The sequence below is a fragment of the Gossypium arboreum genome, chromosome 10, assembly GCF_025698485.1.
Source record: "Gossypium arboreum isolate Shixiya-1 chromosome 10, ASM2569848v2, whole genome shotgun sequence".
Lineage (NCBI taxonomy): Eukaryota > Viridiplantae > Streptophyta > Magnoliopsida > Malvales > Malvaceae > Gossypium > Gossypium arboreum.
Window position 1 is genome coordinate 108,081,090 of NC_069079.1, and position 72,089 is coordinate 108,153,178.

Here is a 72,089-nt window from a genome sequence, read left to right on the forward strand (position 1 = left end):
AGCATTGGCCATAAAATTTGAACAGAGTTTATCATTTTTTTTGACAGGCTTGTTTAACGGATATGGAGAAGACAACATAGGGATATCTGAAAGTGAAAGTCCAGCATAATATAAAACAAGGTCTATCAGCTAAATTTTAATTCTAGTGGAGAATTGGCAAGTCATTTTAGTGGCAGTCCAATCACATGGGACAAGAAAGATGCTTAATTCATTTCCGTTTAGTTGTTTGCCTTTATGGAAAAAATACATACATACATACATACATACATATATATATATATATATAATAGTGCAAAATGAAAACGACACTCATTGCGAAACTAATTCAATTAATTCGTACACATATTTTAGGTCTAATTATGCTGCCAATCTCTGCACTCTTTGAACATTTGAAATTTATTCCCAAGATTTTTTTTATTTACTAAAAGTCCCAAGAATTTAGTCCCTCTGCTACCCATTTGATTTAATAAGTGTAGCCCAATTAATAACATCATCTAAGGAATTCCTTTAAATTGGATTATATTACGTTTTTAATATAAAAATTTTGCTCACATAGCTAATGTTATGTATAGGAAGTCAAATAAACAAAGAAAAATGTTTAAGTATGGGGTTTTAATGTTCATTCTGAGTACAGGATTATAAGGTTTTTCATAATTATTGCAAAGAATATGGATGTATATTTGCTTAAATGGCTCCCTTGCAACTTTAAAATGGCCGTATGAGTTACTCTTTTAAAAAGGAAAAAAAAAATCAAATATAAAGGAAGTCCTTGGAGAATGTCATCAATTGGAATAGATGAACTAATAAAAGAGTAAAATTTTACCTTCCTAGTTTTAGATATGTTGCGGCCTTGTTGCTATAATATGTTGCGTTATTGCCACTAAGCTTGATAGCCTTAGTATAAAACCCAATAGCCTTCTGCCATTGCTTATCTTTGTATGCTTGATTGCTCTAAACTAGAGAATTTGTAAACAAAAAAAATATTATTTAAGACAAAGGTGAAAATGTGCATGAAAAGAAAAGAGTTGTGCAACAAAGCTAACTATGTGATACATACACTAGAATCTAAGAACCAATACAAGGATAAACCATACAACAGATCATGTACCGAGAATATATGCCAAGCTTTAGTGAAATAAGCTCAATAATAGGGCAACATATGCACAATTTAACTAAAACAAACAGTTTCTTCTGTTCCTTTCCAGAGTTAACAATTAACAGTAAGCAGTGTGATCAAATTTCCTATAGCTACAACAACTTTCCAGAGCAATCTTTCATCATTTAGAAAAGTTTTCTAGCTGTTCAGTAGCATAATCTTCACATCATTTAGAAAAATTTACACTATATTAGAAAAATTAGAAAAATTTACCTTGTTTTTTTTATCTATATTAGAAAAAGTTTTGGCTATTAACATAAGCAAACTCATCAGAAGCAGAAACCCAAATCTTTCTCCATTTCTCTCTCTTTTTCATATCAATTTCTGGAATAAATCACAGCCCTTTCCTAATAAGTACAAAAATAAACAAAAACAATCACATATTTTTTTTCATTCTTACCTTCGAGAGAGGAAGATGAACGTCATTGCTGACTGGTGGTGTAGTCCAGATTTTGACAACAAAAGGAGAAGATGGGGAAAATCAAAGATGAACGCCGGCGTCTGGTGTTGAGAATCTTGGCTGACGGCAAGCAAAAGATTTGGGTGTCAAGGATGGGGGAAGGGGAAAGGGAAGGTCGGGGTGTTGAGAATCGTTGTTGGCTTCCTTTCTTGAAAATGTCTTACCGAAATAAAAAAGGGTAAGACATTTTCCTAAATTAAAGGCTTCTTTTCCCATGTTTTGTAATACGTTTTACCTTAAGAATTTATTTTCAGCCAAACAAACACTGGAAAAGGCTGAAAAGCTTTTCCAGAAAATGTTTTACTGGCAAACAAATGAACTGTTAACTTATTTTCAATATTGCTCTTCAATAAAAAAAAATTTAAATATTTCATATCAATTTAGGTACAATTTAAATTATAAATAATATTGTACTTAACTCCATAATGTGCAAACATTATCAGTGATCAACTCTAAAAGAATTTGAGAGAGAAAAGAGGTGAAAAATAGAAGGGATAATAAAATAGTAAACTTTGAGAATCAAAATAACTATAATAAAATTTGAGAGAAAAAAATTAGAATGGATAAAAGGTAAACATTAAAAATCAAAATAATTAAATTGGAAAAAAAATCAAAGCTATTCAAATAGATAACAAATTTCATGTAATTAATGTAAAACAAATTATAAAATTAAAAATATATATATTTAAAATTGTATATTTTTATATAGAGATGCTAAAATTTTCATTATTTTCAAGATTATTAAATGTTTTAATTTAAAAATATATATACTTTCTAAGTGTATGTGTTTTCTACTTATTTTATTTATATTTATGATATTTTAAAATTTTAATTATTATGAATGGGACAAGTATAAAAACATGTTATTGTTATTGTTAAAAATGTAAATGCGGTCTTTTGTAAGAATAAGCACTATATGACCAATCAGTTCCACTCATTGAAAATCTTTACAATTTGTTAAACTAAGAATAATTAGAAATGTACAAAAAAAAACAATAAGAAGAATCATTAGTATTTCTTTAATATAGCATGAAAATATTAAAGGGTAATATAATGTAAAAATGATTAATAAATTATTTCATCAATTTACTTAAATCTCGTTCATCTATGAGGAAATAAATCGACCTTAATGCTTATAAAAAATGATTTTTGTGATAAATGCATGGACAAAATTACATCAAATCAATTGTTCAAAAGCGTCACTCACTTTGTCTTGTTGTAAAACTTCAAAGACTTCATTAGGAGTCACATCAAAAACTTGTAAGCTTGACTTCAACAGACTAAATTTAGCAAACCGATTTGCAATTATGTTGTATTCTCTAGGCACATATTTGATTCACCATTGTCCTTCAAATCTCATAACTCGTTGTTCCTTTCTAAGCACAGTGATATCTGAATCCTCCACTCCAATATCAGTTAATGCCTGGACCATATCTGGATTATCAGCCTAAATTGTGGTCCGTTTATAAACTTTATATAACAAAATGAGAAGCCCATCCAAAATACCTTAAATTCTAGCCTCAGAACGTGTACATTTACCCAAGTAATGCTTAAATCCCAAAATCCAATTTCCAAACTAATCCTACAGCACACCTCCCATAGAAGCATTTTTTCTAACTTTGGCTACTACGCCATCAGTGAATAAATGGACTCACGTACCATCAACATGCGTTTTATAGCCCAAACTAGGAGTATTGTTCTTATGTTCACTAGGATTTAGTTCAAATTGTTGAGCCCAGCTAATAGAGACTTTAACAATTTCGATTGCTGACCAAGTAACATTCTGGAAAATGAAGAGATTTTTATTCTTCCAGATGTGCCAAGCGATTAATTCAAAAGGACACGACCATGTAATGCCACATTCCTACAACCTCATGTGACAACAAAGGTTAGAAGATAACCAAACCTAAAAAGTATTAGAAAAAAACCTTTGTTGTTGATCAGTTGGAATCATATGCATCCACACTTCCTTTGCTGTCGGACAATCCCGAAGCACATGATTAATATCTTCAATTCCTTGCCCACATATAGGATAAGAACTACTATATCCAATCCCCTATCGTGTACGCTTTGAATTTGTTAAAAGTCTCTGCTTAGATGCCTACCAAAGGAAAATCTAACTATTTATTGCCCCGATACTTCCATGTATTCTTTAAAAAGTCCTTTCTGGGATTCCAAGATTCCCCTTTTAAAGATTAGAATGCACTACAAACTGAAAAGAAACCTGAGGCCGAACAAGCCCAAATCACCTTATCCAAACCTGAATCAGGATGTGGAGGGGATATTAACAATACGTTTAATCACTTCTTCAGACAACCATATACGAAACAAATCCAGATTCCAAGTTCCATCAAATGTCACCAAGTCTTTTAGGGTGTAATCTAAATCAAAATTAGCATAAGAAGAGATTTATGATATTAAAGGAATCTTCTCAGCAATGAATATTAGCACCATTTCCAATTGATCAAGCTAAGTCCTCACAGAAAAGATGCCATACCTTAGAGAGGAACGACTATAGATGCAATCATTTGCTCATAGCAATAGAATCCGAAAGTTGTTCTTTCAAGCCATATTTCAAACGGAGGGCTCTAACCCATAATGTGTTATCCTTGGAAACTAAGTTAATCCCAATATTTATAAGAAACGATATATTCTAATCACACAAATGCTAAAATTTTTGGATGACCTCAAGAGCAACCCTACTAAAAAAATATTTGGATGACCACCAGAACAACCCCAAATAAACTTCCTTCCTAGTCATTTGACTTTTGAGCAAACTCTTTTCGGTATAAACATGGACTACATGAAGTAGTTTCCCAATTTTGTAATTTATGCCTCACCTTTTCAACAACAAAGCTCAAGGTACTATTAGTAACCCAATCATGAAGAAGATGTACCCTTAAATAAATACCAAGATTTTGAACTTCCTGAAAAACAAACATTTGATTAATTCAATTACATACATCACCTTCAATTCCTTTATAAAAACAAATCTACTTTTCCGAGCATTGGTACCATGTTTAGAAAACTCACAGAAATGATTCAAAATATTCTCTAATAGATGGACTTATTCTAACTTTCTTTGGAAAAAATAACCAAATCATCTGCACAGAATAGATGAGATAGTGTAGGACCCATTCTTGAGAGATGAATTGGCTTCTACTTACTAGCATAAATTTCTGAATGAATAATATACCCTAGTCATTCGATGCATAAAACAAAAATATAAGGCGATAATGGACATCCCTGTCAAATCCATTTAATTGACTTAAACTTCTAAGTAGGAACTCCATCCTAAAGAATCTGCATAGAAAAAGAAGAGTTGGTCGACATGATCTCTTTTAAAAGGAAATTCGGTATCCTAGCAACCTGTAAAGAAACACTAATGAATTCCCAACTCACTCTGTCATAGGCCTTCTCTAAATCCAGCTTAATCACCATCCAATTCTTTCCATTTTGTTTTCTTCACATGGAATGGATGACTTCCTGTGCTATAATAATATTATTAGAGATATTGCGTCCAGCAATAAATCCACCTTTACAATCACTTTCATCATTAATTTATATAAGATAGATCAAAGACTAATGGGACGAAATTGGCTAAATCTCTCAGGACAATATTTCTTTTGGATTAATACAATCAAGGTATTATTTAGTTCTAGTTCAATGGTATTACTAGCAAAAACCTTCTGTACCCATTCACAAACAACACTGCTAACTATATCCCACCAGCTCGGAAAAATACGCATGGGATCCATCACTTCCTGGGGCTTTCAACGAAGCCATGTCAAATCAAGCCCTCTTAATCTCTTCGTTTGTTATCGATTCCTCCAAGAAAGCAATGTCCAGTGAATTAAAGTGTGGAAAAATATTAGTCAAAAGGTCCCTTTTAGGCTCTGGAAATTTACTATATAATCTTTCAAAAAAACCAATTGCCTCAATTTGAAGAATACTCTGATCAGAACATCACTCTCTATTATCAAAGCACAAGGCCATGATATGATTGAATTTCCTTCTTTGGACTGTACGAATATGGAAAAAAATTATTTTTCGATCACCAAGTTGAAGCCAGTTTCATCTTACCTTTTACCTCCAAAGTAGTTCCTCGTGATTAAGCCCTTTTTACAACTCATCACGAATATCTATATCTTTTTGAACTAAATGATTAGAATCAGAATGATCTAATGTATTTTGGATATTGTAAAGAGACCTCATGAGATGCCTTGTATGAGTACTTATGAATCCATATATATTCCTATACCACTCCATAACATTCAACGTAAATTCAGTAAGAGAGTCGGTCATATTACCTGAATATTTCCACTTATCCTTGACAAAAGTGGAGAAATTATTATGCTTTGTCCACCCCGCTAGGAACCTAAAGGATATTTCTCTAGCCAAACTAAATTTCGGTCTCATTCTCAATAGAATAAGTCTATGATCAGACTTAATACTTGGAAGATGAGAAACTAAGCACTATGAGAAACCTGTCACCTATGTATCATTAGCTAACGCCCAGTTGAGTTTCTCAAACGTATCATCTCTTTTCCAAGTAAAGGATGGACCAATGAACTCCAGATCCTGCAATTCAAAAGAATCAACAAAGTTTCCAAAAAGATTACATCTCTTCTCGATGGCGCAATAACTTTTTTTATCATCAAGTGATATGATAGCATTAAAATCACCCATTATTAGCATGGAGAGGAAATATGCAGTAAAACTGATTTCAACCCATCCTAAAGTAACCTCTATTTCCTCCTGTCTAGACTACCATAAACAAAAGAAATAAAAATGAACTTAGCAATAATACTACCAGCAACACGAAAGATAATGAATTGAGAATGATTTTAGATAATTTGAATCTGAACAAAATCCTTCCAACCCACCCAAATTCCTCCTGAAAAACCAATAACTTCAACATGGTAAGAATAATTAAACCGAAATTTATCAATGATAAAATTTTCTTTTTTACTATTTACTCTTGGTTCCAACAAGCACACAATATCCGAGCCAAACTTTATTTGTATTCACGAAAAGCTCAGAGAAATTTACTGTTAACACAGCTTTGAAAATTCCACGAAAAAACATTTAGATTTAAATTCATAAAAATAAATAAAGATTAGACACAACCGTACTATCTAGGAGAATCCATCTTAGTTTGGTGCTCTTTTATTCTAACTAGATCACCTGAGTCAATTTCCCCATTGTTATATGTCGAAATAATCTTTGTCAAGTAGTTCATGGACTCACGCAATGGGATGCGTAAACTTCCAACAGCTTTGAAACGACTGCCTTGGCCATGGTTGATTTTATTATGTTTTTTTGGGATTCGTCCACCTCTAGTTTTATATGTAACAACCCGTTTTTAGTGGTGTCAAAAACAGTAGCTGCGGGACCCCAAATCCAACAAGTAAATCTGTAGAGTTATTTAATATTTATGAGTCAATTAAAATATTATATTGAATTTTGGTTTAATAATTTTTATAAATTGAACGATTAGATAAGTAAAAGTGGTCCAATCCAAAAGACAAGTGACCTTTGAAAATGAGGAATTGGGACCTCATTTCTGTAATTTAAGACCCAAAATATTTTTATTAAATATTTATAGAGTCATATTATAGGCGAATTGAAGTTTGGTCCGATAATTTTGACAACTGATTGCTTAATTAAGGTAAAAAGATTAAATTGTAAAAAAGATAAAAGTTACCTATTGTAGATTTTAAAATGCCAAAGGGATTAACATGGAAATTAGACCATTGCCAAAACTCCAAGCGGTGGTGGATGTCAATCATTCCACTAAACTTTGGGTTGTTTATTCATTAGGTACTAATACTTTAAGGTTTAATTGAAATAAAGTTTAATTAATTAATAATTACAAATATATATAATTGAAGGACAAATTGTAATTAGGTCCTAATTAATTAAAAATGGACTAAATCGTAAAAGTTGAAAAAGATGGTTTCCATAGTTAAAAAGGTAAGTCAATGGACCTAGATGGTAAATATACCTATTATGGTATTAATGGATGGTTTGGGTGATGAAATTATGAAATTTTGGTTGCTTTTACAAAGGGTAAAATTATAAAAATTAATTTATAATGTGAATATAAAATATAAAAGGAAAGAAAAAGAAAGTATCATATTCCTAGTTCCTTTTACGCACCCGAATAGCCATTTTTAGGATCCAAGCTTTGATTTCATGATAGGCAAGTGAAATCTCACCTGATTTTATTGATTTTTTATATTTTTAAGCTCGTATTAGCTTGATCTAGCTAGCCTGGGGACTAATTTGTAAAAATGTTAAACATTTTAGATTATTCCATTGATAAGTTTAGTGTGTTCTTGAAGCTTAATGATAGATTATTGAGCTTGGTTGTTAAATAGGACAATTTTGTAAAGTATTTTTTTGGTAATTTTAATGTTTAAAGACTAAAATGTGAAAGTAGTGAAGGTACAAAGATTTGTTGTAAAATAACATCAAGAATAGGTTGCAATAAGGTCCTATGTGATTCGGTTAGGCTGGGTTTTAATTAATATTGGTTAAATTGCATGTATGGGCCATAGGGACTAAATTGCATAAAAGTGAAATGTAGAGGGTAAATTTGTAAAAATCTCAAAAATGACTTAATTGCATAAAATGAGTTGATTTTTCCGTTGGAATTAGTTAATTGAATGAAATTATTATTTTAGATCAAGAATGGGTGGAAAAATAAGGAAAAAAGAAAATTGCAGAATAGTCATTGTACTTTGTCATTGTTGCAGTTTAGTCTAGTAAGTTCGTTCAGTTAATTCTAATACATTTTAAATATATATTAAATGAAACTTATCTGTTGATTGTTGATTAATGTATTGATATCATGTAAATGAGAACTGAAAGAACAAGTTGATAAAACACTGGTTACTGTTGATATCTCCTGAGTCGATAAACGTAGGGTAGACTACGATTGGCATGCCAATAGGTTATTTTGCGCACAGTACGAGATTGGTATGAGATGTGATGATGATTTCTGTATATCCATTGTTCACTGAATATACCGAGGTCTTGCATTTCTTATGGACTATCGTGTTATATTGCAATATTTTCTGGTGTGTTACAGGGGTGGATGTTAGCCTACGGGATAGGCACTTAGTGCCAAGGTGTGTTATTGGTTGGTCAGGCTCGTATGAGCATTTGGTGTGTTTCGGATGGTTAACTGTGTACTTTCATCCATATATCGTTCATCGGGCATTGATTATTAATCATTGAATGTTATTGAAATATGGAAAAATTGATTGTACTATTGTTTAAGCTTTACTCACCTGTTGTGAACTGTGATTGACAGGAAATTTGTTCATTAATCTTATTATTTGAATTATTATGTCTAATTTGATAAGCTTTATCATTTACATGACATACTTACTAAGCTTTATGAAAAGCTTACTCGTGTTATTTATTTTATTTCTTATAGATACGTTTTGTGGAAAATCAAGAGATTAAGTCAACTTGAAGAATCACACTATCCGAGGATCCTCTTTGTAGATTTTGAAATACAACTGATACATAATGGCATGTAATAGGAGGTTTAAAGTTTTATGTAGTGATACATAATAGCTTGTGTTGTATAACTTAATTTGCCTATGTTTTTTGTTGTGTTTTATAACTTTTTGATTCGTGCATGTATGGTATCAAGCTAGGCACAAGTGATATGGTTGTGTGACCCAAACGATAGCTTTTGCAACTTGACAATTGAGACTAAGTGATCATGTTTTGAAAGGTTAACTAAGACAAATGAATTATTGAATAATTGAGTTGGGGTGTCATTGATGACACATTGGTTAGGCTATTAGGTTGAGTGTTTTGACATGGCTTGAGTAGTCTTGATTGTGTTTTGAAGGCTTGTATGCATGTACTTTTGGTATGTTTAGGTACCTAAGCATTTTAGGGAGAAAATGACAAGTTTTGGACCAATTTTAGGTGCACAAGGCATGGGACACGGGTTACCACACGACCATGTGCCACACATGGGCAATCCACACCGGCGTGTGCCCCTAGCATGTTAGGTGCAGGGTTTACACGGGCTGGCACACGGCGTGCGACACAACTGTGTGACCCAAGTCAGTGAGTTATATGGGTAGACACACAGGATGTGACACGATCGTGTGAGCCAAGTTAGTGAGCTCCATGGCCTAAGCACACAGGCATGTGGGATAGCTACATGGCCATGTCTTGAGCCACATGGTCTGGGTTCTGTCAAAAAATTTTCATTTTTGCCCTAAATCTTTTGATTTATTTTGAATTGGTCCTTAATTGTTCCTAAACTATTTTTAAACATCGTAGGCTCGATTTAAGGCCAAAAAATATATGTGTTACTCCAGTCTGAATTATTTATGAATTTGTTAATTAATTTGGTAAACTTGATGCCATTTGTTATTGATTGTTCTAAATTGTACGGTTATACTTCGTAACCCTAATTCGATGATTAAACTATCTCCAATTCCCTTTCTAGTTGAATGACCCACGTCCTTCTCTGAGACCAACCCAATACCCCCTCCACATAAATGTTGGTGTTTGGGTCATTGTTTTCCTTAAAAGTAACCACTGTGTGTCTGCTAAGGTCAAGAGCACCAACCATCACCAGTGCTACAATGTCCACCGTCCCTTCCATCACTGACTTCGGAGCAAAAAAAGAATTCAGGTTAACTCCACCACTCCCGATGACTAAACTATTACCCGAACTATCAAGACCGCCATTCTCATCCAAGCACCCAACGTCGTTAGTAATTACAATATAGTGATGCTTTTTCGAACCCTCCATAGCGCGATCCATTAAAGAAGGGGCCTTGGCTCCTAGCAACCCACTAGGCCTCAGATTCTAGTTGTTTTCCCTTAGGCCCTTAGAGGGCTCACTATCTATTAACTGACAACTTGGTAAACAAAACAAGCCCAACAATTGACCCATTAGCAATATTATTAAATATTATCGGACCTATAGTATTCTTAAAGCCAAACTCATTAAGCAAGCCTTTATCCGGAGCCCCACTCTTCAATTGACCATTATTATGACGATAAAACTCTACCCTTTGGTGGTCTTCATTAGAGATTCTTTTTCCTTTATTGCAGATTAGTTAAAGCTCTAAAACGAGACCCCTCCTTTTCCTTCGTCGGATTTCTAGCGTTCATCTGCGAGGGATCCTTAAACTTTCATCGTGATTTCTTCTCTACAAGCACTCATGGCCCATATGTTTCACACTTCTGCCCCTTGTTGTTCATGACCATGCTCTAATTTTCTGGCAGCATTTCGAACGGTGGTGATTCCTTTCTAGTATAGGATTCAGAAACTCTAAAGGTGTAGGCTTCTTTCACATGACCATATCTTCCACAATGAAAACAGCCTGTCGGTAAGAATTCATATTCAACTCTTTGGGTTTTGCCATTGATTAAAATTTGAGACACCAATGGTCTATCCAAATTGACATATACAACCATTTGGGCAAATCATCCTCTTACCCTATTGTCAGTGTTCATATCCAGTTTCGCTACATTTCCAATCATTCCCCCTATTTCCACCAAAATCTTACGCTCATACATGTAACTTGGCAAGCCCGAGAGCCTGATCCATGACATCACCACACTCGGAAATGCTTGTGTTGGATTAAAGGACACCGTCTATGGTTGCACTGTCAAATATTGACAAAAAAATAATCTAAAGACCTTCAAAAAGGAACTTCTCACAATCGAGTTTGTTTTAGAATTTTTCCAAGAAGTATCCATTTTTTATATCTATCAGATGAAATGACGACGAGAGCTTCCACAGGCTATAAATTTTATTTTGCAAAACCAAATACCCAATATTACAACCCAAAAGTTTCAAGATCACAATATTGTCCATATCCCTAATGAGAATTTGATGGATCCTATTTGAAAATTCAATAGAAGGAATGCCATTCACAATAGACTTCTAAATGCCCCCTTCTAGTAAATCAAAGTCCTCTTTCTCCTCTAATCCATTCGCTGCAGCATTGGATGAATGGCCTACTAGCTTATCTTTCCAAGAGATTGTTTGTTCTACAGTTAGATCTACCAACATATCACTACCCAAATTTTCATCTTTATCCCTAAAGTGAACCTTCCACGGAGAAATCTCTAGACCTAGCATTTTCACAGAGAGAAGCTATCATCCAATATCAAACCTAAAATAATCTGAGTTGTAGATGGAAAGAAAAATATTTAAATAAAATTTTTTTAAAACCGTCTCCTTTTATAAAAAAAATGCTTTTAACTACTAAAAAAATGATAACTTGAGTAATAATAAAATGATTGAGAGAAGTTAAAAGAGTGCAACAATAAAGGAAATAAAATTTAATCTACCTTCACTTCTATTCCTTCCAAATCATTTTCTTCCACTAATAATGGATGCTTTTATTTTTATGTCTGAAAAATATAGGTATTTTAAGAAAAATTAAATCAATAATAATTAATACGCCCAAAATCATATGTAAATAATTTAATAAAAATATTTTGTTCAACACAATATTATCATCTCAAATCAAAGTCAAGACATTTTTAATATGAAATTTTTATTTTTATACACAAAGTGATCTTACAAATAAAAGCATCAATGATTTGTTTAGCAACATTGATCAGTGAGCATTTTTTATCTTTCAAGCTGATCCCTAATACCATTAACCACTTGTCTCAAAATTCTTGGCACATTGAGAGGATTCATAATCCACTATATAAAATTGATATCCTCGTATTCAATTAACATTACTAAATATTTTCTCCATGCAGAGCTACAAAAAAGTTGATGGATAGCAAGAAAAAGAAATAAACTAAAAAGTAGTAGAGTGCAGATTGCATCTATTTTACAAAACCTAGCTAGCATGAAATCAAAACAAATTCAAAAGCTATTTATAATAAAAGAAATTATAGACAATAGCATTAAATCACATGTTGAAAATGTCATAAATAACATAAATAGATGGAATATTATTATTTATTATGAAGACTTTTAATTTTCGTCTTCCCGTATGATGCATTTTAAAAATATATCAAGTTTTCATGATATTACTAAAATACTAAAATCTTAATCTGTCATCTTTATTCAAATTAAGTTTTTATATATTTACTCAAAACAGAAGCAGAATAATTAAAAACAAATTTGTAATTTATAATATACTTTAAATTTATTATTAATTTCTATTCACTCCTAAATAAAAATGACATTATTGATATGATATATAGAAATTAAATATATATATTTTTATAAAAGAGAAATTAACAAATTTAACCCTATTAACTCTTATGAACCAAATAAGAGCTACGTATATAGATATACAAATTCTAACATATTAAAAATCTACTAAAATGATTGGCTTTCCTCACATAAAAAACCTCTAGTCCTACTAACAACCGTTGTGGATAAAAAGCTTTATCATAACTTTCCATATCCAGATAAATCAAAGAAATCTCCAAAAGACATCCCTATATTATTTATAAATTTAAAATTTAATCTTCGTCATTTTATTTTCAGAAATTTAATTGTTCTACTTTTTAAAATTTAATATTTAAGTTTAATTTTAATATTATTAAATTAATTATTATGATATTTTGAAATAAAAAATATCAATTTGTAACAATGTAACTAAAAAAATTACATTATAATGAATTTAAATTTAACAAAATAATTTTAACAGATACACCTGAATTTCAAAATTTTAAAAACAAAGAGATTAAATTATTAAAAATAAAAATATAAAGACTAAATTCTAAATTTATAAAAATAGAAGGAGTTATTACATATTTTAACCTTCTGAAAACGACAGAGTTTTCTTCGTTTGTCAATTCGTTAGCTTGCACGTTCAATTTATTTGATCTCCGAACAGGCTTTGAAGACAACGGCAAAATCCATCGGCGAAAGGGAAAAGAATTATTGCAAAATTGAAGAAGAAATAGAGGAACAAGATGAAGCTCGACGTCAATGCGATGGCTTGTAGAGTCGAAGTCGATAATCGAATTCCACTCCGGTATTATTATCGAATCGCCGATAGTCTCCTCAAACAGGTTCTCTATCCGATTTCTCTGCCTAATCGTACTCGATCTTAATAATTACGATGTTATGATCGTTTAATCTTTGATTTTGTCTTAATCTCTGTTTTAATAAATCTTCTTATTTTTTCCAAGTTGTAATTGTTACTGATTTCATAGTTTAAATACTTAAATTATCTCATTTATCCTAATTAGTTATCGTAATATTTGAATATGTTAGTAATTTAAGTTCTCATTAGCTTCATTTACAGCACTGCCTTGTGAATTCTTAGTATATTTCTGTTAGCTAGAAATTTAGGTATGATTACAGGTGCTTAATCTATCTCCTTTATTTTTCAGGCGAACATTTATCGTGAGGAAAAAAATATAGTAGATTTGTACATAATTCTACTTAGGTATTCAAGGTGAGGGAAGCTTACTACTGATTGAATTTGTTAATTTTATACTGAATTAGTCTGCATAAGCTTATTTATGAACTTACGTTTTGATCAGTTTGGTATCAGAAACAATACCATTCCATCGAGATTACCAGGCTTTGCTTCCGAAAGAAAAGGCGGTGTATAGGAAGGTGAGGTTTAATTGTTTTCCTGGGCACCCTGTGATGTGAGTCCATTCATATGGTATTTGATTATTTTTTTGGTTGTATTGTTTCTCATTTGCAGAGACTTTTAGCTGTACTCGATGAGCTTGAGTCTCTAAAACCAGAGGTTCAACAGAGAGTTGAAGAACTAAATAAAGCTCGTACAGGGGCTCAATTGGTTGACCTTGATGACCATGAAGGCCCTTTCCATGGCTCAGGTAAGATGTCACCTTCGGATTGGAACCCTGAAAATAGACGGTTGAATATGAGCTTGGATATTAAACAGGTACGGAACCATTTATAATTGGTGGATCAATGTGATTTGATGAAGTAATTATTGATATCTCCTTTCCCTGTTTCTATATCTTTGGTTGTCCAATTTTTTCTTGTTTTTTGCTTGCATTCTCGTGAATTAGATATCCTACATTTTAGCTCAGTTCTTTCCTTTTTTATTTGGTTGCAGCCTGCCAACATGGAAGTTCAATCTTCATGGAAGTATAACGATAATCATAATCAGATTGACAGGCAGTTTCAGAAGTTGTGAGTGTCTTTTGTTCTTGTTAATGGTACATTTATGATTTGGATTTTGAAACCTCCAAGTCTCATCTTTCCAATGTGAAATCCACTGCTGTATTCGGATCCACTAAAATTCGATTCTGTACTTTTAGTTGGATCTTAAGAAATGGAATCAATTGATATCAAAAGCATGGCCATGCATAAAATTTCATTCTGTGTTACTTCTGCTTTACAGCATCGCCCTGATTTCTTTTGGTTTTGCTTTGCTCAGTGTCATATTTGTTTGTATTTGTCCATCTAGGTCCTTGTTAGAAAATTGTATTGAAAAAACAATTAGTTCCAAAGTTACTCTTTGAGGCTGACATATATCAATCTTACTGGATTGTTTCAGGTCTCTTAATATACCGCTTCCAAATAAAGAAACTCTGTCTAGACACTCATTTCTAGGCCCTAACGGCTTTCATGGCCAGTGGCTCGGACCAAGTGCAGAGATAAAGGTTAACCTCTGTCTGTTTTGTCTCCCTCCAATCTTCTTTCCCTACTCGTTATATAATCCTTTTTGCATGTGAACTGCAAGCTCTGTATCAAATAATTGATTCTGCTTCATGGTACAGGTTCAATATCCTAGCAATAAGGACTTGGCACCTGCTGAAAATTCAAGGTAGGACTTCCAAAATGTCTAATCACTCTTCTTTAAACTGACATGCATATTTCTGTCTACCCTTTATCATATCCTTTATCCTTAGATGTTCTGTAAATATTAAAAGATAAAAATATCTGCTGAGATTTCTAGTTTCTGTTGCCACAACGTAGCTGCTTTAACATTTTTATATTTGGTGTTACAATTTTTTATAGCCTCAATCAGGCTGGACAATATGGTCCTTTGGCTGTAATAGATGGTGAACCAGGAGGGGTTGGTTCTGCTATGGACTCGGTACTCTCGTTGGATGATGGTCGATGGTTACATCCTGCTGAAGAGTCATGTACTTCTTTGACTAGTGAAGCAAACCAGGATCTTTTCCAGTTTGTTGGTATGAAACAACCTTCTCCTCCTCCTGTTATTGCTCAAGTAAAGCCAGAATTTACACCAATTCATCCATCAAAAGTTGCTGATCCAAGACCTGGTCCTGCAAAATCTTCTCAAGATGGATTGCCAAACTCTAGTTCATTCCAACATTTACATGTTGTATGGCTCCTGTATCAATCACTGTTCTCCCCTGTTACTTGGCTTAACTTAATGTTTATTAGATTTGGACCTTCTACATTGATTTATATTCTAATTGTTGACTTATTCTGCAGCCAGTACAAATGTTGGAGGATTTCTTACGACTGGCTCGGGCCAATACAGAAAAGAACTTGGAAACATGTGGTGTCTTAGCTGGATCATTGGTGAGAAAACTCTATTTTTGAAGTTAAGTTTTTTGTTTAAGATAATTAGGACATAGAGGATTCAAAGTCACTGCAGCAGATCGCTTATACTTTTAATTTTCATTTCTGTAGAAAAACAGGGTTTTCCACATCACTACACTTATAATTCCAAAGCAGGAGTCAACTTCAGATTCGGTACAGTATATTTTTCCTTTAACCTTCCTTTTGTTGTTGTTGTTTGTTTTTTTTCCAGAAAGAGTTAACAACTTCAATTTATATTCTGGCTATATGCCTGTATCCATGTCCTTTAGTACTATCACAATGAAGCTTTTATTTTATTTTTTAAAATACAGTGTTCGACATTAAATGAAGAAGAGATTTTTGAAGTTCAAGATAAATTATCTCTTTTTCCTCTGGGATGGATTCATGTAAGTTCACAAGCCTTGAATTTCCAATTGATAGTGTGATAACATTTTCTTTTCTTCTATGTGCTTTGTTGTCAGTGAATACATTTGGGTATGAGGTGTGAAAAAGCTCAGATCTTTATCATGTATTCCATTTCATAATGCTATTAGTATTGCTCTATTGTTCTAGTATTACACATATGCAAACACACAATAAACATGTTATGTTGAAGTCAACTAGGAATTTGTGTGGTTTACAAAGCTTCCCTTGGTTGCTTGAGCTCATGGGTAACATACACTTCTAGATATGAGAAAGGTTAGAGCATAATTGGTTGATTGCCTGGAAGTATGCTAGATATTTGTTTATCTTTTTGTTAGGCTTTACACTGATGTTATGAAGTATCTTTTTGGTAAATCTTGATTTTTACTTGCAGTTCCGTGAAGTTCATGCTTCTTTGGGTTCATTTGTTTCACTTGTAATTTTTCTATTCAATTTCATCCAATATTTCATTGTTCCTCCAGTTAGCCTCTCATGGTTCTGTAACATGCCTTGCTTCAGTTGTCCCTTCATGAAGCATGGATTTATGTTTGGTTAAACTATGTTTTTGACTAGAAACTTGCATGTTGCCGTCTATAGCCAAATTTGATTTTCAAATAATTTAACATACTATGCAATTCTTTGGTTTTCAGACGCACCCAACTCAGACATGTTTTATGTCATCAGTTGATCTTCACACACATTACTCGTACCAGGTAAAAGAACAAGTACTTGCTAAACATATCCCAGCTTATATTGTGATTCAGTCTTACTGCATGTATCATTCTTTTCCCTCGCCTCCTCCAACATATGAGTAACATATTTTCCATTCCTCTGACATTTTATTTCTTTTCTTTTCTGGTGGATATGTTAAGATTATGCTACCGGAAGCAATTGCAATTGTTATGGCCCCAACTGACACGTCCAGGTAGATTTGCATTTTTCTCCCAATGACCATGGCTTTGAATCTGATGAAATTTTCCCAACTTTATATTGGTGAATGCAAATCTATCATGGTTACACAAATGTTTGCTATTATTTGCACTACACTCTACTTTTTAGTTAGTAATCCGGTACTAGTGTTTCAAACCTTTCTTCATATTTTCCTTATGGTCATCTTTAAGTAACCATATAAAGTGATGATAGAGAAGATGACATGTACCAAATAGAATTGAAATGCAGACATATTTTTCTGCACCAGAGATTCTTTTTACCTTGCTGTGAGCAGAAGCATATTATGTCTTTAAATCGTCGTTTTGTTTAGTGGCTGAATCGGAAAAGGATGGGATTATCCTGATTCCCTGTATCTTAAACAACCGGTTAACCTGCTCAGCTAAGGTTGTTGAAAATGATTACAAGTAGCAATGTGATTAAAGCTTAGCACTTAAAAGTACAGACAATGTTTGTAGGAACCTCTTAGATAAAAAAGATATTCCTTGTTATATGCCTTTCTTTTTTACACATTAACGATTGTTGTATTCTATTGCAGCCCACATGGTATCTTTCATCTGTCTGATCCTGGTGGTGTGTCTGTTATCCGTAACTGCCAGCAGCGAGGATTCCATCCCCATGAGGAACCTTCAGATGGAACCCCAATCTATGAGCGTTGCTCTCATGTGTTTATGAATCCCAAGATAAAGTTTGATGTTGTTGATCTCCGGTGAGATACGATATATTAATGCACCGTGATGAAGCATTGCTGGTAAAATTTTCTCTAAACTACTATTTTGTTGACATCGATCTTGTAAAATTCATCTAAAGGGAATCATCATGTAAATAGAGCATATTCATATTTCTTTTTTCTTGGATCATATTGTAAGAATTACCTTCCCTCGTTCCTTTCCCACTTTGTATTGTATATTAAGACTCGTTTTGGAATGGAGAATTGTAGTAGCATATTAGCTGCATTACTACCCAACTTGGTTTTACTTCCACTGCTTTAATCTCTTTACTTTCATTAGCATGTTCAAATTGGTAATGCTATTTACTTCTTACCATTAAAGTGAATTCTTTTTAATAATAATAAAACATATAAATTTAGTATTAGTTAATTGAATTTTTATGTGGTTTTAATTGTAATAGTTTCTGAAAAATCTTATCTGATCATTTTAATGATGAACTGATAGTATTATCAATTTGGATTTAATAATACTTTAAAACCAGAGAGTGAGATTAAATTATAAATTTTAGCATAATAGATAGAATAAAACCATAATTAATCTTAGATATAGTAATTATAAATATGAGAAGATGTTATCCTGACAATCAAGAAATGGAGAAAAAACTGAAGAGCACTTGATGGTGGAGCATTGAACGGTAGAATTTGAACAATTTTAAATAGGGGTAAGTAATCCATCGGTTGGATTCAAAAGATTTAAAAATCGACTTAACTGCCTTTATTTTTTAAAAATTGAAATTCTGATGGATAAAACTCAATAATTTTTTATCAATCAATCGATTTAACAAACATTATCAAAATTTTAAAAATTTATACCAACTAAAAACCAAATTACAATTACTTTTTGTATAAAATAAACTAAACTAAATTACATTTTGTAATTTGAAACAACCTCCATCTTATCCAACTTCAATTCCAATAAAAGCTTAATTTTAAAGTTTTCAAGAAAACCAAATCAAGCTGAAAAAATTCATCAAATTTGGCGAAAGAAATCAAGTATACTACCATACATGCACACACTGCATTAAATAAAAGTCTATCATTGCTCAAGTGGCTTTTATGGATAAACAATCATTAATTTCCAGGCTAATTATAGGAATTTAAATAACTCGATTTTTGTTTTTTAAAACTGAAACCCAACTGCTTTAACTATTTTACCTAACCTTTATATTGCAATAAAACAAAGTGACTCGATGAAACTAAAATGGACCGATTCGATTACTTTAGTCAAACTGGACCAAACTTTTGCAGTCCCCTAGTGCTAAGTTTCCAAGGCTTCATCCTTAGCTTAAGCCTTGTGGTTGTGACCACAAAGTTTGAAATGGGGGATTTAAGGTTGCGGAGAAAAGCGACCTTAAAGCTCGTCACAGAAAAGCTTGGGGACATTCATGGTGGAGCATTGAAGGGCACTTGATTTGCAATCCTCGAAAAAAGGTATGGGGGGTTTCAAGAAAAGAAGCAGTTATGGAGGGTGTACAGTTATTATACCTGCAATTGGATCAGTGGTTGTTGAGCTAATAAATATAGGTTTTAAGGAAAGGTATAATGATTTATTTTAGTCCTCTAACTTTAGAAAACAAATCATTTTAGCATTTAATTTAATTTTTCACTTTTTTAGCCCTTAAATTTTTTTTTTATCAAATCACCCAAAATGGATAGAAAAGTTAACATTTTTTAACCTTTGCTGACATAGAATACACGTGGATTACTATGTGGATGGCACATCAATATTTAATTAATTTAAAAGATTTAAAAAATTAAAAATCATTAAAATTATTAAAGAAATATAAAAATATTTTTAAAATTTAAAAATTTAATTAAACGCTAACATGTCATTTACGTGGCAATCCACGTGGATGCCTCATAAAAAAAAATAAAAAAACATTAATTTTTTTATTCATTTTAGACTGATTTGATAAAAATATACAAATTTAAGGACTAAAATAATTTTTTTTGTAAAATTAGAGGGCAAAAAGTAATTAGAAAAAAGGAAGAGCGCAGAGGCAGGGTACATGAACTTTAGCGTGATGAAGTTGAATTGGCCCATGCTTTGGACCACCTTCACTCAGGAGGGTTCTTCGGCAGGCAAAAGGAACATTTTCTCACCCTCATTCCTCTGCTGCCACTGACTGACTATATAATATGGAAACCCAATACATTTTCTAATTATTTGTACTTTTTTTTTTTTATTAATTCCACCTACTCTTACTCACCCAAATTAATATTTGAAAATGTAAAATTCAATTAATGTAGATACTGAATTATTTAAGTTTATTAATATTTGAATAATACATTATATTAATTTATCAACTACACTAAAATTTACCAGATTTATTATAAAAAATAAATTATCATATTTTTAAACATTAATTGTAAAGTTAAAATAAAAGTTTAAAACACCTCGAGGGAGTTAAAATGAATATTTACAAAATTTAGGTCAGGTTCTTGCCAATTCCTTAATGTCCCTCTTATTTATGGCACTCCACAAAGTGTTGAAAAACACAAATTTAATTTTAATTTGCATTATCTCAACAACTTAAAAAAGAAAAAAAAATTATTTTAGCCATTCATTTTATTATTCGTCTCTTTTAACCTTTAAACTAGCATATTTTTGTCAAAATAACCCAAAATAATGAAAAACTTAACGTTTGTTCTTTTTGCGGACATGACAATTCACATGTATGTCACGATAGTAATTAAATAATTTTTTAAAAGTGTCTAAAAATCATAGAATAATATTATGATTATTATTAAATAAATTTTATATATTTTTTATAATTGTATGCTTTTCTTAATATAATTTTTAAAATTTTAAAAATTTTAAAAATTAAGTAATTTTGACGTGGCATTCATGTGAATGTCATGTCAAGAAAATTGACATATATTAAAATTTGTTATCAATTTTGAGATGATTTAACAAACAACGCAAGTTTAAAGGCTAAAAGAAACAATGAATTAAATGGAAGGCTAAAACGATTTTTTTTTTTATAAAATTGGAAGACCAAATTAGTCATTATGCCATTTTAATTTAATTGAATTATAAACAACATTTAATATATTAAGTTTTTATAAAGTTTTAGGATTCATGTTCACGGTAATCCCTTCAAATAATATCATCTCTAACATACAAATTCATATCTTCTCATTAAAAATATATATAATATATCTTAATATTGCACCCAACACATATATAGTAAATTTTAATAATTTTAATTTAGGATTATTATGGATAAGTTTGGAAGTGTAAGCTGGTATTAATAGAAAGGACCTAATTGTTGGGGTTGGGGTTGGGGTGCATCAGTTCCCAAACCAAAACCGCATTTGATGGGTTAGGTCATTGTGAAACCCTCCATGTGATCCAATTCAATATTTTACTACTAACAATCACTTATTTGGTCCCAAAAGTTTCCCCTTTCTTTATTTTATTTTTGCGAATGCTATGATAATTTATTTTAAAACCTATCTAGATATTAAGAAAATTCTCTTTTGAATATAAGGTATGCATGTGTGGTGTGGATATATCTCCATTATGTTTTATCACAAGTTGATTATATACATCTTACACATACACATCTAAATAGATGAAAGAGTAATGCTATAAACCCTAACTTGATTCTCCAAAACTTTTATTATTTTTCAACTAAACTATAACACATTGGCTTAAGCGTTTAAGCGTGCAATAATCTTTTACTTTAGAAATTGAAGGGTTATAGGTAGTTTAAAAATTGTATTAAAAAATTATATATCTTATTTATTTTAAAAATCTATATTATTATTTAAGCTTTTAATTGTGTCGGTGCATTGAGTTATTTGGTCAACAACTCAACTGTGAAAAACTAAAAACTTGTTATTTTATAAAGTAATAAATATTAATATGAGTATATTATTATCTTTTATATAAAATATTTTCTTAATACATTATCATGGTAAGATTTAAATTTAAAAACAACATTTTAACCAAAATCTCTTTTGATTTTCAAATAATTTAGTTTCAATTAACACACATGACTATCACAAATTTTTAACCCCATTGGGAAATTAAAAAACTTTACCTCAAAAAATCAATTAGTTGCAAACAATTTAAAAACATATACAATCAACCTTTTTTATAACGACTTCGTTTGTCAATCAAAATTTTAGATCTTATTGAGAGATAACTGTTATACACTTATAACAACATTTGATACATCTATAACAACATTTTGCGATTCAAATCGTATTTGGTTTTAAAAAATTCAAATTAAAATAATAATATATTAACAAAAATAATTAGTGAAACTTATATTATGGCATATTTAATAAAATTTACTAATATAATTCTATTTATTAAAAATAATTTTATTTAATAAAATATGATTAATATATTTTATATAAAAATTTAAAAATTATTAAAATAATATCTTAATTAAAATTTATTATTATATTTCACTAGGATATAACTAATTTTAGTAAAATTTTGAGACATAAAATTTTTATAAAGAAGTAATTTAATAAAAGTATATTTCATAGATGAACAACTTAAATAAAAATAAAATGTAAAAATCAAACTTAATTATCATAATATGATTGTTATAAAACAAAAGGAGGAACTGAATTACTATTTCCTAGTCTTTTCGTTTCCATTAGTTGGCAGCCATCATTGTGTTCCTAAGTCCAAATCAATCATAACCAAGTCATTATTTCACACACAAAATAAAAGCAATATGTTTAATTGGTATATCCTTATAATATAAATATATATATATACCTCCTAATCTGACTATTTATATTTAATATTTTTCAAGATTTAATTAATACTTAAATTTATATTTCGTCACACATTTTAATAGTTTTTTTATATTCTTATTAAAATATAATAGTGTAGTATTGATATCTAATAATATGGCAATATTAGATAGTCTCGTATCATGGCACCTAACAAACATTAATAAAAATAAACTAAATATATATTTATAAAAAATTATAAAAATTATTTTAATTTTGAATGAATTTGGATAAATAAATATTTAAAATCAAATGAACTTTAAGGAAATTTTATTTAGATTCGTTCTATTTGAAATTAAAAAAAATTATATTTTATATTATTATTTTGAAATCAAAATATATAACATATATAATTCAAAAATAATTAAAATATATAAATTATAAAATAATTATTCCATGCCCAAATTGAACTGGGACATCAATTTGTAGGAAAAAGAACCCCCAAAAAAAAAGTTACAAGAAAAAATCCAAAAAAGAAAAAAGATAGAGCGAGAAAAAATGGGAAGAAACCCAAAAGTAAGATGAAATATATGGAAGTTAAAAATAAGACAGGAATAAACGCAAAAGAAAAAATAAGGAAGATGTAACCCAAAGAAGGATATAAAAGAGCTTTGTGGGGTTGAGCCATAGATTTTTGCTGGCTTCCCACATTTAACAGAAAAGGTGAAGTCACTTTTGTTGGGATCGGAGTTGAGTTTTGTAGTCAATTAGGTTTTGTAATCATTGAATTGAGTTTGATTATGTGATGGTTACGTTTCGAAAATTTTGGTATTGAATTTCACGTTATTTGATTGAGTTTTGTTAAAGAAATTTTTTTTTTATTTTTTTATCAACATATTTATAATGCCATATAAGTGTTTAGAATTTATGTTCTAGTGTGAAATAAATTAATAAAGGATTGAGTGGGTTGTTTCGATGATTTACATAACACTTTAAATTTGACCAGAATTTTAAGTTAAGTTTAGAATGTTACAGTAATTGGTTAACCGTAAGGCATGAGTGAGTTAAGAGGCACCAAAGCTTGTGCTTTGAGACACTCTTCGATGCTTAAGATTTTATCTTTTATAGAGAGTTAGTTATTATACATCTATAACAATATGCTATTATAGTGGGATAATTGTTGTAAATCCATAATAGAATTCATATCATGAATTTCTGTAAAAAAAAAGAGTGAAAATTATGTTAAAAAAAGAAACAATAAAATAATTAAATCAACAAATTTAAAATATGTATACCAGGTGCATGCATTATTACTTTTTTTTTTGGTGAAAAATTAAAATTACAAAGTAATTAAACTAGATCATCAAAGGAGGAACCTCAAACAATCTTAAACGGAGGCTTCTAGTGCAAACTGGTTTAGCCAAACTATTTGCGATTGAGTTTTCTTCTCTAGGCAAATCTTGAATCTTCCACTACTTAAACATATTCAAGACTTGAAGAATTCTCCTGCCTATGGTAGAATTAGAGTTTTCGGAAGAGCCATCTTGAATAATGTTGACGGCCTGAATACTGTCAGTTTGGATTGAGACCCTATCGAATCGTCTTTCCAAAAGCATTATTACTTTTATGCTTCTTTTATTTTACATTCTTTCTCATGGTTGACTATGAAGTTCATAAACCTAACAAGTTCAATTAATTACTATGAGTTATCTACCTTTCGAAAAATTAGTATGAGTTATCAAATTAAATTAGTTAATTATCATGAGTTATTAAATTCAAGTAATCAATTTATAAATTTACGATATTATAAATTCATATAAGAATATTTAATTAGGAAACTTAATAATTTATTGAATTAATATATTTAATTCCACCCATTGAAAATCATTTTCATTTAATAAAATATTAATAATAGATTTTTTTCATGTGAAATTTAAACATTTTATTAAAATAAAATTTTAATTAATTTTTTATTTAATAAATTATAATTAATAGACTTATTTATATGAAATAACTATAATTTTACTTAAAAATTTTAGACAATATGATATTTTGAAGAACTAATTTAATAAAAAATATACTTTTTAATTATGATTGTTGTTGTTATTATAAGTGAAAATGTATTATAAAAGATTAAAATAAAACATAAAAAAATCGATTGTATTAAAAACATAACTGTTATAATCCTAATTAATTTATGGGTTGCCTAAATTTGAATATTGGTAAAAGATTAGGTGATGTTACTTATTTTTGGTGATGCTGATAGCACATTTCAACGTTTTATTTGTTGAAAGAAAGATGGATCCATTATGTGTCCATACCACTATTTACGTTTGCCAATATACTATTCATCTTTAGGACTTGTATGGATTTGACCAATGTCTTGGGGATTAATTCACAATTGCTTGGATTTTCTTCTTTCTTTTATTTTTTTACATAGGACAATTTTATGTTAAAATAATTATTATTTAAATTATAATAATATTTTTATATATTAATGTTAAATTCTAAAAATTCAAAAAAATTAATTACAATATTAAAAATATAAAATATTTAAAAATAATCAATCAAAACCTAAAATAAAAATAAGTAAAATTTTCTTATTTATCATTCAAAATAATGAAAACCCCATAAAAAAATCCTATATTTGATACATGCAACCGCATAACATTGCGGTTAAATCCTGTTATCAAATTTTCTAGTCAACCAAATAAAATATAGAAACTTTGTAAAACAACATTCATCCCTTTTATTTCCTTCCCATTCATCTTTAAGCTTTCCATTGTTCTCATACTCTCACCAAAACCTCACAATCTCAAATACCATACTAAATCCATATCCAACTTTACTAGACCTAAACTCCACCACTTTGTCTCAAGCACTTATCATTAAACTCATATCCAAACTCAATTTCTCTTTTTTTTTTTTTTACAAGCACACTTAAACATAGTTTCACGTTTTTTTTAACGTGGAAAAAAAATCACTAAAGCACTGCTTAACCTTAAGCATTTGAATCCCTCAAAGCCCTGCACTTATCCAAATGGAGCGAGAGATGTCAAATTTGATACTGAGGATTTGACAACACTTATGACAAGAGGTGTCGATTTTTGATTTCTTACCTCTTCATGCTCATTGTGTGAGCTGAGGGAAGAATGACCTGACCCTTAAAACTTCCACCGCAGGACTCGGCAAGTTACAATGACCAACTTTGATGATAGTAGTAGAGTAAGCAGCAATGCCACTGCCAACCCACTTCGATCGATGTTCTCGTAAGAATCTGAGAAGTATTGTTGGAGGCACATTCTAACAAATAGAAAGAAAGCAAAAGTTTAATGGCCAAAATAATTTAAAAGTTATAATGTAATTTTATTTAGTTTTAATATTTTATATTTTTATTTCATTTTATAATAAATAATATAGATTTTGAAGTTTTAAAATTATATATTTTTGAATTTTTAGGATTTGGACTAAATTGAAAAAATTTGGAAACATTAAGAGTGAAATTTGTTAAATTTATTAGAATTAAGACCAAATTGATAGAATGTGCAAAATGTTAAAAGCTAAATTTGTTATTATACAAATCAAAAGACTATCACATTAGCATTCTGTCAGGTGACCGAAGGTATTTAACAATACAGTAACTAAAATAATAACTTATCTAAGTAAATGACTAAAATTGAAGAATTATATAATAGGAGTGACATAAATAGCAGTGCGGGTAAACTTGGATGACTAAACAAACAATTTTGTGGTTTGACAAAATATCCAACAGAGAAACATTACAACTAGGGTTCCCAACAAAAAGAAATTAAACATCTCAAATGGGAACATTTAGCCATTGGGTAAGAGATATGCTTGTTCATGGCACAACACATTTTAATGTCTTCAAAAATACCCAATTAACAAGATGAAGAGGGCGAGCCAAGCAGTCGAAAACTTGATTACACTCCAATTCAGTAGAGACTTAAACTCAGCCTCTTGGTAAACCAAAAGGACCATATTTATACGTAGTTATCATCTGAATTTGACAGCAATATTTAATCACCCACCCCGGGTGCCGGTAGACAACTCCAAGTCTCCAAATACTGAAATTTTTGCTCGGTTAATTAAGGACAAGGCAGCCACCAAGTCTCGGGTTTGAAACATGTTTTAATGAAACAATAGTTGCACGTCATTCTTCTACCAAAAACACTACGTTTGCTGCTACTTTACTCATCCTTTACCAACTGCTTAATTAAGTACGTTTTTAATTGTCCTTCTTTTCGGTGCTTTCATTAGCCTGAGACCGTGAGTTTCAGTAAACGGGGCTTTCACATTATGAAGAAGAAAACAAAAGAGAGAGAATAGATTCGTGGAACTCCCTGTACCATTCAAGCTTTTTCATCAGTCAACTTCATTTCCTTTTTCTTTTTTTTTTTTTTTGGTCACTTTCTGGTATTGTACGTACCATCAAGTTCCCTAAATTCTGCAACGTTCATAACTCATCAATCAATAAATTTACGAATTAATTTGTACTAATCTACCTGTTTAAGCAAAGATTTGGGGTTTCTTTTATGTTTTGCCAAAAACTGTTCCTGGGTCTACATCATCATCGTCGTCATATTTCCCTTTCCATCCCTTCATTTAAACTCTCTCTTTACATTCAAACTCTAGTTGTATGGGCATCTACGTCGCATGTTAATGCACCCCCTCTCCTCTCCTCCCCTCCCCTTCACTTCTTTTTCTCTTTGATCTTTTGAGTTTAAAAGCCTTTCAGGGGGTAGTGAAAGCGGAAGCTGCTGAGCAAAGAGAGAGATGGGAAGATCTCCATGTTGTGAGAAAGTAGGGTTGAAGAAAGGGAGATGGACGGCCGAGGAAGATGAAATATTAGCAAACTACATTAAAGCAAATGGTGAAGGATCCTGGAGATCTTTGCCCAAGAATGCAGGTTTGATAAAATGATGATTGCATAATGGTGTTTTAGATATATATATAGCTTTTAACCTTTTCTTTTTATCAGCTTAATGTTTCAGTTTCTTTTTTATTTGGTTGTTGTTGTTGGAAAGGGTTGTTGAGATGTGGGAAGAGTTGCAGGTTGAGATGGATAAATTATTTGAGGGCTGATTTGAAGAGAGGGAACATCACTGCTGATGAGGAAGAAACCATTGTTAAGTTTCATAGTGCTTTGGGAAATAGGTACAAATATCACCTTGGTTTCAAATTCTATGGATTAATCCATTTCTTTTTCTTAATTTTGGTATAATAATACATATACTCTCTCATCTTACACATTCTATCATTATAAATAATTCAATTTATTTATCCCTCACATTTTTAAATTCTATTAATTTAATCATTAAACACATTTTCATCATAAATCAAAATTATAAATCAGATTCAAAAACTTGTAAAGACAGAAAGAGACGATGAGATTGTAATCCACTCTTATTAATAATCTAAAGAATAATGTTGATGGAATTCAAACAATTTAAGATGAATAGCAATTAGTGAAACTTGAAAAATTTTGAATTGATTTACAAAATATTAATTTCTTTATGATAGAAAATTTTTCCCAAGTGGTAGACACTACAAGTATTCCAAAAATCCTCTGAAAGTTACAATAAGCAATAAAAAAAAAAAAAACACCATATAATAACATGAAAAGGAAGATAAGTAACCAACAAAAACCATAAATTCAACCTTAAAAATTGCACAAACAAAAACTAGAGTTTTACTCTTAAAATTTTTCCAAAGAAAGGTTGTGGTTTTCTAGCAAAATCTTGGAGTCAAAATGCTCAAGTAACGCAACTTCCCTAAAGAAATGCACTTTTTTAAGTAGAACCGTAGAGTAAAAAATTATAGATAAGCTTTAATAAATAACTAAATGTCTAAAGACTTAACCTTGTCTAAACTCAGAAACAACAGAGTTCTTTTGTAGATGAAACTCTCAAAGACGATTTCTTGGGATTTTATAGTCATGGCTTGCGCCCTTTTAAGAAAATAAAAATGTTATCTTGATTAGCATTTTCCAATTAAATTTTTATTTGTTTATAATTTCGATTTATGATTAAGATGTGATTGAGAATTAAATTGATAGAATTTACAAATGTGAAAGGTTAAATTCATTGAATTATTTAGAATTAAGATCAAATGAATAGAATATGTAAGTATTTGGGACTAAATGTATTAATATATCATTTAAAAAAAGACAACAACATCATTTTTATTAATGATTTAATGGAAAGTGACCAGAACAAAACCAATCATAAACATTAGTGATGAAATTAAAAGATTTTTTAGTTCAGTAACCAAAACAGAAACATGTTAATCATTGGTATAATTTAACCTAAGAGTATTATTTTTTCAAACATAAGTCAAATGATAAATAACTAAAATTTTAACCTCCCATATTTATATACTAAAAGAAGACTTGAAGAATAGCATTTTACTTGAGAGAAGGGGATAGTTAATTCATAGCATATAGTAGGATTCGTTAAAATAAAATGTCAATTCCTAAGGTTGTTGGGTGGTTAATTCATAGCATTTTATATCCTTCGGACAAGTATTTATGTTTAACAGTGTTTGGTCTGTTCTAGGTGGTCTTTCATTGCTGCACAATTGCCAGGACGAACTGACAACGAGATTAAGAATTACTGGAACTCTCATTTAAGCCGGAAAATTTACAGTTTCAGCAAGACAATCAAAGAGACAAAACCAACTGATCTGGATGCAATCAAAACAGCGGAAGACCATCAACGGAAGAGAAGATGCGGCCGTACCAGTCGATCCGCCATGAAAAGACAAAAGCTAGCTTTGATGTCTTTGGGTATTTCTAAAACAGTTACCCCAAATGCCCAAGAAAGCAGCCATGGGGAAACCCTGGAAATGCATGGCTCTTGCATGCACAGCAATGCAGCTGGGCAGCCCCAAGGCAATTATGATGAGAGTGGAAGCAATGGTGGAAGAGCATTAAGTACTAATTCCGGGGAAGAAAGCTCAGGTGATGGGATTGAAAATGAAGTGCTGCTGGGACCATACGAGTGGCTCGACAATGAAATAAAGCGTCTCAGCTGTATCCTACAGCGAAGTCAAGGCGCGGATCCAAGTGGGAACCATGGGGGGGTAGTCGACAGTGTCAATGGGGTTATAAAAGATACTCAAAATGATGCGAGAGAAAGAGAAAGCTATGGCATTGGGAGCTCATCATCCAATACTACTGAGATTACCGATCATCATGGTGATGAATGGCAGATGTGTAACTCATCTGTTGATTTCATTGGTGATTTCCAGTGGTGTGATGATCATCAGTGGGAATTATCATGGGATGATTTAGAGAAGGCGTTCTGTTGGTCATGGGATGATGCCAATGGTGATGATGAAGCTGGAAAGAACACTTGAGTGTTTTATTTTTATTTTTTTTCTGGTGGAAAGAAAAAAAGCACTCAGTTAATATAACATTAATGCAGCATTCAGCAATTGGTATAAATGGTAAATGATCTTTTTAAAATGATTTCATTTGTTTCATTTCCCTAGGAAAGTTGGTGGGAATTATTATATAAAATATAATAAACAAAAGGAAAAATATGTGTAGAAATTTTGTGCACGATTTCTAGAGTTAGGTTTGGAGATTTCAAATATCGATTTTACTCCTTGTAGGATTAAAAAGAAAAAAAAAATTGAAAACTATTTCCTCATCTAAAGATTTTTTTTTTTTTTTTGTGTCTCTTGTAAATCTATATTTATTGTTAATCAATTCCAACTAAACTTAACTCACATCCAACTTATTTTTCTCTCTTAAGTTGAATGCTTTTTCCAGTGTTGCAATGATTAACCCTAGAACTTCCATCATTTTCTTCCTTCTTCCTTGTTTTCTTTTTTCAATATAAACCCATCATCCCCTGAATATATAATAAAGAAAATAAATAGAAGAAGATAGAGAACTTTTATGTCATTTTTCGTGAGAAGCATGGCAGGATTGTGCTCCTCTTGTTATTAAGGATTAAGAAAAGCATGTGAGAGTGATGCGTTGGAAGCGTAAGAGGAAAAAGAAGTTGCATTCGAATCTGAGAGTGAAGAATGTTGATATCACCTTGTGACGAAATAGAGATACCTACTGCTTTGTTTTATGCTTTTATTGCTGATTTTATTATTGGTTTAAATTTTTCTAAAGACTTGTGATATTTTTAGATATATGTTGTTGCTTCTGATTTGAAACAGTCTGAATATTGAATTTAGGAGTTTGGGAAAATTAAAGGAAAAAAAGAATTACGGAAGGATGTTTTCTATGTTACACATTCTAGATGATTTTTGTTAGGATCGACCCGTTTAAGCAACGAACAAGAAAAAGATAGCGGAATAAATTGAGAAATTGAACACATAAATTTAACGTGAAAAAATCTCTCCAAAGAGGATAAAAAACCACGAGCAAAGATAATTTTACTATAATGACAAAAGAACGAAAAGTACAAAAGATGAAGATAAAGACTAAATCTCAAAAACCCGAAAACAAAGAACCCTCAAACGTAAACACAAAATTTCTAAATATGTTATGAGTTCTAATATCTAATGTATTTTCTAAGGTTGTAAAAGAGCCTATTTATAAGCTAAATTCATATGTCAAATAATAATAATAAAATAATCTAAACTAATCAGTGTTTGATTGAAACAAATAAACAGAGTTTAACTAGAAGATTATTTCTTAAATTTGACTGAAATAGGAGTCATACTTAACAAATCTCCACATTGACTCATATTTCCATAATGCCATCTTTGCCAAAGCCCTCCACGAGCCTATCTTGAACTATGCAAGGAATTAACTGAGTCGAATCTGTGCTTAGAAACGGGAAGACTTCTAGCCTTCGACTTGTACACTGTCAAATGAAAGCTAACCTGGGTTTGATTTTCACGAACACAGTGCCCTAACTTTTCAAAACCTGCATCCAAAAGAGAACCTCTCTTCAACAAAACGGTCATACATTTTTCCCTCCTATGACCAAGTTGCCTCCACTCCAAACGAGTTGACTTCAACTCTCTAACGGACGAGGGACATCCGATTTCACCGGTCACTGTAGAACCTTCTAGAATATAAAGACTACCAGTTCTTTTATCTTTAAACAAAACGAGAGCTCCACGAGATACTTTAATGCCACTCGACTCGATGTTGATTTTGCATCCTTTCAAATCTAAAATACTTAAGGAGATGAGATTCTTTCGTAAATAAGGTACATACCTGACATCTGAGAGTGTCCTAATCATCTCATCGTGTATCCTAATTTTAACAGTACCAATACCAATTACCTTACTAGATGAATCGTTTTCCATGCGCATGACTCCACCTTCAACCGAATTGTATGTGGAGAGCCATTCTCTATTAGGACACATGTGGAAAGAACATCCCGAATCTAGGATCCACTCAGATATGAGCTTAGAGTTATCGCTCGTTGACACTAACAAGAAATCATCATTGCTTTCATTGGCCAAATTAGCACTGGCTACATCCTCCTCGTTACTCTCAGCAGCTCTTTTATTTCGCAGTTTATAACAATCTGCTTTGACGTGACCTAACTTTTTATAATAGTGACACCTTTTGTCTCGTTTTTTTGATGCTATCAAAACAGAAGCTTGCCTATCTACCTTGCTATCCAAATGAAGCTCATTTTCGAGTTTGTCTCTACTCAACAAATGACCTTTCACATCTTCGAACGAGAGTTTATATTTGCCTTAAGTCAGGGTCTCCTTGAATGACTTGTATGAAGGGGGTAAAGAGCACAATAATAGCATAGCTTGATCTTCATCATCAATATGAACCTCAACGTTCTTTAAATCATTTAAAAGAGTAATGAATTGACTGATGTAATCTCTAAGAAACTCACATTCGTTCATGCGAAACGTAAATAGATGTTGTTTCAACACTAAACGATTAGCCAAAGACTTAGTCGCATAAAGAGTTTCTAACCTTTTCCACAAGGCAGATGAGGTCTTCTCCATCAATAATTCCTGTAATACCATATTTTCGAGGCATAACTGGATTGCAGATAAAGCCTTTTCATCAAACTCTTCCCATTCTGTTTTATTTAGATTCTCAGGCTTTTTCCTAGTAACAACCTTTTTCAAGCCGGATTGAACTAGATTTGCCATCATCCGAACTTGCCACAGATTGAAATTTGTCTCACCATTAAACTTCTCAATTTCAAACCTTGTTGCTACCATATCTGAATGGGCTGATCTATAAAAATTGAACTAGCTCTGATACCACTTGTTAGGATCAACCCAATTAAGCAACGAATAAGAAAAAAATAGCAGAATAAATCGAGAAATTGAACACACAAATTTAACGTGGAAAAACCCCTCCAAAGAGGATAAAAAACCACGGGCAAAGATAATTTTACTATAATGGAAAAAGAACGAAAAGTACAAAAGATGGAGATAAAGACTAAACCTCGAAAACTCGAAAACAAAGAACCCTCAAAACGTAAACACAAAATTATCTAAATGTGTTATGAGTTCTAATATCTAATGGGTATATTTTCTAAGGTTGTAAAAGAGCCTATTTATAGGCTAAATTCATATGTCAAATAATAATAAAATAATCTAAACTAATCGGTGTTTGATTGAAATAAATAAATAGAGTTTAACAAAGAAGATTATTTTTAAAATTTGATGAAATAAGAGTCATACTTAACAATTTTTAATTTATTATTGTATGAAAATATTTTATAACTATTATTTATCGTAACATTTTGGTTATGCTTATGTTTTGATTGTTATGTATGTATGATTGATAAATCATAAAAGTAACATGTTTTTAATCTCATTCTTGACACGTTTTTGGATAATTTATTATGTAAATTAGTGAATTTGATCCTCCTAATCCTTTAAATTCATGTTCTATACTTAGGTGAACATAGGGGAGCGAAAGGAGCAAAAAACGGGTCAAAATCAGACAAAAGAACAGTTTTCATTTCCACACGGGCTGACCACATGCCCATGCGCCAACCCGTGTCAATTTCGCACCCTATTTCTCTTTTACGCGAAAAATGCCAAATTTTAAGGATTCTGAGCATTCTAAAGTTTATAAATACATACTAGAAGAGGACCTAAGGGAGCACGAAAAGAAAAACGAAGAAAAGACTCAAAGAAAGCCATTAGATTCATTTCAGAAGCGGATCTCCTTCAAGATTGAAGATATTTATTCAATTTCTTTAGAAATTTTATTGAGTTTCTTTATGTCTTATTGTTTTCCTAACTTTGAGATGATGTTATTCCAGATTATGAACTAAATTCCTTAAATACCTAGGGAAGATGAAACCTATATGAATCTTATTATTTGATTTCTGAATTACATAATAAATACTTGATTATTGTTCTCAATTATGTATGCTTATTTCGCGTTTTAATATTTTTAGGATATTAATTCATGCATAATGTGCTTATTTCAGTGAAGCAAAAGTCCCTATTTGAGAGTATATCTAGCATAATTGAGTGGAGTTGCATGCAATCCTAGAAATAGGACGACATAAATCTACCGGATTAGAGTCAAATCTAATAGGAGAATCAATAGATCGAGTTAATGCGACAATAGGGGTTTTAATTAGAAAGAGATTTCAATTAATCAACCTAGAGTCAGTTGTTTTTACTCTCGAAAGAGATATTAACATAATTTAGGGATTTCTATGGATCAATGTGCAAGTGAATAAGTCGTTTGATTCAAATTCAAAATAAGAAATGAGTCTAGGTGGATTCTTTCCTTGGTATTGCCTATCTCATTGGTTCAATTCGATCATTTTTCCTAATTCATTCTCTGTCGCATTCTTAGTAGTTAGTTTATTTAATTTTAGATTAAAAACAATTCCTTCAATTTATCGACTAGATAATAGAAAAATAGTAAGTACTAGTACTTTTAGTCCTCGTGGATACGATATTCCCGACTCACCATAGCTATACTATTATTCGATACGTGCGGTTGCCTTTGTCGTTATTTTAGTTAATTTAGTGACCATCAAGTTTTTGGCACTGTTTCCGGAGACTAAAATATTAGGAACACTCGATTTTTATTAATTTAGCCATTTTTATTTTTATTGTATTTTATTTTTGTTTTTAGTTTAATTTTTTTTTTCTAATTCTTCTTTTGTTTGCTTCTGGTTGGTTCCTTTAGTTTATAACTAGAAGAAACCCGTTAGGACCTTTAGTATTCGATAGTGAGATTGAAAGCACAACTCGCATAAATCATAGAGAAGTAAGGCAGAGTCGACAAAATATAGTGGAAGAGGAAGAGGACGTTATTATCTTTACTGAGGAGATGGCTGGTAATCAAAATAATCAGCTACCTCCTATGGTTGCCGCAAATCCTGTAAATCCGAATCCTGCTCCTCGTACTATGTACGATTATGCCAAGCCCACTCTAACTGGGGCTGAATTGAGTATTGTGAGACCTGTTATAGCTGCAAATAATTTTTAATTGAAGTCGAACACTATTCAGATGATCCAACAATTTGTTTAGTTTGATGGTTTGCAAGACGAAAAACCAAATACTCATTTGGCTAACTTTCTGGAATTTTGTGACACTTTCAAGATAAATGGTGGTTCTGACGATGCCATTCGCTTGCGGTTGTTTCTATTCTCATTGAGGAACAAAGCTAAACAGTGGTTGAACTCCTTACCACGAGGCTCTATCACTACATGGGATCAAATGACCGAGAAATTTTTATTGAAGTATTTTCCACCGACTAAGACAACTTAGTTGAGGAATGATATCTCTTCCTTCGTACAGATGGATTTAGAGACCCTATATGATGCATGAGAGAGGTATAAAGATTTATTAAGAAGGTGCCTTCACCATAGGTTACCTTTCAAACTTTCTACAACGGTTTGAATCCCTCAACTAGGCAATTGATCGATGTAGCTGTAATAGCCCTTACCTGTATCCAACGCCGGGGCAGGATACGAGGCATTACTAGACCTAAACTCACGCAATCATACAAGACCAAGACATGAATTTCTGTCCAAATTAAAACAAGTCATTAACATGCATATTGTCCCTTATATGGACTCACGAGGCCCAAAACATACATTGGGAGCGGTTCGGGACTAAACTAAGAACTTTGAGAATATTTGGAAGACTTAGATAATTTTCTTATTTTTAAGAGTCACACGCCCATGTGGGTAGGCCGTGTGGTCACACACGCCTATGTGGCTTGGGACACGTCGTGTCCTCAGCCCATGTAACTCTCTGACTATGACATCATCAGCAAAATAGGGTCAAACGGCTAAGTCACACACCTGTGTGCAAGGCTGTGTGGCGAATTAAATTCTAAAAATCAGGTGCAGACTTCACCCGGCCTAAGCACACGCCCATGTCCTAAGGCTGTGTCCTTTACACTCTCTGCCTATGTGTTTACTACTGGGTATTCTGTTTTGCATTAATTAGGGTGCAGGGGACACATGGCCGAACCATATGCTCATGGGGTAGACCGTGTGTCACACATAGCCTAGACACACGCCCATGTGTCTATCCGTGTGGACAACTTTAAGGCTATTTTCCAAGCCAATTGCCAACCTTATTAGTTCAAACACATATACAAATAAGCAATATTTCTTAAACTTGCATGCATGCATTTTCATACCATCTTATACACACACATGACACTCATCAACATTCAATCATCAATAACCATAGGCCATATTATAATGGAATTAGCACATACATACATAAATGAATAGGTTTACAACCCAATATTCATTATGAGCCATATCTCATGGTCATATAGAAAATGAATCAACTATCATTATAAACCAACACATTTGGCTAGACCAATAGGACATATAAAAAAAAGACCAAGTCCCTATACATGCCATACTCAAAATGTTAAGACTAACTATACCCAAATAATTCAATCGATAGTGTGAACGTACCTCCAACGTACTTTGATCCTTGGGCTAGCTTGATTATACTATAAGAAAATGGAACAGAGAGGGAGTAAGCATAAAACTTAGTAAGCTTGCATGTAATTAATAAGCAATAAGAGTATGCACCTTCATACACATACACAACATAACTTAAATTATCTCATTCTCAATTAACATTGTAGCCGTATCCTATCTCATTCAATTTACATAATGTTCAATAGAACGTAAGATCATAATTCCTTTATTTTCATCTTACCCAAGTCTTATCATTTCATAATCTCAATAACTACGAGCTTGGCGTACATACCTGTACCCTTTCAACATGATCATACTACGTCATTTCTTTGACAAGTCCTTGGACTACCCGTTGAACCACTTGGAATACTAAGGATACAAGATTCTCATACACATATTAAGATGATAATGCCATGTCCTCGACGTGGTCTTACATGGGATCTCACATAGATGCCATATCCCAGATATGGTCTTATACGAAATCTCATTTTGATACGATGTCCCAAACGTGGTCTTATACGAAATCTCATATCAACGCCATATCCCAGATAAGGTCTTACATGATAACACATAACGATGCCGATGCCATATGCCAGATATGGTCTTATACAGGATCTCATCAACCCAAATGTCCTCTCTTTGTCAAAATTTCAAGCTCCCAAATAGCTATTCTTGTTGTAATTTTTGGTGCATGAGAGAGTGAAGAAGATGACCATTTTATTTTTATTTTATTTAATCCATCTTAAGTCATCAAAATTCCAAATCTTACCAACTTTGACTTTTCATTTATTACACTCCATGTGCATCCACTCACCCATATAGTGGTCTAATTACTCAATAAGGACCTCAACTTTTAAGTTCTACAGCTATTTATCACATTTAGCTAATAGAACACAACTTTAGCACTTTATGCTATTTAGTCCTTTTTCACAAATTAAACATTCAAACAATAAATTTCTTAATAGAAATTTTACACAATCATATTATCATGCTATAGACCTCAAAATAATATTAAAATAAATTTTATGACCTCGAATGTATGGTCCTGAAACCACTGTTCCGACTAGGCCCAAAATCGGGATGTAACAACTCTCCCCCTTTAGGGATTTTTTGGGTATTGTGATCTCATTATTTCCTCAGGTTCTCATGTGGCCTCTTCAACCCCATGTTGTTGCCATAACACTTTTACAAGGGCAATACTTTTATTTCTTAATTGTTTAACCTCTTGAGCTAAAATTCTAACCAGTTCCTCACCAAAAGTCATATCCGGTCGTATCTCTACCTTTGTAGGTGAGATCACGTGTGAAGGGTCAGAATGGTAATGGCACAACATAAACACATGGAACACTCGTGAATTTTTTCCAATTTAGAGGACAAAGCCAACCGATATGCTACCGGCCCTATCCTTTTGGTAATCCCGTATGGTCCAATACAACGCGGACTCAACTTGCCTTTCTGGCCAAATCTAAGAACTTTCTTCCATGGAGATACTTTTAAGAATACCTTATCGCCAACTTGAAACTCAATCTCTTTCCGTTTCAAATTCACATAGGATTTCTGTCTATCCGAAGCCACTTTCAAGCAATCTCGAATCACCTTAATTTTCTCTTCGGTTTCTTTGACTAAGTCGACCCCATGAATTTGATTCTCTTTGAGCTCAGTCCAATAGAATGATGTTCGAAACTTGCGCCCATATAATGCCTCATAAGGCACCATTTTCAAGCTCGACTGAAAACTGTTATTATAGGCAAATTCCATCAACGACAAGTACTTTTCCCAACTGCCTTGAAATTCAAGAACACAATACCGGAGCATGTCTTCAAGTATCTATATTACTCTCTCTGACTGACCATCGGTTTACGGATAGAAAACAATACTAAAATTCAACTTTGTACGTAATGTTTCTTGTAGCTTTTTCCAAAACTGAAATGTGAAACTCAGATTCATATCCTAAATAATCGACAAAGGTACTCCATGAAGTCTTACAATTTTAGAAACATGCAACTCAGCTAGCTTATTGAGTGAGTAGTCGGTATGTACCGGAATAAAGTGAGCTAATTTCATTAATCGATCAACTACGACCCATACAGTATCTTTCTTTCTCGATGACAACGGTAATCCCGTCATAAAATCTATAGTAATTCGGTCCCATTTCCACTCGGGAACCATCACAGGCTAAAGTAAACCTGAAGGTACTTGGTGCTCAGCTTTCACTTGCTGAAAAATTAAGTATTTCAACACAAACTCTGAAATGTCTCTTTTTATACCTGGCCACCAATACAATCTCTTCAAGTAGTTATACATCTTGGTACTACCCGGATGGATTGACATACAACTACTATGTGCCTCGTGAAGAATTTTCCCAATAACCTCATCATCTCTAGGTACACAGACCCTATCTTGAAACATCAAACAACCATTGGAACAAATTCGAAAATCTGATTTAATACCTGCCTCACATTGAACTCTCTTAGTTTACAAATCACTGTCATATTTCTAAGCTTCATAGATCTCTTGGAGAAATGTCAGTCTAGCTCTCATCTCTGATAGTATCGAACCATCGTCAGACACAGTCAACTGAATATTCATAGCTCTCAAGGCAAATAAGGATTTCCTATTCAAGGTATCGGCGACCACCTTCGCCTTTCCCGGGTGATAGTCAATCACTAGCTCATAATCTTTTATCAACTCTAGCCATCTTTGTTGCCTTAGGTTCAAATCCTTTTGAGTCATCAAGTACTTTAAACTTTTATGGTCGGAGAATACTCGACATTTCTCACCATACAAATTGTGTCTCTGAATCTTCAACGCAAATACAACGGCAGCCAATTCCAAATCGTGTGTCGAATAATTCTTCTAATATGGTTTCAACTGCCTCGAGGCATAAGCTATTACCTTGCCTTCTTGCATAAGTACACAACCCAATCCATTTAAGGATGCATCATTATAAATCACAAATTTTGTTCCTGGCTCGGGTTGCATTAATACCGGAGCCTAAGTCAACAACGCTTCTAATTTCTCAAAACTCTGTTGGCACTTTTCTGACCATTCGAACTTGACATCTTTTTGTAACAACTTTGTCATCGGAGTGGCAATCATTGAGTATCCTTTAACAAACTGTCTGTAATAGCCGGCTAAGCCCAAAAAGCTTCTAACCTCATATATGTTCCTTGGCGATTTCCAATCAACAATGGCCGAAATTTTACTCGAATCAACTTGGATCCCATCACCTGACACAATATGCCCTAAAAATCTGACTTTTCTAAGCCAAAACTCACTTTTGCTAAACTTAGCATACAACTGCTTATCTCTCAAAGTTTGCAAACAGTTCTTAAGTGATCGGCGTGTTCAAACTCATCATGAGAATAAATCAAGATATCATCAATAAACACTACAACAAATTTATCCAAATAAGGTCAGAAAATTCAGTTCATTAAATCCATGAAAACTGCAGGAGCATTCGTTAGGCCAAAAGGCATTACCAAAAATTCATAATGACCATACCTCATTCGAAATACGGTTTTCGACACGTCCAAGTCCTTAACTCTCAACTAATAATAACTAGACCTCGAATCTATCTTGGAAAATACTGTGGCTCCCTTCAGTTGATCAAATAAATCATCTATCCTACGTAAAGGGTACTTATTCTTTATCGTCACCTTGTTGAGTTGTCGATAATCAATATATAGCCTCATCGAACCATCTTTCTTTGTCACAAATAAAACTGGTGCACCCCATAGTGAATAAGTAGGTCTTGCGAAACCTTTATCCATCAATTCTTGCAATTGGGTTTTCAACTCTTTTAACTCAATCGGAGCTATCCTATACGGAGCAATAGAAATGGGTGCCTTACCCGGAACTAGATCAATACCAAATTCAACTTTCCTAATTGGAGGCAATCTGGGAAACTCCTTTGAAAACTCGTTCGGATACTCACAAACTACCGGTACTGACTCAATCTTCAACTCTGATTCTCTTATATTCAACAAAAAAGCAAGATAAGCTTCGTAACCCTTCCTTATACACTTCTGAGCGGACATAGTAGAAATCACTATAGGCAAGCTACCTGATTTATCTTATTCAACCTGAAGAACATCACCATTTACATATTTTAGTTCAATAACTTTTCTCCCACAATTTACTACTATATCATGAGCAGTTAACCAATCCATACGTCAAACTCATCAAATGACAAAAGTATAAGGTTAGCCGAAAAACATTGACCTCTAATCATCAAAGGAGAATTCTTGCATACTTTATCGACTAACATATATTTGCCTAACGAGTTTGACACTTTTATAACAAATTCGGTTGATTAAACAAGCATGCTCATACTAGACACCAATTTCATACAAATATAGGAATGGGTAGATCCCGGATCAATCAAAGCAATAACAGTAGCATCATAGATAAAAAAATGTACCCGTAATTACATCCGGGGATGAAGCCTCTTCGCGATCGCGAATGGCGTACGTCTTTGCAGGAGCTCTGCCCTTAGGTCTCACAACAAACTCTTTAAGGCCATTCTTACTACTCACTCTATTACTCAGATTTTTCTGCGGTCTACCTCAACTAGCAGTGTTACTCGATCTTGCACTTTGATATCTCTCCTTTTCTACCATCTCGGGTACTCTCTAATAAAGTGGTCTGGGGAACTACACTTGAAATAGGTCATGTCACTCCCTCGACACTCATCGAGGTGACATCTACCGCATTGGGGACATTCCAGTCTACTTGGTTGAGTATTACCAACACTAGCAATCGAGGTGGTTTGGGCCTTAGTACCCGAATACTATTTACCTCTATTTCTATTTGAAAACTCAATAGAAGCATTAGAACAAGGATAGAAGTCCCTCGACTTCTTCGATGTGGACTGAAATGACTTGTCCACAGATTTTTTCTTTGAATCCCTAGCCTCGGACTCGGCCTTTCTCTTCTCTTTGGCCAATTTCTCGCCCTTACAAGCTCTTTGAATAAGTATAACGAATTCCTTCAGCTCAAGCATACCAACAAACATCTGAATGTCTTTGTTTAAATCATCTTGAAACCTCTTGCACATAATGGATTCGGTTGACACACATTCCCGAGCGTATTTGCTTAGTCTCACAAACTCACGCTCGTATTCAGTTACGGTCATTCTACCTTGCTTCAACTCAAGGAACTCTTTTTTTTTTTGATCCATAAATCTTTGACTAATATACTTTTTCTGAAACTCCTCTTGGAAAAATTCCCATGCTAGCCTCTCCCTCGGTACAACTGAGAAAAGTGTCTTCCACCAGTGGTAAGTTGAATCTTTAAGCAGTGATACAACACATTTCATGCATTCTTCCAGTGTACATGACAATTCCTTAAAAACTCGGATGGTGTTTTTGAGCCAAAACTTTGCTCGTTCTGGATCATCATCAATGCTAGCTCGAAACTCTTCAAATCCTTGATTTTGAATTTTATCCATCGGAGGTCTACTCACTCTTATAAAGTTCATACCACAGGGTGCCACTGGGATAGGTTGGGGAATAGGTGGGGGTGGAGGGGGTTGAGCATTCGGGTTCGTCCGAACGAACTTAATGTACCAAGCTTCCATCATATGGAGAAAGGCTTTTCGAACCTCTTCTCCTCCTTCTTGACTAACTGTGGGAGGTCTACTCTCTTGTGGCATTGTCCCTTCTGTGGGAGCAAGCGCATTACTTTCTACATCCTCGGATTCAGCTCGATTGGGATCTATCTATATAAAAAACACAATATAAAAAAGGTTAGAAGTTGTCACACTATCATAATGTATTTATGGCATGTATAGCTAGACTCATAGACATGCTATATTAGTCTAAGAATCGACTAAATCGTAGCTCTGATACCACTAAATGTAACACCTCTTACCCATATCCAACACCGGGACAGGGTACGAGGCATTACCGGACCTAAACTCATGTAATCATATAAGACCAGGACATGAATTTTTGTCCAAATTAAAACCAGTCATTAACATGCATATTGTCCCTTATATGGACTCAATATTCCCAAAACATACATTAGGAGCGGTTCGGGACTAAACCGAAAACTTTGAAGATATTTAGAAGACTTAGATAATTTTCTTGTTTTGGAGAGTCACACACCTGTGTAGGTAAACTGTGTGGGCACACACGCCCGTGTGGCCTGGGACATGCCATTGTCCTTAGCCCATGTAACTCTCTGACTATGATGTCATTAGAAAAATAGGGTCACGCGACCAAGTCACACGCCTATGTGCAAGGCCGTGTGGCGAATTAAATTCTAAAAAATCAGGTGCAGACTTCACACAGCCTAGGCACACGCCCATGTCCTAAGGCCATGTCCTTCATACGGCTGAGACACACAGCCGTGTCTCTGCCCATGTGTTTACTACTGGGCATTCTATTTTGCATTAATTAGGGTGCAGGGGACACACAGCCGAGCCACATGCCTATGGGGTAGACCGTGTGTCACAAACGGCCTAGACACACGCCCATGTGTCTACTCGTGTAGGCAACTTTAAGGCTATTTTTCAAGCCAATTGCCATTCTTAATAGTTCAAACACATATATAAATAAACAATATTTCTTAGACTTGCATGCATGCATTTTTATACCATATTATACACACACATGCCATTTATCAACATTCAATCATCAATAACCATAGGTCATGTCATAATGGAATTAGCACATCATACATAGATGAATAGGTTTACAACCCAATATTCATTATGAGCCATATCTCATGGCTATACACAAAATGAATCAACTATCATTATAAACTAGCACATTTTGCTAGACCAATACGGCATATAACAAAAAGACCAAGTCCCTATACATGACATACTCAAAATGTTAAGACTAACTATACCCAAATAATCCAATCGACAGTGTGAACATGCCTCTGACGTACTTTGATCCCTGAGCTAGCTTGGCGATACTATAAGAAAATGGAAAAGAGAGGGAGTAAGCATAAAACTTAGTAAGCTTGCATGTAATTAATAACTGATAAGAGTATGCACTTTCATATACATACCCACATAACTTAAATTATCTCATTTTCAATTATAATTATAGCCGTATCCTATCTCATTCAATTTATATAATGTTCAATAGAACGTAAGATCACATTTCCTTCATTTTCATCTTACCGAAGTTTTATCATTACATAATCTCAATAACTACGAGCTTGGCGTACATACCTATACCCTTTCAACATGATCATACCATGTCATTTCTTTGACAAATCCTTAGACTACCCGTTGAACCACTTGGAATGCTAAGGATACTCGGGATTATCATACACATATTAAGATGCCAATGTCATGTCCAAGATGTGGTTTTACATGGGATCGCACATTGATGTCATATCCCAAATATGGTCTTATATGAAATCTAATTTCAATGCCATGTCCTAGTCATGGTCTTACACGAAACCTCATACCAACGCCATATCCCAGATAAGATCTTACATGATAACACATAACGATGCCGATTCCATATCCCAAATATGGTCTTATACGGGATCTCATCAACTCAAATGTCCTGATATTGGTACATTAAGTATTCTTAAGGTTCAACCGGCTTTCATCATCTTAATTCTTTGTCAGACAATATCAACAATATTCACAAAGACAAATATACAATTCATGCAACACTAAATGCTAAATGCATAGTAAAATCTTGTATCAATTACACACAAACTTACCTCAGTACAAAAATATGGTCAATTTATTCGATTAAGTCCAAGATCTTGCTCTTTCCATGGTCTAGGCCCGGACTCCGTTTTTCTTGATCTATAATAGCAATTTCACTTATTTAATTACCACGTTATTAAAAAAAACCAATAAATCATATTTTGGAAAAATTATAGTTTTTCCCCTAAATTTTTACATAATTACAATTTAGCCCTTAGGCTCGTAAAATGAAATACGGCCAATTTTTTTCTTACCCAAGCCTAGCCTATTCATATTCCATCTTATAACAACCCACACTTTTTTCAAATCACATTTTTAACACCTATTTTTACATGTTTTAGAAACAAGTCTTTTTAGGCGTTTTCATGAAAAAAATCACTTAGAAAAAGATGTTCATCTATCACCAAACTTCCACATTCCTCCATTAATCATCAAAAATACATGCATGACACACATGGGTCAATTTTTGAACATGAACCGTAGCTCAAAATAATGGTAAAAATATCTATATCATGCTTTAAGGATCTCAAAAACATAAAAAACATCAAAAACTAACACCAAAATGACTTACATGTAGAGGGTTTCTCTTTGTCAAAATTTCAAGCTCCCAAATGGCTATTCTTGCTGTAAAGTTCTGTACATGAGAGAGGGAAGAAGATGACCATTTTATTTTTATTTTATTTAATCCATCCTAAGTCATCAAAATACCAAATCCTACCAACCTTGACTTTTCATTTATTACACTCCATGTGCATCCAATCACCCATATAGTAGTCTAATTACTCAATAAGGACCTCAACTTTTAAGTTCTATAGCTATTTATCACATTTAGCTAATAGAACACAACTTTAGCACTTTATGCTATTTAGTCCTTTTTTACAAATTAAGCATTCAAACGATAAAATTCTTAACAAAATTTTTACACAATCATATTATCATGCTATAGACCTCAAAAGAATATTAAAATAAATTTTATGACCTCGAATTTGTGGTCCCGAAACCACTGTTCCAACTAGGCCCGAAATTGAAATGTTACAGCAGCAGTCGGTGGGACTCTGAATAATAAAACACCTGAAGAGGCTTATAAGTTTATAGAGGAGATGTCACTGAATAATTATCAGTGGTAAGTCATGAGGACGAAGCCGACAAAAGTAGCCTATTTTTTTAACTTAGATGCGGTCACCATGTTATCGAATTAGGTAGAACTCTTGAATAAAAAAATTTATTGTTTATGTGTTTCTACGCAGGTACATCTGGTGATGCAATGCGACAGAAATGGAGATGGAATGAATAATTCAGAATATCTACCCTACGGGCTTAATATGGAGAATGAGCAGATAAATTATATGTATAGTAATTCTAGACCTCAAAATAATCCTTATAGTAATGACTATAATGGAGGATGAAGGAACCACTCAAATTTCTCACGAGGTGGTCAAGGAAATCAAAGACCCCAACCCCCGTCAGGTTTTCAACAACAACCTTATCAGCATGAGAAGAAACTAAACCTTAAAGTTAGCAAAATTTATTTCGGTGTCAGAGATCCATTTTTAAAACACCGAGACGGCTTTGAAAAATCAACAAGTGTCAATTCAAGGGCTCGAAAATCAAATTGGATAGCTTGCTAAATTAGTCTTAGAAAGGCAGCAAGGTAGTTTACCTAGTAACATCGAACCCAACCCAAAAGAGCATGTGAAAGCAGTTACATTGTAGAATGGGAAACTGTTGGCTGAACCTAAAAAGAAGTGCAACAGGAATTTGATAAGAAAAAGGACAATGGGGTAAAACCTGAAGTGAGTGAAACACCAGTATTTAAGAAATATAAACTACCGATCCTATATCCAGCAAATTTGAAGAAAGACTGCATGGATGCACAATTTGGTAAATTTCTTAAACTTTTTAAATAGCAACATATTAACTCACCTTTTGTTGAAACTATTTTGCAGATGCCTACATATGCAAAATTTTTTAAAGAGCTATTAACAAATAAAAGGAAGTTTGAAGAGCTATCAACTGTGGAACTCAACAAGGAGTGTTAAGCCATTCTTCAAAATAAACTACCAACTAAGCTAAAGGATCCAGGAAGTTTTACTATTCCCTGTCTTATTGGTAGTTTAAATATTGAAAAAACTTTGGCTGATTTAGGTGTTAGCATTAATTTAATGACTTATAAAATGTTCAAGCAGCTTGGTCTTAGGGAATCAAAACCCACTAAGATGAGTATTCAATTAGCTGATAGATCTGTTAAATATCCTAGAGATATTATTGAATATGTCCTTGTAAAAGTAGATAAATTCATAATTTTGTTGTGCTTGACATGGATGAAGATGTTGAGGTACCTTTAATTTTAGGTTGTCATTTTCTAGCTACTGCTAGTGCTGTCATTGATTTGGGTAATGGTATGCTTAGGGTAGGTGACAAATAGATTATTTTAAAAATCTATGATGCCATGTGATTTTCTAGAGAATAAGATGGTTCCTGTTATTTATTGATTCTATTAACATTACAGGAAATTGTTCATAAGGATACGTTGGAACTGTGTCTTATCCAAAGAGAGGAGATAGTTGAAGATATTGTTGTTATAAGTGAGAAAAAAATTGATTTAGATTCTAATGAGTCTTCACTTAGACAGAAGAATTATAAGGGCATTGAGGTAAACAATGAATTAAAATTAAAACCTTCTATTGAAGAACCTTCTAAATTGGAACTGAAGCAATTACCAAATCACGTAGAGTATGCATTTCTTGGAAATAATTCTACATTACTAGTGATTATTACTTCATATTTGCAACCAAATGAGAAATATAAGTTATTGAAGGTATTAAAGGAGCATAAAAGAGCTATAGCTTGAAAGATTTCTGACATTAGAGGGATCAGCCCTTCTTTCTGCACCCATAAAATTTTAATAGAGGATGAATACAAACCATGTGTGCAAACTCAAAGATGACTAAATCCTAACATGAAGGAGGTTGTTAAGGCTGAGGTAATTAAACTTTTAGATGCTGGATTTATTTACCTATTTCTAATAATACTTGGGTGAGTCCTGTGCAGGTTGTTCCTGAGAAGGGAAGAATGACTATTGTAGCCAACGAGAAGAATGAGTTTATTCCAACGAGAACAATCACGGGATGGAGAGTTTACATTGACTATAGGAAGTTGAACGATGCCACGAGAAAAGATCACTTCCCTTTGCCCTTCATTGATCAAATGTTGGAAATATTATTTGGGCATATATTATTGCTTCCTAGATGGACTCTCTGGCTATTTTCAAATCCCGATAGCTCTCGATGACTATAAAAATGACATTTACATGTCCGTATGGTATGTTTTCTTATCAAAGAATGCCTTTTGGATTATGTAATGCTCTTACTACTTTTCAGCGTTGCATGTTGGTCATTTTTGACAAACTTGTAGAAGACATTATGGAGGTATTCATGGATGACTTCTCGGTATTCAATAATTTTTTCCATCTTTGTCTTAAAAACTTAAAACGAGTTCTAATAAGATGTGAAGAAATGAACCCTGTGCTTAATTGGGAAAAATGTCACTTTATGGTTCGAGAAGGAATTGTGTTGGGCCATAAAATTTCTAGTAAAGGGATTGAGGCTGATAGAGCGAAAATTGAAACCATTGAAAAATTACCTCCTTCTAGTTCAGTTAAGGCTATTCGAATCTTTTTAGGACATGCTAGGTTTTATAGAAGGTTTATTAATGATGTGCTAGAAAAAGATGTGCCCTTTGATTTTAGTCAGGAATGTTTAGAATCATTTAATACTCTTAAAAAAAAATTAATTAATGCTCCGATTGTAGTTGCACCTGATTGAAATTTACCCTTTGAACTAATGTGTGATGCGAGTGATTTTGCAGTAGGTACAGTTCTTGGATAGCGAAGAGACAAGCATTTTCAACGAATTTATTATGCTAGCAAGACGCTGACAGCTGCACAAGAAAATTACATTACTACAGAAAAAGAATTACTCGCTCTGGTTTTTGTATTCGATAAATTTAAACCATATTTGATATTATCTAAAGTTGTCATTTACACTGGCCATTCAGTTCTTCGTTATCTCCAAACTAAATCAGATGCAAAGCCTCGGCTCATAATATGGATTTTATTGTTGTAGGAACTCGATTTGGAAATCCAGGATAAGAAGGGAACTAAAAATCTTGCAGCAGATCACTTTTCCAGGCTAGAGAATTCACATCTAAAGGAGCTTGATGAGAATGAGATAAATGACTCATTTTCTGAGGAACAACTCTTAGTTATAACTGACTCTGAAGTTCCTTGGTTTGTGGATATTGCGAATTCCTTAGCTGCTAACATTCTACCAAAAAGGTTGACACATCATCAAAAGAAGCGATTCTTTGCCGATGTGAGAAATTATTTTTGGGAGGATCCTTTTCTTTTTTGTATATGTGCAGACCAAGCAACTAGGAGATGTGTTACAAAATTAGAAGCTAGTAAGATCTTGGAACAATGCCACTCAAGACCAATAGGAGGACATTATAGTGAGGCTAAGACAACAAATAAAACACTTGAATCAGGTTTTTATTGGCCCATACTATTCAAGGACGCTAACATGTATGTTACTTCTTGTGATAAATGCTAGAGAATAGGTAATATTTCTAAATGTGATGAAATGCTTGAAACTTATATGCTCTCATGTGAAATATTTGATGTCTGACGCATTGATTTTATGGGTTCCTAGTTCGTTTGGTAATAAATACATCCTAGTAGCGGTCGATTATATGTCAAAATGGGTAGAAGTTCAATCTTTACCTACCAATGAGCTAGAGTGATAGTTAGATTTCTTAAGAAGCTCTTTTCTGGATTTGGAACACGTAGAGCAATTATTAGTGATAGGGGTACTCATTTTTGTAATGATCAACTTGATAAAGTCTTTAAGAAGTATGAAGTGCATCATAGAACAGCTACCCTTTATCACCCTCAAACTAGTGGACAAGTTGAAGTTGCAAATCGAAAGCTCAAATGTATCCTAGAGAAAACTGTAAAGTCGAATAAGAAGGATTGGGCGATAAAAGTAGATGACGCTTTATAGGCCTATAGAACTGCTTTTAAAACACCAATAGGAACATTTTCTTACAAACTTTTTTATGGAAAAAGTTGTCATTTACCATTTGAACTAGAGCATAAAGCATTCTGGGCTATAAAATTCCTAAACTATGATCTTAATCTTGTAGGTGAGAAGAGATTGATGCAACTGAACGAGTTAGATGAGTGGCTAACCAATGCTTATGAGAACTCGCGATTATATAAAGAAGTGAAAAAACGATGCAATAATGCTCATTTGAAGTAGCTCAAACAATTTATAGCTGGGGATCTTGTCCTTTTATAAAATTCAAAGCTCAAGTTGTTTCCTGAAAAGCTGAAATCAAGATGGTCAGGTCCATTCGTAGTACAAACCATTTTCCTATACGATATGATAGAGGTAACTCATCCAGAATATGGCACATTCAAGGTAAACGATCATCAACTTAAACTTTATAATGGTGAGGATTTTAGAAATGATAGAGAGAAGCTTCATTACTGCGAACCTTCGTAATTGTGTGCACAAGGTAAGTCTAGCTTAGACTTTAAATAAGCGCTTCTAGGGAGGCAACCTGAGTATTAACACTGCTAATTTTCTTATTTTCATTTCATGGTATTCTTTAATAAATAAAAAATGAAATTGATTTTTTAAAACCCACACGGCCTAGACACAAGGTCGTGTCCCAGGCTGTGTGCATTACAAGGGGTTCAACAGTGAGTTACACGGCTAGGCGACATAGCCATGTAACCCGCACGGCCTAGACACACGGGCGTGTCCTTGGCCATGTGGTTCACAAGACTTAGTTTTAAAATTTTAAAGAAATTAACAGTGAGTTACAAGGCCTAGCGACACAGCTGTGTGACCCACACGGTCTGGGCACACAGACATGTCCTTGGCCGTGTGGATATTGGGACTTAATTTTCAAAAATCGACAGAGACATGCCTAAAATATTCTACACGAGCGTGTAACACGGCCATGTGGACCATACGGCCTGGTCACACGAGAGTGTCCTAAGTCGTGTGAAACCTAGAGCTAAATTTTTCAATTTTAAAACAAGTCAGAGAGTTACATGGGTAAGGCACACAGTCGTATGCGAGACATAGCTGAGCCATACGGGCGTGTGTGAGGTCACACGGGCGTGGGAGAAGCAAAGGAGGTTGCACACGGCTATACGACAAGGTGGTGTGTGCAACTTGGCCTGGACACATGTGCGTGCCAAGGTCGTGTGAAATCTGGGTTAAAAATTTTTATCAACAAGGGCTAGGGAGAGCCACACGACCGTGTGGCCCAACACGGGCCTCATACGACCATGTTACCAAATTTAAACCCTTAATCCCCTTTTCATTATTTTTACTTTGTCTTTTTCCTCTCCATACCATCAGTAGCCGTCGCCGCCTCCTTACCCTCCAGACTTCGGCCACCACCGTCGTTACCCCTATCGTTTATGCTTCTCCTCTCACCTTTCTCATTCGTCGCACACCCACGCTCGTGTCTCCTTCAACATTCGTCTTCTTTTCCTCTTTTCTTCCCCCACCTCTGCACCTACCCTTACCCCTCTCAGCCTTCTTTTTCCTTCCCTCATTCTGACCAGCCACCACATCGCCGAAACCCCCCTCTCATTTCCCTTTCCCTCACCTTTTCCCTTATTTCCCTTCCCCAAAACAGCCGTCACCCCTCTCCTCTTCCTTTCTTTCCCTTCCCCAAAATAGTCACCCCGTCACACTCTTCCCCATTCCTCTCACACACTCACACCCCACTACACTCCCAGCCACTCGTCTCCTCGCTCCCCTGTCGCTCGACCTTCCGACCACTGCCCTACCGCCGTCGGTCCCCTCTTTTTGCCCTTCTCTTTTAGTTACTTATTATTATTATTTGTTAATTTTTATTATATTTATTATTTTGTTTTCTTATTCTGTTTTCTTATTTTTATTATACTTATTCTTGTGTTTTTATCTTATTTAGTTTTGTCATTATGGGTATTGGTTTATCCTTATTAGTTTAGTTTATTTTCTTTATCGTTAATTTTCTTATTATTTTGCATCATTTCTCTAGTTTTGGTAATCGTTGTTGACTTATTTTTTTATTATCGTGTTATTATCGTCGTATATTTTGTTGGTGTTAATTTTTTTATTTTTCTTCTTATTATTATTTCATTATTTAGGCGTATAATTTTCTTTTATATTGGTTCTTTCATTATTAGGTATTAGTACATATTCCTTTAAGCTTAGATTTCTATTTTTCCTCTTAGGATTTGTGATCTATCGACCTTTATTTGCGCGTTTGGTGAGGCCTTAAATATTCATTATTGACTTCTGTTATTTTCAGGCATACTATGACAAACACACGCAATAAGACTAAAGTCACTGTCCCCGCTTCAAAAAAGTGGAAGGCCCATGGCGCGACCTCCTCCTCTAGTGCCTCCGCCGTGGCCCGCCATCCTTATCTCTGATTTTTTACAAGCCCCTAGGAGGATTTATTTCAGTTACTTAGATAGTGCCCACTCAGCCTAGGCCGATGTATTGATTGGGCCGCATTGGAGCAGGTTCGCCTAGCTGACGATGTTTGCGCCTTTATTACCACAGCTATATGGTATAGACTTTTCTTCACCATCGAACCCACTTACATGGAGCTTAATTTGGAGTTCTATGTGACATTTAATCTACAGCAGGTCATGACGAGCCAGACACCATCACTTTTCGACTTGGTGGTTTAGTGCGCCAGATAAGTGTCCCTAAGTTTGATGCTGCTATGAGACTCTACACTGAGGAGTTCATGGGTGCCAAAAATTTCCTATGTCTACACCGGCACATCCATTACACTCCATCTCATTGTTGAATAAAGCTTACAACGAGCCAAGCACTTTATGATACGAGTCGCTCGAAAGCGACCTCTTTTCTTCCAAATTTATGGTATCTTCATTCACTTTTATCTCACACTCTGACCGGTAGGAGGGGGAGCACCGGAGTCATTAGTACTTATGACACATATTTTCTAAGGAGCATGGCCACCGAACATGTCTTTAACTTGGTGTACTTCATTGCCTTAGCCTTCCGCCATCAAACTGACCGCTACAGGAAGGGCCCTATTTATTTAGGCCCTTATGTGACTCCCCTTGCTCGACACTTTGATCTTCTTGACACACCGGAGCAATTCTCTACACTTACTCTCTTGGGCAGATGTCCCCACAGGGAATCTCAAGCATGATTCATATGAGGACGATCGAGCGGTGTCATGGAGTGGATCCTCCTCAATATCAATTGTTTCATTCTGAAGCTCAGAATGAAACCGAGGACTTCACTAATGATGTTCCTCTCCATCACGAGGACCTACCACAGCCTCCATATTCGAGTCATCACCCTATTCCTTCTGCTTCTACTTTAGCGGACCTTCCCGAGCAGTTCGCTCACTTTAAGCACTACTGTATTCAGAGGTTCGACAGTATTGATGCGACACTACAGCAGATATGTCAGCATCTTCATATCTCCTCTTTAGCATCGATGACTCATGACACAGAAGTGTCTGATGATAAGGACCATTGAGTCCATTTGTTTTATTTTATTTTATTTCATTTTTTTATTTTGAACTATATTTAATTTTATGGTTGTTTCTAATCGAGCATAATCCCTTAATTTTCTTCACTACTTGTGTTTATTTTCTTAGTAGTTTGCTCGGAATCATGCACTAGATCTAGCTTTATCTACAATTTCGCTTTTCACTATTCTAGGGATTTCATCCAATATTCAAGGCAGTTTCAGTTTTCTCCCTCTTTTATGATATTTTAGTTACATTGTGATTATATATGTTTGTACATTGAGGACAATGTACATATTAAGTGTGGGGAGGTTACTTATAGAATTATTAGAAAATCCCTAAATTATGTCTTGTGTTTAAGTAATTTTCTCTTACTTCTATTAGAATGAATTTTTATCTATTGGTGATTTTTATTGATGTGTTTTGGATTACATTCATAGGTATTTATGCATTGATTGTTTAAACTTTAAGACATGAGAAAATCAAGCATGATAAGTCTATTTTCAGAATTAAAAATTTTTAGGTTGTTTCCCTGATTTGAGGTATTACCTTGAAGTTTGAGATTTGCAAGATTGACATCAAAAACCATAATTTTTTGTGAGATCTTGAACCTTTAGAGTATACATTTTTCTTGCTCATTTTATTATTGGTTATGAGTGTGTCAATATTGATTTGTTATTCTAGAACTTGCTTTGATTATGCATGTCGAGCCTACACCTTTGATTTGATATACTGAGATGATAAAGACACCTAGGTTTTTTAACCCACTTATACCATAAAAAGCCTACCCTGATAATTAACCCTTAGTGAATCCATTGAGCCTAAAACACTGTTTATTGATTTACCCATTAATGTTAACCCATAACTCATTTTTTTGATCTGTTGAGAATTTTTCCCGTTTTATTGACTCCATTTTTATCGAGATTTGATTTGGTTAATTGCCTAATTAAGCCTTTTGTTTAAGTTGCTGAATTATTTCTTATTATTTGCATGAAAAAAAATACATAAAAAAATAAAAAAATATAATATATTATTATTTAGTTCTATGTTAATTGAGCTTGAATAGTTAAATTCAAATTGTGAGAAGAAGCTCGTGTAATTCTTGAATAGTTTTCGATCGATGTAATTATTTAGCATTAATTTATTTTTCTAGTTTGGTAATTTATCAATTCGATATCGATTTTAACCAACTTTTTAAGCCTTTCTCCACACCCTTAACCTAAGCCCCATTACAACCTCTTAAAGACCTTTTGATTTGTGTATCATCTCATTTTATAATGGTGGAGGTTTGATTTTCATGCAAGCCTATGGTAATGACTTTTCATGTTTGACTATTGAGTGTTTTTTTTTAACCTTAAACACTTCAGCTGATTTGAGTGAATCATTAGTGAGGATGTCAATTCTTGTCAGTTTTGAATTAAAGGTAATTACTTAGATAAGGGGAAATACCTATGTTTTCATGTGTTAAAAAAATGCTCGACTTGGATTGTTTGAAGCTTTAATGCTCTTTTAGTTTACTTATCAATGTATAATTATTTGTGAATAATTTCAAAATATTATTGATGAGTATTATAAGTTGAGAAAGATTAATTTTAATTGTGAATTGAGGATTTTGCCTGATGACAAGCAAACACTTAAGTGTGGGGATATTTGATAAACCACAAAAGCAACATGTTTTTAATCCCATTCTTGACGCATATTTGGATAATTTATTATGTAAATTAGTGAATTTGATGCTCCTAATCCTTTAAATTCATGTTCTATACTTAGGTGAGCATAGAAAGCGAAAGGAATAAAAAACGGGCCAAAATCAGACAAAAGGAGCTGTTTTCATTTCCACACGGGCTGGCCACATGCCAATGTGCCAGCCTGTGTCGATTTCGCACCCTGTTTCTCTTTTACGCAGAAAAAGCCAAATTTTAGGGATTCTGAGCATTTTAAAGTTTATAAATACACACTAGAAGAGGACCTAAAGGAGCAAGCAGAGAAGAACGAAGAAAAGACTCGCAGAACACTATTGAATTCATTTCAGAAGCGGATCTCCTTCAAGATTGAAAATCTCTATTCAATTTCTTTAGAAGTTTTATTGGGTTTGTTTATGTCTTGTTGTTTTCCTAACTTTGAGATGATGTTATTCTAGATTATGAACTAAATTCTCTAGATACCTAGGGAAGATGAAACCTATATGAATCTTATTATTTGATTTCTGAATTACATGATAAATAATTGATTCTTGTTCTCAATTATGTATGCTTATTTCATTTTTTAATATTTTTAGGATATTAATTCATGCTTAATGTGCTTATTTTAGTGGAGCAAAAGTCCTTGTTTAAGAGTAGATCTAGCATAATTGAGTGGAGTTACATGTAATCTTAGAAATAGGACGACATAAATCTATCAGATTAGAGTCAAATCTAATAGGGGAATCCATAGATCGAGTTAATGCGACAACAGGGGTTTTAATTAGAAAGAGATTTCAATTAATCAACCTAGAGTTAGTTGTTTTTACTCTCGAAAGAGACATTAACATAATTTAGGGATTTCTACGTATCAAGGTGCAAGTGAATAAATCATTTTATTCAGATTCAAAATAATAAGTAAAGTCTAGGTGGATTCTTTCCTGGGTATTGTCTATCCCATTGGTTCAATTCGATTATTTTTCCTAATTCATTCTCCATCGTGTTCGTAGTAATTACTTTAGTTAATTTTAGATTAAAAACAATTCTTTCAATTTATCGGCTAGATAATAGAAAAATAGTAAGTACTAGTACTTTATTCCTCGTGGATACGATATTCCCGACTCACCATAGTTATACTATTATTCGATAGGTGCTCTTGCCTTTGTCGTAATTTTAGTTAGTTTAGTGGCCATCAATGATGTTGTCGGCTAATATTCAAGTATTTCAAAATGAGAAAACGTGATAGTTTAAATTAAGTTATATACTTTTCTATTGTCTTAGAGTCTATAAGAAGGCATAATTGCAAAAAAAACCCTCAACGTTTGGGGGCTTTTGGTTTTGTACCCTTGACATTTTTAATTTTTGATTGACACCCTCAACATTACGATTTTTTAAGAAATCAGCCCAGTTTAAATGGTCAACGTGAATTGACCATTAATCAAACTGCAGGTCAACATAATAGCTCATGTGGCATGCCACATAAGATCATGACGTCATAGATGATGTCATCTATTTAACAAAATATTCTCTCATTTTCTCTCTTGCCAAATAACATTTTTTTCTTCAAAACACATGGTTGTTGCCATTTTTCTCTCTCATTCTCTCTCTTTCCAAACACCATTTTTCTTCTTCAAAACATATGGTTAGACTAATTGGAGATGAATGCAACCAGTTTTCAACAAAAAACCCAAACTTGGAATCCATTTACTTCACCGACGATGCTGAGTTTGTGGATCTAGATCCAGATCACTCTTTCGAAGCTGTTGAACAATAAGTATAAACCATGCAAATCCACAATTTAACTCCTTAAATGAAAAAAATGTCTCCCTAATTTTTCAATTTTACATTAAAAAAACAACGATCGTAGTTCGAAATTTTGAATCATTTTAAAATAACAATTGCAAAGAAAGTAGATGAGATCTAACAAAATTAAGTAAAAGTACCTTTTTGTGAGAATCCATGGAAGAAACAGGAAAGTAATGACACTTAGGAACTTTAACAAGCTTCAAGAAAGAAAAATCAAAATCCTGAACGACAATATCTATCGTTGATTCTTGTAATTGTTTTTGAGTGAGGGTTAGAGTAGTAAAGGATGGAAAAGAAATATCATGATGATTGATGATAATGTTTTTATTTTGTTGATTCAAAGAAGAAGGAATCAAATGGTGACGTTGAAACCAGCGAAGAACACCATCCACAAGACTTCCACTTCCCCCTATATACTCTTTTTTACTTGGATTCACAGCCAACCAATATAAACATTAATAATTCCCTTAACAATTTTCGTCTGGTTAGCATAGCCAGCTGTGGTGTCTAGGTTGTCAAAACTAAATTTTGTTTCAAGAGGAAAAAGGGAAATATCCCTTTTAATATTGTATATATGCTTATACATACAGTTGCTATCATTTTGGAAGCGTAATAGAAATTGTTATTCGAGGCTTCGTCTGTAATCCTGAAGTTTCTATTGACCATGTTTAGGTGGTAGATTTATTTTTCATCTTAGCTAGCCTGAAACTTAAGCATCACTTCTTTTTTGTTTTTACAGTAGTTCTAATGATAAAAAATTAAGAAAAAAATTATCCCATGGCTACCCACAAAAAACAATCTTTGACAAGAGAGAAAATGAGAGAAAAAAATGGCAACCGACAATGGGAGAAAAAAATAATGATTTTAAATTGAAAGTGTGGTGCGCGTTTACAAAAATTACACAAAAGCATGATTATAATCATGGTAATGGAGATTCTTGTAGATGAAATGAGCCAATCATATGTTTTGAAGAAGAAAAATGGTGTTTGGAAAGAGAGAATATAAGAGAAAAAATGGCAGCAACCATGTGTTTTGAAGAAAAAAAAGTAGTGTTTGGCAAGAGAGAAAATGAGAGAAAAAAATTTATTAAATAGATGACATCATCCATGACATAATGTGCTTATGTGGCATGGCACATGGGCTATTATGTTGACCTACAGTTATGTTGACCGTTAAAACTGGGTTGATTTCTTTAAAAATCGTAATGTTGAGGGTGTCAATCAAAAAATAAAAAAGGTCAATGGCACAAAACCATAAGCCCCTAAACTTTTAGGTTTTTTTTTTTTTTGCAATTATGCCTTAAAAGAAAAGTAGTGAAACAATTAAAAGATTTGTTAAGGTTTAGAGTTTTTTTTTTGTATGAGGCATGTTTTGTAATTTTAAAAGCTTTATTCAATCTGTTGAAACACTTAAACAAATAAATAGTATTTGTTTTTTTTAGTTTAGTTATCATGTAACAAGATGCGATTTTTAGTCATATCGGAAAAGACAATTGAGTAAACCAGGCCCATAAATATTATAAATATTTACAAAGTTGGTATGAAAGTTTATTAAAGTTTAGTCCTTCAATTTTATCTATTAATTACTTAATTAGGTATAAGGACCAAATTGTAAAAATCTTATCACTATAGGTTTTAATTAGCTAGAAGACCAAAATAACTAATAAACCATTTTTAAATGTGTGTTAGTGGGAATGATGAAATATTCCAATTGATTGATGGTGATTAAGTTTAATTATTTAAGGTTAAATTAAATTAATTAAGTAATTAAAAGTTTAATTAAAGTATATAAGACAAATAATGTAAAAGATGATATCTTTTTCTTTTATCTTATTCAACTTGCTGTGAGTTAAAACAAGGAAAACCCTTGAAAGCTTTCAACTGTTCGATCCTTACTTTGTAAGTTCAATGAAGTCATTTTTTTTGTAACTTTTATGTTTTTGAGGTCATAGGAGAAAAAAAAAGGCTTTCTACATGTTGCATCGTCCAAAAAATGATTTTTATCAATTGTAACAAAAAATAAACTTTATAGAAGTTGAAATAGGAATAAATATATATGCCTAGGTACTTTTGCCTATGGATAAAGATCTAATTAATAGAGGAAGTGCCATAAAGATCAATTAGCGAGGTTTTAAGCTGATACAATAAATAAGAACTGCTTATTTATGTCATGACATGAGATAAAAATTAGGAATCGACTTATGTAATAGAGTTGATCCCCTAAGTTATTGAGCAGCGGTACAACATTAGATCCCAAAGACAATAAGTTTATTTTATGAAGAAGAAGTCTTATTCAAGGATTCCATATAAATTTCTATATGATATGAAACCAAGATAGTTACCTTTCAGAAAAATCTAATAGACGACAGCCCCAAAATGTCATTTAGCTAGCCCATGTACCAGTTTGTAGAACTGTTAAAGTTTTTGAAAGTTTCCATTGATGATTTATTGAAGAAATTTGTAGTTTTTGAAATTTTTTGAAATTACATGTTTAAAGGTGGTTGGCATAGGTAAAGTTTGGTATGCAATGTCTTAGTTATGTGGTAGTTGACATTGAATTGTTTAGAAATAAATGATGTATAAGTAGTGAATATTTTGATATAGACTTGAACATGGATGCTTGAACTATTTAGCATAGTTTTATGTATGTTTTAAAATAATTGAAACTGACGTCATGATGTGACATACTATTTTGGCGATGTCACAACGTGGATTAGACAACGTCTAGATGTCGACCTTGAATTTTTAAAACTTTACAATTTGATACTATTTTGTACTCGGGTTGATAAAAGAGCTTTCATAAGCTCGATTAAGTCTCGAAATTTAATGTTTAACACTATTTTGAATGTGATTAACTCTTGATTACCTGTGTAAATGATTATATGCTTCCTAATTGACTATAGTTACTCTGACAAACAAATGTAGCATTCCGTAGCTCAGACCCAACAATCGAGTCGAGTGAAGGGTTTTACAAATCTAAATTTCTATGGAAAGTAAATAAAAATGGTAAACCAAATAACAACATATAATAAGCTTATTATTATACAACATTGAAAATGAAGATAAAATGCAACTAAAAATTTAAAAGAAAAAGATAAACTAGTCCAATTGAAAGATTACACCAAACTGTATTGGGAATATCCAACAAGAAAAACACTAAGATATGAGCTTGGAAAGACATTAAGATAATCGAGACACAATAAAGACATTAGAAATGACTAATAAATTTAACATTTGAACATTTGTGATGGGATTACATTTCCCCATCAGTAACTAGAATGAGACGAACATCAATAGTAAAAAATATGAGCTTAGAGTGATGGTTGTTAGATTCCCGTAGAACATCCTGGTGGGATTTGTTCTTGACAATAAGGAAGTGAGCCAAACGCCCATGGTTTTCAAAGCTTTCAAACACTTTTCCTTTTTTGGACTCAATTTGTTAGTCCCAAGGAGATCAAATAGCTGTAGGATTCTAGAACAAGATGTAAATGAATCTTTGATCCCTTTCCCTTAGCTTGCCAGCAAAGTTTCAAACACCTAGGTAAGCCTCATAGATATTTTCCTCAATAAAAAATAGGGAATTGCTATTAACAAATCCATCTTCAGCAAGTATAGGCCAAAGGGTTTTATATTTAGTAGATGGAGGCTTGCTTTAGGAATGGCTATTATTCATGGACTATAGTAAATATTATCATGAGGGCTTTTGGTTTCCCAACATCTATTGGAGGTGTCTTCCAATTTTCCATATGCGTCGAATAACTTTCGCAAACATTCATATAAGAAAATAATTGGGAGAAGAAAGTTACCTTATCAATGGGGTTTGAACACTACATAAAGGGACCTCTATCAGGATGTTAGTATAACACCCATTACTTTGTCCAATAATCTACAAGATAAGTGATGTCACATTGACACACTCCACAATTGAAAAAAATTTTCTTTTTTCAAAATCATTCTTTATTCATTTTAATAAAATCACATTAACCATTTTCAGCATTTTTTAAAACTTTAAAGATACCCCTAAATGATGTCAATTTACTTTTTCGGGTGTTGGGACAAGATAAAAACATAAAAACAAGTTTTTGATTGCTTAAAAGACTTAAAATACAAACTTTTTTAAAGAAAAGAATAGTCGCCTTGTGCAATGACAAATCCTTTTTACCCTTCAAATCTCTATATAATCATTTTCAAAGTCTTATGAGTCATTTTAGACCCTTTCGAAAGTCTCATGACGAAATGTGAACGTTTAGATGTCATTCGGGGGTCATTTTGGGGCATAAAAACTCAAGTTTGCAGGTGTTTGGGTAAGTGTATTGATACATGTCCTCAATATATCAATATGTTGTCCTGATATTGTAGCACTTTAGCCACTGATTTGCATGTACCGACCCCTGAAGACTAGGTATCGATACCTAGATTTAGGGGATCTCAAAACTAATTCGGAAACATTTTAAAACATCTTCAAACATCCTTAAGTCAATTCCAAACATAACCAAACATTTTTAAGCATAAAAAAAGCTCTCAAATATCATTTAGAACATTATATATTCAAATACCAATTTCATTAAAAAGTTTAAGACACTTTAAAACCTTTCAAATATATACATATACTCACTCATATACTTATGTACACATCATATAAAGTTCCTAAAGTACAGAATTTAAATAAATTGCCTCCTTATGATGTGATGTGGTCCATCAATGTAATAGAACAAGCATTTCATTCTACTAGAAATCAACCTACACGTTTAAACAACTAATGTGTTGTAACAGCTCAGTTTTAGTTAAATCAGAAAAATAGTTTTGGAACCAAAAATATGATGTTGAAAATTTATTTTAATATTATTTTCAGTATTTACAGCATGTTATTTGATATGTGTGAAAATTTCGTGAGCTAATTTTATCGTTTGAATAGTCAATTTGAGAAAAAGGATTAAATCGCATAAAATGCAAGGGTTGCATTTTACTTGTTAAAGATGTCAAATAGATTTGAATTTTAAATATAATGGCCTTAAATGGTAATTAAACCATTTTAAATGTTATTGGACTTATATGGATATTAAATGGATGATATTAAATAATTTATAATAAGGTTAGTTTAGTAATTTGGTTATTAAAGGTTAAAATAAATAAAACAAAGCTAATTAAAACTTCATTCTCATCTTCATGCAGCGAAAATTAAAAGAAGAAGAAGCTAAAATAGGGTTTTTTTCATTCGGCTAGGCAAATTCAAGAAATTAAGGTAAGATTTTTTATCCGTTTTTGATGATTTTTATGTTTTTGTAATTGTTGTAGCTTAATCTAGCTAGCCCGTACCTTTAGTTTTGAAACTGTTAAATATTTTTGGAGTTGCCATTGTTGAATCTATGTGTTCTTTGATGGTTAATGTTGAAATATGAAAGTTTGATGATAGATTTTTCATGTTTTGTAAAGTAACTTTTTGATGAAAATGCATAATAGGGATTAAATTGTGAAATGTACAAATTGAGTGGTTTAAATTTCAAATAAATGAAAGTTTTGGGCTGCTAGGGACTTACATGTAATTCGGCTAAGCTTGGGTTTAATGAAAATATGTGAATTTTGTGTATTTGTGAAATAGGGACTAAATTGTTAAAAGTGTAAAAGTTTAGGGGATAAAGTGTAAATAGGCCTAAATGTATGTTTTGGACTAAATTGAATGAGTTTTCAAATAAAGAAGTTAATTTTGAATACTTGTCACGGGGCCAGACCTTTCGTCTCGCAATCCGTGCGGCCTTAGGCGATTTACTCGTCCAAACTCGCCCAAGTCAGCCTTTACTCGAATGACGGTTCCTTAAGAACTCCTCCAAGGCGCCAACTGGTATAGCGGAAGCAAACTTATGCCAAAAGAAGCTTAAAGAGAACAATAGAAAGGGACGCTCACAAAGTGTTTGAGTAAATGCTTTCTATTCTCTTACTCACAAAGAATAATGAAACAATGAATGGAGTGAGTACAAATGAGGGGGAGGCTCTCTATTTATACTTGAGCTCCCCCAAAGCCGACGGTCAAGATACAATTACATCGACGGACGAGATTAACCAATCCCATGATTTAAGGGATTTTACAAGATATTGCCATATCAAATCCTATCTAATCTTTACAAGATATGATTCCCTTTATCTTTAAAGATTAGTTACCATAGTTGCCTAAGTTGCCATATCTTCGCTATCAGGCCAACCAGGCTTCAATCTGACAGGCTTCTCCAATAATTCCTTGAATCGGGCCAGCTCTCGTGGGCCAAATGATCCCCATCTAAGTAATAGACCTCCATCGGATGCATTTGGTTCGATAGTCACGGGCTTTGAACTCTGGCCCGTGACATTCTTCCCCACCCATTCTCGCAACGTCCTCGTTGCGACTCCTGAATGGCACTGACTTGATTCGCCTTGGATCCCACTCGTTGCCTTAGCTCTTCCCTTCCTTCGGGACTTTTGCGTTGGCTTCCGTCGCTTCTTAACTCGAGCCGTCCTACTTGTTTGTACATCTCGATGACAAGGAGTTATGTCACTCCCTTGCGCACATTCTAACTTCCCTCGAACAGAATCCTCGTGATTCACAACACTTGGCTTCGCTTTGCCCACAGTTTCTCGGCCTCCTTGCTCAAGAACTTTAAAAGGGCCCCTACGTTCTCGCCAAGTACACAAGTTAGAATGCAAAACACTATCAGAGTGTTTCGAATGTACCTTTGCATTTACTCGGGTCAACTGTCCCACGTGCATCTCTTCTTTTTCCTTGAAGTCCGATGCACCACCCACCTCTCCCATAGGTGGAAGCCTTGTCGATGACTCGGCCAACTCCGACGCTTCATTCGATTCGAGCCTCATTGGTCCCAGCTTCACTATTTTCATCGCAACTTCTTCCTCTAAGTCCGATGACAAACTCACCTCTTCCTTGGGTGGAAGCCCCTCCGACGACTCACCATGCTCGGACATTGCCTTTCCTTTGACTACGGCTTGCTTTGGACAGTTCCGCAACTCATGCGGACCACGGCACAAGAAGCATTTTACTCGCTTCTTTTTGCTCCTCTTAGCCCTCTTGGCTTCGGCTTTACCCTTGCTCGAACCAAGCTTCTTAGGCTCCTTGTCTGCTCCATTGTTCCCTCCGATGACAGACTTGCTCTTCTTTGCCCTCTTGGCTTCGGCTTTTCCCTTGCTCGAACCAAGCTTCTTGGGCTCCGTATCTGCTCGATCATTCCCATCGATAACAGACTTCCTCGGACACTTCCGCAACCTATGCGGACCATGACATAAGAAGCACTCGACTGGCTTTCTTTTGCTTTCGGCCTCCTTAACTTCGACACCCCTTGCGCTCGAACCAAGTCCCAAGGCCTTACCCACCGGCTTCTTCTTAAGCGCGGATTTCATCGGACATTTCTTTAACATGTGTGGACCGTCGCAGAAAAAGCATTTCAGCTTGTCCCTTTTCTTCTTGGGTTTCTTCTTCCTAACTCGTGGTTTCTCATTTCCACAATTGTCGCCGTTGCCATTTCCATACTCATCCGTATCTTCCTTGTGATTCCCTTCACATACGCCCCTTTCCTCGGACTTGGAAGATCCAAGCTTGTCTTTCCCTAGACCAAGCTTAACCACGGATACCGCTACCTTCATGGCTTCCGACAGCTTTTGGACACCTCTTTGTTCCACCTCCTGTCTGACCCACGGCTTCAATCCCTCTTGAAAAGCAAGTATTGCTTCTCTCTCGGTCACATCCAAAACTTGGAGCATGAGTTCCTTGAACTCACGAACATACTCCCCCACTGTGCCTCGTTGCATTATCCCTTGCAACTTTGGGCGAGCTTCTTGCTTGGCAAACTCCGGGTAAAACTGTCCCTTCAACTCGCATTGCAACTTCTCCCATGTTCCAATCTTACCTTGCCTTTTATCTGTGATCCTACCTCGCTACCATAAAAGCGCAATATCAGTAAGAAATAATGAAGCAGTTTGTACCTTACCCGCATCATCCACGATGCCTTTGGCACGGAAGTAGTTTTCCATCCTCCATAAGAAATTGTCCACATCACATGCAGACCTTGTCCATACAAACTCATGAATGAAAGAAGCAATGTTTTACTAAACACTTATTTTCTTTCTTCTAAAAATTATTACAGATATCAATTGACTCAACAATTGGATCGTTGGAGTTATCGTATTATTAGTCTCGGGTTTATCTTTTTAACCATAGGAATTCTTTCGGAGCCGTATGGGCTAATGAGGCGTGGGGATCATATTGAATTGGGACCCCAAGGAAACTTGGGCGTTTATTACTTGGACCGTATTCGCGATTTATTTCCATACCCGAACAAATACAAATTTGGAAGGTGTAAATTCCGCACTTGTGGCTTCTATGGGATTTCTTATAATTTGGATATGCTATTTTGGGGTCAATCTATTAGGAATAGGTTTACATAGTTATGGTTCATTTACATTAAATTAACATCTAATTGAATTGAATAAAGAGGCTAGGCCTAACAAATACTAACACGAGAATGGCGTATATATTATATATAAGTATAAGAAAACTTATTAGAAGTGTCAAGAACCTTTTGAATCGCTCCACTACTTGATTCAAAAGGTTCTAACAAAAGCCAAAGATGTCTGATTAAAATTCAATTTAATGCTTTTACCTTTTTTACTTAACTTAAACTTAAGAGAAGAAAAAAGACTTCTTTTTTTTCTTTTTCATTGTACAACGACCAATTTTAAAAACCATAGGATTTGATTTTTTTTTATTCATGAAAACTATCTATAAAAATAATTATATAGAATAGTTTCGACTTTCTCACCTGATAATGAGAGAACGAAATCCGGATAAATACCAATACCTATTACTAGTAGAAAGATAGAGATCGAAACAAATAACTCTCGTGGTCCAGAATCAAAAAAATAAGAACTTGGAGACATACTCGCTACTGAGTGCTGCACTTGACACTCCTTCCCCCACAGCTGCTCGACACAAGGCCAGCTCTCCCTCGAGCTCCTCTATTCTTGTGCTTAAAGCCAGCGTCGTGGCCATTGTTTCCTCCTTCAAAGCCATCAACATGGCCTCAAGAGCATCGTTCCTGTCCGACAGTTTATCTTTATGTGAATTAAATAACCCGTTTACCTTATCCATGGTCGAATCAAGAGACATCTTTACATAGTCTCTGGACTGTTCCTTCCAGTTGTCTATGTGACCCTCGAACCCATCGAGTGCCTCCTTTACGTCTTCCATGGATCCTTCGAGTTTACCCACACATTCCTCTACTGCTGACAGCATCTCCCTCAAACCTTTTCTTGCCCTTCTTTGTTCGCACTCTTCTTTCGACATCCCAACAGTGCCTTCGAACCAACAGCTCGGATACCACTTGGTTCGAACCCTAGCTCGGATACCACTTGTCACGGGGCTAGACCTTTCGTCTCGCAATCTGTGCTGCCTTAGGCGATTTGCTAGTCCAAACTCGCCCAAGTCAGCCTTTACTCGAATGAGGGTTCCTTAAAAACTCCTCCAAGGCACCAACTCGTATAGCGGAAGCAAACTTATGCCAAAAGTAGCTTAAAAAGAACAACAGAAAGGGACACTCGCAAAGTGTTTGAGTAAATGCTCTCTATTCTCTTATTCTCGAAGAATAATGAAACAATGAATGGAGTGAGTACAAATGAGGGGGAGGCTCTCTATTTATACTTGAGCTCCCCCAAAGTCGACGGTCAAGATACAATTACATCGACGGACGAGATTAACCAATCCCATGATTTAAGGGATTTTACAAGATATTGCCATATCAAATCCTATCTAATCTTTACAAGATATGATTCCCTTTATCTTTAAAGATTAGTTACCATAGTTGCCTAAGTTGCCATATCTTCGCTATCGGGCCAACCAGGCTTCAATCTGACAGGCTTCTCCAATAATTCCTTGAATCGGGCCAGCTCTCGTGGGCCAAATGATCCCCATCTAAGTAATAGACCTCCATCGGATACATTTGGTTCGATGGTCACGGGCTTTGAACTCTACCCCATGACATTAATTATTTAGATCAAAAAAAGAAGAATCTAGAATTAGATCGGGAGAAGGGTAAGATTATCTAGTAATCGACTCATTTTGCCATTTTCATACCCGAGGTAAGTTCGTATGTTGTAACTTCATTATAAAAGTATGTTAAAAGCTTTCGTATTACATAAATTGTGATTATGAGATTATGGATTATGTTCGAATTGTGAGAACGACTCTATGAATGCATTCGACGATAGAAATGGAATGTGTGAAATCCCTATTGAACTTTAGGAATAGATTTGGATACTAGTGTCTTGTTATTATATGATAAGTTGAGTTTGGTTTCGGGCCATGATATTAGCACTTCGGGTGCGAGTTATACCGATTTGGCTTGAGCCATGCATAACGGATGATTTGGCTTTGGGCTATGATAATTATTTTTCGGATAAGTGACCTTGATTTGGCTACGGGACATGGTATAGGTGCTTATCATTTGAGACTATTGAGTATCCTATCTCTATTCTGAATGGTTCAACAGGTAAACAAATGGTGTGGTTAAGAAAGAGGTTAGTATTGTAATAGCCCAATTTTGGGCCTAGTCGGAATAGTGGTTTCGAGACCACAAATTCAGCTAAAAAAATTAATTTTTATTATATTTTTATGGTCTACGATTTCACGAAATGATTTTGTGAAAATTTCGTTTGAAAATTTTTACATTTGGGCACTCAATTTAGTCAAAAGGACTAAATCGTAAAAAGTGAAAAATTTGAGTTCTACATGCTAGAGGTGTCCAATTGTTATGAAATTTTAAATCCTTATATGGTAATTAGACCGTTGGTTAATTTTTTGGACAAAAATGGATATGAAATAGGTGAAATAGAATATTTTTAAGTTAGGGGCATTTTGGTCATTTAGAAATTAAAATAAATTAAAAAAATTAAAAGTCAATTTTTCTCCATCTTCAAGCTATGGCCAAAAATTGCATGAAGAAACCATGGCTAGGGTTTTTCAAGCTTCCAAGCTCAATTGTAAGTTCATTCTAACCTCGTTTTTAATGATTTTTACGTTTTTGCAATCCCCGTAACAAGATCTATCTATTTCTACCATTTATTTGAGCTATGGTTGATGTTTAAAAATTTACCCATGTGCTACATGTGTGTATTTTGATGTTTAAAGGAGGAATATGAATGTTTGTTGTGTGTTAATGACTTTTGCTAAGTAGTTTTCGATGAAAACGCTAAAAAGGACTAATTTGTAAAAGTTATAAAATTTGTCATGAAAGTGTGATTTAGTGGAAATTGTGGGCTGCTATAGTTATGAAAATGATTCATCTAGGCTTAAAGAACAAAGAAATTGAAAGAAAATCATTTTACGAGCCCAGAGGCAAAAGTGAAAATATGTGGAACTTTAAGGGCGAAAACGTAATTTTTCCATAATGTGAATTTTGGATCAAACTGAATAATTTGACTAAAAAATAAGCTAAATGTGATATTATAGATCAAGGAAAAAGAGATTCAGACCTAGAACAAGGGAATATGATATTATATGTTTAATGTTTAAATATTGCATGAAATGTATATGTATATGTATATGTATTTGTCTTTATGAAATTGATGTATGATGTCTCAATGATGACTCGACAAAAGTTGGTGTCTCAGAAATCCCGGTTGAACCCTAGAAATAGCTAAGATATGGATATCACGACATGTGAGTATTGAAATCCCGTATAAGACCATATCTGGGATATGACATCGGCATCAATATGAAATCCGGGATATGACATCGGCATCAATATGAAATCCGGGATATGACATCGGCATCAATATGAAATCCCATGTAAGACCATATCTGGGATATGACATTGGCATCGAAATGAGATCCCATGTAAGACCATATCAGGGATATGACATTGGCATTAATATGAGGTCCCGTATAAGACCATGTCTAGGACATGGCATCGGCACCGTTATGAGACTTCATGTAAGACCATGTCTGGGACATGGCTTTGATATGATATTTCATGTAAGACCATATCTGGGACATGGCACCGATACGAGATTCCGTGTAAGACCATAGCTGGGCTACTGGTATCGATATGATATTACGTATAAGACCATGTCTGGGACATGGCATTGTTATGAGATTTCATGTAAGACCATAGCTGGGCTATTGGCTTCGATATGAGATTACATGTAAGATCATATTCGGGATATGGCATTGTACGACATATGCATGATTTCTGAGTATCCTTTAGTATTCCAAGTGGTTCAACGGGTAACCCAATGAGTATGTCAAAGATGAGAAAGAGTATGTAAGTATTACGAATTGGTACATGTATGTACTTAAAGTTTACAAGCATTGACTTCATGACATTGTGAGTTCATGATTTTTACGAGAATGTCTTTATGAAAACTTTGTGTATATTGGATATTTGGTAATAATGTAAATGAGTAAGTCATACCTATGAGAATGATCTTCTGATGACCTTGTGATTGTAGGTCTATACTTATGATGTATAAATATGTGGTAAATTTGATTGATGATCATGTGTGAGGATTTTAGGCCAAATTAAATTGAGACATGATATGTTTAAGTCTTTGTTGTTGATGTATAGGTTAAATTGGCCAATGAATGGCATGTAAATATTTGATAATGGCTAGATCTGGTTATGCTTTGGTGTTATGTATGTTTAAATGGAAGTTAATACAAAGAATTCATGAAAGAGTAAAATTAGCATTAAAATAGTTTTGGACAGCATCAGCAATCCGAATTTGAAAATCCACCAAAAATTGTGAAAATTGAGTTGGAGCTTGAATAAAATATGAAATTAAATTTTATGGAGTCTAGTTTCACATAGAGGAAATGGTGTAAGCAAAAGAATTTCATATTATGAGATATTTGAATTTTTGTGAGACAGAGTCAGAGTGATTTTGGGCTCCCCTATATTAATTTTGGAAAATCATTAAAAATTGTATGAAAATGATTATCATTAGAATTTGTATGAATAAAATTCTTAATGAGTCTATTTTCAAGAGAAATAGACGGGAACATCATCCAAATCCCGTACTAGAGATAATTAATTTTTAGTAAAGAAAGGTCGAAGCTGTCAAATAGTAGAATAGGGGTAACTTTGAAAAATAAACTGTACTTATTAGCCAACCCATAAATTTTGAAAATTTTATGGTAGAAATATATATGAGTCTAGTTTCAAATGCTTTTAACGGATCTTAATTTAGAATTCTGTAGCTCAAGATATTAATAATTTAGTGACTATGATGCGAGCAAACAGCTTGACATGAACATAAGTAAAAAGTGCAATTATGATTGTTTTACCTTGATATCATGATGTGAGAATTGGTAGAATCATGTTAATAAATTGCTTATTATTTTCATGCGGACTTACTAAGCTATATAGCTGACCCCCTCCTTTTCATTTCTTTAGTGTTTCCAGGTTAGCTCGGGATTAGAGATCGTCGGAGCCAGCATCACACTATCAAATTATCAATTTTGGGGTATCGATAAACCTTAAGTGTTTTTAAGTGAGTGTCATATATAGTGACTTAGTCTTTTGTGTTTTGGTATAAGTGGTATTATAATAGACAAGGCCAAATGAGTATGAGAAACACAAGTATGATGACATGCAAACGTTATGTTTGTAACTTAATTGAGGATGTTTAATCTTTAATTGGATATCATGTTCTAATCATTTGATGTTGTATAAGTGTGTGAGGGATTAAGGTTGACCAAGGCTTGGAAAATAGCCTAAGTGTTGGCCACACGAACAGAGACACGGCCATGTGGAAGACACTGCCTAGCACACGGGGTTGTGGCTTGGCCGTGTGACCTTAAAATATTGTTGATGTCATAAACAGAGAGTTACACGGGCGTGTCCAAGCCACACGGGCGTGTGTGACCACACGGTCTACCCACACGGACGTGTGACTCTCAAAAACTAGGAAATTTTCTAAGTGTTGTAAAATGTTCGTAAGTTTTCTGTTTATTCCAAAACGACCCCTGATGTATGTTTTGGGCTTCCCGTATAAGGGACATTATAAATATGAACGAATGTTTTTAATTTGAATGAAATTTATTTTTATGGCCCGATTTTACATATTTGTGTACATTTAAGTTCGGTAATGCCTCGTACCCTGTTCCGGCCTCAGACTCGGGTAAGGAGTGCTACATTTAATGGTATCAGAGCTATGGTTTAGTCAATTCTCGGACTAACCTAGCGTAATGTGAGAGTCTATCTATACATGCCAAATAATCTGTGATAGTCTGATGTCTCCCAACGTAGATGAGATCTATCTCGCTTAGATAGAGATACTCTCCAACCGAGCTACATCCGACCATGTTGATATTGATTCTAAAGTATTTGAGTAAAGTACACTTATGATTAATTGAGGCTTATAAAGGTATGAATAAAGGTTTATGATGTGTATGCGATGATGTTCAAGATGAAAGTTTATGTTATGATCAGCTCATCCATGTTTGTTTGGCATTCATATGATGCCTTGTGCCCGACTTGTTTGATTACGTGAATATAATAAGTAAAGTGACTCAAAATTGACGAAATGTGTATTTATGTACACTTTTTTTAATAAATGCAATCTGTAAGTTTGTGTAACATAAATATGTATGTTAATTTTCCTGAGGTGAATTATATGATTAGGATGATGTTATGTTAATGATGAATGAAAAGTCATATATGTGTATTTATGTGAGTCACGTTAGAGGCTTTACGACTCCACCCCCTTACCAGTGTTACTCTATGACGAAAATTCACGAGAATTATATTGAATAAGTTCACAAGCATGAAACTAAAGAGTTCAGTGGTGAAATAATTGGTAATGCATATAGAGATTAGAATAGTTTGGAAAGTGAATACAGTTTTGGAAGAAATATCGAAATGTTTTAAAGATTCTACTGATCATGTAAGGTCGTGGATAAAGAAGAAAATTTACCTTAGCCATTCGATTCAATTGAGTATGAAGTCTAAAGGTATGTTGCTAAAGTTCCTCCCTAATTGGTTTCATTAATGAATGGAATACTATGGAGTTCATAAGAATAGAATTAGTTAGAGAAATGAAAATTGAGTTGTAAAGATGTTTGTGAAATTAATAATTCAATTTTAATATAAGTATTCAATATGAATAAACAATTCAATAATATAAATAATATAAAATGTAAAATTTAATTTAATAATATAAATAGTAGATATAAATAAAATTATTACTATTTATGTTTAGGATTTTTTGAATAATTTTGATTTTTTTTTGGGAGTAAAGGGTGAGAAATAAAAGTTTAGGGGAAATATAAAAAGTTTTGGGGAGTAAAAGTTTGAGGGAAAGTAAATAGGGGAGAGTAAAATTTTGGAGGGAAAATTTTTAAAAAAAATTGGAGGGGGATGGGGTTGGTGTAGATGGGAAGGGAGTAAAAGTTTTAGGAGGAAAGTGGAAGGGAGTAAAAATTTTAGGGAAAAATAAAAAGTTTTGAGGGTTTTGGGAGTAAAATTTTGAGG

General features: G+C 33.5%; 2 protein-coding genes and 1 non-coding gene across 5 annotated transcripts; 2 read left to right on the forward strand and 1 right to left on the reverse strand.

Annotated features, from left to right (window-relative positions):
- Positions 1 to 13,401: 13,401 nt before the first annotated feature.
- Positions 13,402 to 18,466, forward strand: LOC108487351 (AMSH-like ubiquitin thioesterase 3). Of its 2 annotated transcripts, XM_017791668.2 has the most exons (14): positions 13,404 to 13,658; positions 13,983 to 14,047; positions 14,136 to 14,211; positions 14,306 to 14,509; positions 14,687 to 14,763; positions 15,131 to 15,236; positions 15,354 to 15,400; positions 15,595 to 15,925; positions 16,039 to 16,128; positions 16,240 to 16,302; positions 16,461 to 16,535; positions 17,202 to 17,264; positions 17,424 to 17,476; positions 18,038 to 18,466. In XM_017791668.2, the coding sequence occupies exons 1-14, from the start codon at positions 13,560 to 13,562 to the stop codon at positions 18,210 to 18,212; spliced, it is 1,524 nt and encodes a 507-aa protein (XP_017647157.2). In that variant the 5' UTR covers positions 13,404 to 13,559; the 3' UTR covers positions 18,213 to 18,466. The 2 variants fall into 2 exon arrangements, with proteins under 2 accessions (XP_017647158.2, XP_017647157.2); XM_017791669.2 differs by lacking the exon at positions 17,424 to 17,476 and having other exon boundaries at positions 13,402 to 13,658.
- Positions 18,467 to 27,209: 8,743 nt separating this feature from the next.
- LOC108487638 (transcription factor MYB111) lies at positions 27,210 to 30,416 on the forward strand. 2 transcript variants are annotated; one of them, XM_053019745.1, is made up of 3 exons: positions 27,210 to 27,857; positions 27,943 to 28,105; positions 29,506 to 30,416. In XM_053019745.1, exons 1-3 carry the CDS (start codon positions 27,725 to 27,727, stop codon positions 30,305 to 30,307), a joined length of 1,098 nt encoding a protein of 365 aa, XP_052875705.1. In that variant the 5' UTR covers positions 27,210 to 27,724; the 3' UTR covers positions 30,308 to 30,416. The 2 variants fall into 2 exon arrangements, with proteins under 2 accessions (XP_052875705.1, XP_017647509.1); XM_017792020.2 differs by having other exon boundaries at positions 27,221 to 27,857; positions 27,976 to 28,105.
- A 5,230-nt stretch (positions 30,417 to 35,646) lies between these two features.
- On the reverse strand, positions 35,647 to 35,752 carry LOC128283186 (small nucleolar RNA R71). Its single transcript, XR_008273528.1, has one exon. It is a non-coding gene; the product is annotated as a small nucleolar RNA R71 (small nucleolar RNA).
- Between the last annotated feature and the right edge of the window lie 36,337 nt (positions 35,753 to 72,089).

Bases quoted from the DNA above. Each gene is read 5' to 3' on its own strand.
- LOC108487351 (XM_017791668.2), top strand. From the start codon at position 13,560: ATGAAGCTCGACGTCAATGCGATGGCTTGTAGAGTCGAAGTCGATAAT. The intron at 15,926-16,038 runs GTATGGCTCCTG...CTTATTCTGCAG, and splicing joins CATTCCAACATTTACATGTT to CCAGTACAAATGTTGGAGGA. The intron at 16,536-17,201 runs GTAAGTTCACAA...TTTGGTTTTCAG, and splicing joins TTCCTCTGGGATGGATTCAT to ACGCACCCAACTCAGACATG.
- LOC108487638 (XM_053019745.1), top strand. From the start codon at position 27,725: ATGGGAAGATCTCCATGTTGTGAGAAAGTAGGGTTGAAGAAAGGGAGA. The intron at 27,858-27,942 runs GTTTGATAAAAT...TTAATGTTTCAG, and splicing joins ATCTTTGCCCAAGAATGCAG to TTTCTTTTTTATTTGGTTGT. The intron at 28,106-29,505 runs GTACAAATATCA...GGTCTGTTCTAG, and splicing joins CATAGTGCTTTGGGAAATAG to GTGGTCTTTCATTGCTGCAC.